This window comes from Ornithorhynchus anatinus, chromosome X5 (genome assembly GCF_004115215.2).
Source record: "Ornithorhynchus anatinus isolate Pmale09 chromosome X5, mOrnAna1.pri.v4, whole genome shotgun sequence".
NCBI classification, from domain to species: domain Eukaryota; kingdom Metazoa; phylum Chordata; class Mammalia; order Monotremata; family Ornithorhynchidae; genus Ornithorhynchus; species Ornithorhynchus anatinus.
The window spans coordinates 2,032,832-2,085,920 of NC_041753.1; the positions used below are offsets into that span (position 1 = coordinate 2,032,832).

At 64.3% G+C, this 53,089-nt stretch overlaps 5 protein-coding genes across 7 annotated transcripts in view; 3 read left to right on the plus strand and 2 right to left on the minus strand.

Annotated features, from left to right (window-relative positions):
- The first annotated feature begins 9,424 nt into the window (after nucleotides 1–9,424).
- Nucleotides 9,425–20,279, plus strand: SELENBP1 (selenium binding protein 1). Its single transcript, XM_029056340.2, has 12 exons — nucleotides 9,425–9,525; nucleotides 11,245–11,298; nucleotides 11,590–11,702; nucleotides 14,652–14,837; nucleotides 15,764–15,884; nucleotides 16,550–16,732; nucleotides 16,837–17,018; nucleotides 18,122–18,200; nucleotides 18,309–18,430; nucleotides 18,536–18,628; nucleotides 18,765–18,883; nucleotides 19,923–20,279. Exons 1-12 carry the CDS (start codon nucleotides 9,522–9,524, stop codon nucleotides 20,083–20,085), a joined length of 1,419 nt encoding a protein of 472 aa, XP_028912173.1. The 5' UTR covers nucleotides 9,425–9,521; the 3' UTR covers nucleotides 20,086–20,279.
- A 2,867-nt stretch (nucleotides 20,280–23,146) lies between these two features.
- Nucleotides 23,147–28,185, plus strand: RFX5 (regulatory factor X5). The gene is made up of 9 exons (XM_029055479.2): nucleotides 23,147–23,253; nucleotides 23,904–24,023; nucleotides 24,677–24,710; nucleotides 24,805–24,887; nucleotides 25,046–25,168; nucleotides 25,438–25,554; nucleotides 26,534–26,615; nucleotides 26,725–26,950; nucleotides 27,212–28,185. Exons 2-9 carry the CDS (start codon nucleotides 23,917–23,919, stop codon nucleotides 28,183–28,185), a joined length of 1,746 nt encoding a protein of 581 aa, XP_028911312.1. The 5' UTR covers nucleotides 23,147–23,253; nucleotides 23,904–23,916.
- Nucleotides 28,186–33,213: 5,028 nt separating this feature from the next.
- PI4KB (phosphatidylinositol 4-kinase beta) lies at nucleotides 33,214–39,902 on the plus strand. Of its 3 annotated transcripts, XM_029056246.2 has the most exons (12): nucleotides 33,214–33,512; nucleotides 34,869–35,667; nucleotides 36,400–36,444; nucleotides 37,334–37,561; nucleotides 37,677–37,904; nucleotides 38,010–38,119; nucleotides 38,209–38,313; nucleotides 38,431–38,554; nucleotides 38,698–38,963; nucleotides 39,040–39,172; nucleotides 39,303–39,423; nucleotides 39,686–39,902. In XM_029056246.2, exons 2-12 carry the CDS (start codon nucleotides 34,888–34,890, stop codon nucleotides 39,865–39,867), a joined length of 2,322 nt encoding a protein of 773 aa, XP_028912079.1. In that variant the 5' UTR covers nucleotides 33,214–33,512; nucleotides 34,869–34,887; the 3' UTR covers nucleotides 39,868–39,902. The 3 variants fall into 3 exon arrangements, with proteins under 3 accessions (XP_028912079.1, XP_028912080.1, XP_028912081.1); XM_029056247.2 differs by lacking the exon at nucleotides 36,400–36,444 and having other exon boundaries at nucleotides 33,215–33,512; XM_029056248.1 differs by lacking the exon at nucleotides 33,214–33,512 and having other exon boundaries at nucleotides 35,129–35,667; nucleotides 38,812–38,963.
- A 670-nt stretch (nucleotides 39,903–40,572) lies between these two features.
- ZNF687 (zinc finger protein 687) lies at nucleotides 40,573–45,094 on the minus strand. Its single transcript, XM_039910856.1, has 10 exons — nucleotides 44,609–45,094; nucleotides 44,423–44,551; nucleotides 43,214–44,095; nucleotides 42,931–43,109; nucleotides 42,628–42,804; nucleotides 42,349–42,511; nucleotides 41,860–42,219; nucleotides 41,635–41,747; nucleotides 41,313–41,439; nucleotides 40,573–41,214 (listed from the first exon to the last, which is right to left on the minus strand). Exons 1-10 carry the CDS (start codon nucleotides 45,026–45,028, stop codon nucleotides 40,750–40,752), a joined length of 3,015 nt encoding a protein of 1,004 aa, XP_039766790.1. The 5' UTR covers nucleotides 45,029–45,094; the 3' UTR covers nucleotides 40,573–40,749.
- A 7,502-nt stretch (nucleotides 45,095–52,596) lies between these two features.
- The window catches only part of PIP5K1A (phosphatidylinositol-4-phosphate 5-kinase type 1 alpha), a 10,456-nt gene continuing 9,963 nt past the window's right edge, over nucleotides 52,597–53,089 (minus strand). Inside the window, exons 12-13 of the mRNA XM_039910857.1 lie at nucleotides 53,007–53,076; nucleotides 52,597–52,872 (exon numbers count right to left, since the gene is read on the minus strand). Of these exons, the coding sequence (XP_039766791.1) occupies nucleotides 52,597–52,872; nucleotides 53,007–53,076 (346 nt within the window). The remainder of the gene's footprint in view (nucleotides 52,873–53,006; nucleotides 53,077–53,089) is intronic.

Consider the following 53,089-nt stretch of genomic DNA (forward strand, 5'->3'; position numbering starts at 1 on the left):
TCACATCTTCAGTTCCCTCATCTGTAAAATGGGGATTAAGGCTGTGAGCCACGTGGTGGACAGGGACTGCGTCCAACCCAGTTAGCTTGTATCTGCCCTAGCACTCGGAACGGTGCCTGGCACATAGTGAGTGCTTAATAAACACCACTGTTATTATTATTATTATTATTCCCCGTTGGTCCGCCCCCCGGCCCCTCGCGGGGTTCCAGCCTGGACCACCCCATCTCCCCTGTTCCCCGCTGTTTCCCTCTCTGCTTCCCAGGAATCCCGCCGGGAAACAGGGAGTGGGAATGGGAAGAGGGGTGACAAATCAGAGATCAGTCCCAGAGTGAACAAAGACCGTGAGCCCGTTATGGGGCAGGGATTGTCTCTATCTGTTGCCGAATTGTCCATTCCAAGCGCTTAGTACAGTGCTCTGCACACAGTAAGCACTCAGTAAATACAACTGAATGAATCTGCTCACGTCCACACACTCACAACATCCCGAGAGCTTAGGAGGTGGCCTGCCGTTCAGTTACCAGACACCATCCCGGCTCTCAAGTAGCTTCCAGTCTGCGGACCCAGATCTGGCAGCATGGTGTAGTGGCTAGCGCCTGGGCCTGGAAATCAGCAGGTCATGGTTCTAATTCCGGCTCCACCATGTATCTGCTGTGTGACCTTAGGCAAGTCACTTCACTTCTCTGGGCCTCAGTTCCTTCATCTGTAAAATGGGGATTGAGACTGTGAGCCCGACGTGGGACAGGGACTGTGCCCAAACTGATTACCTTGTATCTACCCGAGTGCTTAGTACCATGCCTGGCATATACTAAATGCTCAACAAATACCACAATTATTATTATTATTATTACTACTAAGCACCTTGGAGAAGACAACCGAGATGGGAGACAAGATCCCAGCCCTCGAGAAGCTTCCAGTCTACTGCGGCCCAGCTCTGTACTAAACACTTTAGAAAGGACAATAGAGAGAGGAGATATGATCTTGGCACTCAAGGAGCTCCCAGATGAGTGAGGAGATTCTGAAGTAAAATTATTTAGAGGCAGGAGGGATGACGGAACCACAAATAAATCAAGGTTTCAACCCGGAGAGTCCCGGAATTCAGCCGCACCCCTCCTCCCCAAAGGGCCATGACTTTGGTTAGTTCCAGGATGAAAATAATAATAATAATAATTGTGGTATTTGTTAAGCACTTACTATGTGCCAGGCACTGTACTAAGCACTGGGGTAGATACAAGGTAATCAGTTTGGACACAGTCCCTGTCTACATGGGGCTCTTAATCTTAATCCCCATTTTCGAGCTGAGGTAACTGAGGCACAGGGAAGTGAAGAGACTTGCCCATGGTCACGCAGCAGACAAGTGGCGGTGCCAGGATGAGAACCCGGGTCCTTCTGACTCCCAGGCCCGGGCTCTATCCACTAGGCCACGCTGCCTCTCTGGGGCCCATCCTCCCTTCCTCCCGGGGAGCGGGCGTCCGGGGGAGCAGTCCGGGCGGCGTTTACGAGGAATGCCGATTGCAGAATGGGAGTCATTATCCAGCCCAGGCGCAATCCGACTGGGGCACGGGAGCGGTCACGGGAAAAGCAGGCGGCCAGGCCAAGGCCGGAGTCGTTTGGCTGTGCGGTACGGGCCCGGTCCTCCCTTGGGATTATTTATTGAGCGCTTACTGTGTGCCAAGCGTGGAGAGGCAGCCAGGGGAAGCAGCCAGCCCTTCCTCTCCGGCAGACAGCAGGAGGGTCTGTGGGCTAGACATCTAAGGGAACTTCCCTGTGTCACTGGGAAGCAGTGTGGCCTAGTGGATAGAGCTCCCCCGTCTAGACAGTAAGCTTACTATGGGCGGGAGATGTGTCTGTTTGTTGTTCTGATTTCCTCTCTCAAGTGCTTATTCCAGTGCTCTGCACACAGTAACTGCTCAATAAATACGAATGAATGAATGAATGAATGAATGAATGGAGTCCCAGCCTGGAAATCAGAAGGACCTGAGTTCTAATCCCCATTCTGCCACGGGTCTGCTGAAGTGACCTTGGCCAAGTCACTTCATTTTTCTCGGACTCAGTTCTCTCATCTGTAAAATGGGGATAAAGACTATGAGCCCCATGTGGGACAGGGGCCTGGGTCGAACCTGATTTGCTTGGATCCCAGTGTTTACTACAGTTCCTGGTACACAGTAAGCGCTTAACAGATACCATGCTTATTGTTATTATTATCATTATGTCTCTGCAGAAGGGACGAGAGGCTAGACATATTGCGGAACTTCCCTCCGTCAACACTTCCCTCCTCTCCCCACGTCCTTGCCCCCGCATCCATCTCCCCCTGTTCATTCTGTTTATTGTTCTGTGGGACTGTCCCAAGCGCTTAGTCCAGTGCCCTGAGCAGAGTAAGCACTCAATAAATACAACTGAATGAGTAAACACAGCCAACCATCCCATCCATCGATGGAGGATGGGATTTCTCCTAGTGCCAACTGGGTGTTGGTATCCGGCGCCCAGTCCTTGGGCAAAATGGGGAGTGAGAAGGCACGATCGCCACCCACCGGGTCTGGCAGCCACCCGCAGAATTTCCAGGCAGGAGCAGTTCGGGACCTCGCCGCCCTCCTCCACTCTCGCCCTCTTCCCGTTCCTCCTCCGGGCCATCCTGCCGGTTTTTCCTCAGTGGTGTTCCTGGGATCCACGCTTCCGCCTCCGCCCGATTGGCCACCGCCCCTGGGCTGGGTCCTTACTTCATCCCTCCACGTCGGCCTCCACGACGGCCTCCCTGCCTCCAGCCTCTCGTCCCTTCCCCCTAGGCTCCCCACCGTCACCGGGATCACCACCCCGGAAATGCACTTCAAGAATCAATGATTGGCGATTGAATCAATCAATGATCGATTGACCGGTGTCTACCAGGTCCTAACTTTAATAGTAATAATTATTTGTCAAACACTGTACTGAGAGCTAGGGATAGATGCAGTTTAATCAGGAGAAGCAGCATGGTGTGGTGGATAAAGCAGGGGCCTGGGAGTCTGAAGGACCTGGATTCCGATGCTGACTCTGCCACTTGTCTTCTGGGTGACTGTGGACAAGTCATTTCATTTCTCTGGGCCTCAGTGCCCTCATCTGGAAAATGGGGACTGAGACTGTGAGCCCCACGTGGGACAGGGACTATGTCCATCACGATTTCTTTGTATCCAGCCCAGAGCTTAGTAAGGTACCTGGCACATAGTAAGCGCTCAACAAATACCTCAGTTATTATTATCATCAGGTCAGACATGATCCCTGCCCCACACTGGGCTCACAGGCTGAGGACGGGGGGGACTGGTATTGAACCCCCATTTTACAGATGAGGAAACTGAGGCCCAGAGAAGCGGTGTGACTTGACCAAGGTCACTCGACAGGCATGTGGAGGAGCCAGAATGAGAACCCAGGTTCTGTGACTCCCAGGCCCGGGGCTCTTTCTGCTAGGCCGTGCTGCTTCCTGTATGAAGACTGTGATGAGAAGGGACATTTCCCCAGTTTTCTCACCATCATACTGTTTTACCTAATCCTCCCCAGCTCACCCACCCCATCAACACGGGTTATTATTGATAATAATAATAATAAGCGCTGGGGGAGATACGAGGTTATCAAGTTGTCCCAGGTGGGGCTCCCAGTCTTTATCCCCATTTTACAGAGGCGGTAACTGAGGCCCAGAGAAGTTAAGCGGCTTGCCCAAGATCACACAGCAGACAAGCGGCGGAGCCAGGATTTGAACCCAGGTCCTCTGACTCCCAAGCCCAAACTCTTTCCACTAAACCACACTGGGCTGCTCACACTCTTCCACTCCTCCCCCTTCCCTTGAAGTCTGACAGTCCCAGCCCTTTCTGTCTTCAGAGTCTCTTAAAAGTCCATCTCCTCCAGGAAGGCTCCCCTGATTAATTCCCATCATCGTAGACACATCCGCCCATACTCCCCTTATGAACCTGGACACATTTACATTTGCCTAGCCACAGTCTGTCTCCCTTCCTTCCTTCCTTCCTTCCTTCCTTCCTTCCTTCCTTCCTTCCTTCCTTCCTTCCTTCCTTCCTTCCTGGGGGCGCCTTACCTCTGTGGTTCTCTTCAGAGCGCTCAGTACATAGGACTTCTTCCTCAGTTGACGCTCAATCGGTACCTTCGAGGCTACAGTCTAGGACGGAGGAAGAATGGGGAGTTTAATCCCCATTTTACAGATGAGGGAACTGAGGATCCGTTAAGTGACTCACCCGTGAGCACATAGCAAATAAGTGGCAGAGCTGAGATTAGGACCCAGGTCCTCTGGCTCCCAGGCCCAGGGTTCTAGGCCGCACTGCTTCTCCAGCTAGGCGCCGGGAGAGGGGAAAAAGGAGGGGACGGGGTATTTGTTAAACACTTACTATGTGCCAGGCACTGTATTAAGCACTAGGGTAGATAGAAGCTAATCAGCTTGGACACAGTTCCTGTCCCACGTAGGGCTGACAGTCTTCAATCTCCATTTTACAGGTAACTGAGGCATAGACTGTAAGCTCTCTGTGGGCAGGGAATGTCACTGTTTACTGTTGTACTGTATTTTCCCAAGTGCTCAGTCCAGTGCTCTGCACAGTGCTCAGTAAATAGGACTGAACGAATGAGTGAATGGAGAAATGAAGTGACTTGCTCAAGGTCACCCAGCAGACACGTGGGAGAGGCAGGATTAGAACCCAGGTCCTTCTGACTCCCAGGCCCAGGCTCTAGCCACTAGGCCACGCCGCTTCTTTGCACCTCTTGAGTGCCAAGCACTGTCGGGAGCACTGGGCGAGTGTGGCGGGACTAGTTCTCCCGCTTGCCCTCCCCTTGTCCCTACTCCTGAGAGTTGCCCTTGGGGCACGACTAGCTGCTAGGAGGGATTCTCACATATCACCCAGATAATGCTGTTGGGTCACACACAACAAACGGTGCCCAGAAGGACTGCGTGGGGTGGGGAGGGGTGGTGCATGTGAGCACGTGTCCAGGGCACACACCCCCCGCCCCACCATGTCACCTGGGAAAGCTCCGTGGAAGAGGGGGCATTCTGAACAGAGTCCTGGGCTTGTCCGGGAGCCAGAAATAAGTGGGGAGAGGTGACCGCGGGCCGTTGGTGGGGGGCGGAGAGGCGGCGGCCTAGGTTGGCATTGGGCAGGGAGCGGGTGGAGGGAGGGAGGGAAGAAGGGAGGGGGTGAGGGGGCTGCTTTATCTGCTGGGAGCAACTGCAGGGAAAGGGGAAGGAACAGGTCAGGGCTGGGGGTGGCAGGGAGGGTCCCCTGGAGGCCGAGACCCCCTCCCCCCATCACCCTGAGACTCACGAGGGGGAGGGCGGGAACCCAGAAGGGCAACCCTACCCATCCCTGCTCCCCTGAAAGAAGTCCTTGCTCTTCCCTCCACCACGACCATCCCGACCTACTCCTTCATCCCTCCCCCAGGGCAGGGGCAGGATGGCAGGTAACAAAAATAATTATAGTATTGGTTAAGCGCTTACTATGTGCCAAGCACTGTTCTCAGCACTGGGGTAGATTCAAGGTAATAAGGTTGAACGCAGTCCCTCTCCCAAGTGGGGCTCACAGTCTCAATCCTCATTTGACAGATGAGGTAACTGAGGTCCAGAGAAGCGCAGTAACTTGCCCAAGATCACACAGCAGACAAGTATACGAGCCGGGATTAGAACTCACGTCCTCTAACTCCCCAGTCCGAGCTGCTCCGGACTGGACCGGCCGGGCTGACCGAGCCCCGAGAGCCCCCACGTTCTTTATGGGTGGGGGTGGTGGTGAGGGGTGTGGACGGCCTAGTGGCTGGACCCCGGGCCTGGGAATCAGAAGGATCTGGATTTTAATCCCGGCCCTGCCTCTTGCCTGCCGTGTGACCTTGGGCAAGTTACTTTGCTTCTCTGGGCCTCAGTTCCCTCATCGGTAAAATGGAGGTGAAGACTGTGAGCCCCATAGGGGATGGGGACTGTGTCCAACCGGATTTTCTTGGATCCACCCCAGTGCTTAGTACAGTGCCTGGCACAAAGTAAGCGCCTAACAAATGCCACAATCATTCTTCTTATCTCTGCTCTTGGGGCCGAGGCATCTTCGCCAGGCCACCGCCCACCGTCCACGTCCCTTGGCCCTGCTCCCTCCCAGACCGGCCCGTGGCCCGGGCACATCCGTGCTACGCTGCCAGCCTCCCTGACGGTTGGTATCCTGCTGGCGCTCGGCTCTGGGGGGGTTCAGCTTCCCCAACCTCCTCCCACCCTGTCCCTCTCCCCCTTCGCCCCCCTCACCCTCCTGCCCCAAGCTGGTCCTGGCTTGGGGGGGTGGTCTCCGGGGGATGTGGGCCATGCTTGGGATCAAGGTCAGAGGTTAGAGGTGAGTGGTGGAGTGCGGGACTCCCCCTCATCAGTGGCAGGAAGCAGGGAGGGGTCCGATCCAGGAGGGAGCCTGTAATTATGCTAATTATCACCTTAATCACCCCATTCCTCTGCTTCTAGGCTTGGGCCCTCCCTCTCCCCACCCCAGAAAAGATCCCTTACACCTTGGGGTGGTGGTGGGTGCACGGCTGGCTCAGAGAGAGCAGCCGACTCCCTCTCCCCACTCCTGCGGGGTTCACAGCACTGCTGAGCCAGGCAGGTGACAGTGGCGTCCTGGCCCCCCTCCCGCCCCCCGCCCGCCCTCGGGGCTACCCGCTGGTCCGCTCCCTCTGCCCGGCTGTAGGGCAGGAGTGACCCGGTTAGGCCTGGAGAGATGCCAGCTTCTCCTCCCCACCCTCCCTCACAACTAGGACATGAAAGTTGGAGGTGGCTGGGTCTCCACGGGCCAAACTGCCCGGGGCCTGGGTGGGCAGCCCAGTACCGGGGGGTGGGCGCTGGGAGGAAGGGCGGGGGTGCCCGCCGAGGCCCTCCTCGTGGCTCCTGACTCTCGCCAACACTTCCCAGCTCCTCTCTCCGAGAGACCCTCCCACGGACACACACAAGTGTTCCCGGTCTCCCTTCCTTTTCCTCTCCTCCCCTCCTGACCCCCGCGTCAAATCCAGCCACGGGGCTTGGCAAACGCGGGGGTCGGAGGAACAGCGTGACCTAAGGGCTAGATTCTGGACCTAGGGGTTAGAGGACGTGGGTTCTAATCCCAGCTCTGCCACTTGTCCGCTGTGTGACCTTAAGCGAGTCACTTCACTTCTCTGGGCCTCTGTTTCCTCATCTGTAAAATGGGGGATTAAGACTGTGAGCCCCACGTGGGCCAGGAACCGGGTCCAACACGATTATTTTGTAACTACCCCAGCACTCAGTAAGTGCTTAACAAATACCACAGATATTATTATTATTAAGAGGGCAAAAGGGGGCCCCGGTAGCCCCATGGCACAGGCCTGATGGGTCCATCTGCCTGTTTCTTACTGGCCCAGACTGGTCCCGAGCACCCTCCTGCTGCTATGGTGCCCTCGGCCCTGGCACCTCAGTGCCAGGAGATAAGGAGCCCGAGCTTCCTCCACCCTGCCACACCATGGCAGGGAAAACACTACCCACCCATCCGCTGGCTTCGAAGCCCAACTTGAACAAGTAGGGAGGGTAGGAGGAGATAGGGCTCCAGTGGGGGAAACTGAGGCCCGGGGTGGGAGGGGAACCCAAGGAAGGCGAATCTCCTTCAAGGGGCCTTCTTTGACTAAGCCCTCATTTCCTCTTTCCCCATTCCCTTCTATGTCATCCTGACTTGCTCTCTTCATTCACCACCTTCCCCAGCCCCACACGACTTGCATCCATCTGTCGTTTGTTTATTTCTATTAAAGTCTGACTCCCCCTCTAGCCTGTCAGGTCATTGTGAGTAGGGAATGCATCTGTTACATTGTTGTGTTGTCCTCTCCCAAGCGTTTAATAAAGTGCCCTGCACACAGTAAGTGCTCAAAAAATTGATTTATTGATTGATTGGAGGAGGGTTCATTCCCGGCTGCCTCATTGCAGTCCCCACCCCCAACCACAGCTTAGAGAAACAGCATGGCATAGTGGATAGAGCACGGGAGTCAGAAGGACCTGGGTTCTAATTCTGCCTCTGCCCCCTGACTGCTGTGTGAATCTGGGAAAGTCACTTTTCTTCTCTGGGCTTCTATTCCTTCATCTGTAAAATGGGGATGAAGACTGTGAGCCTCATGTGGGACAGGGACTGTGTCCAACCCAATTTGGTTGGATCCACTCCAGCGCTTAGTACAGCGCTTGGCACAGAGTAAGTGCTTAACAAATACCCCACAATGATTTTTATTATTATTGCTAGTACCCACCCCAGCCCTTAGTATAGTGACTGGCGCAAAGTAGGAGCTTAACAAATACCACACTTATTTTTGTTATTATTATTGCTCGTAACCATCCCACCACTTAGTACAGTGCCCGGCATATACTAAGAGCTTGACAAATACCACGATCATTAATCATTATTATTATTATTATTATTACTATCACTGTGCCACGTTCCCAGTTTAGCAAGTGAGCGCTTGTGCACGGGACTCCAGCCTGCAGTTCCGTTTTTGTGTTGTTATTTTTTACATAATATCTGTTAAAGTGCTTACTACGTGTCAGGCACTGTCCAATTCGTTCAGTGCTACTGAGTGCTCACTCCGTGTCGAGCACCGTACTAAGGCACTTGTCCGTACCAGGTAATGAGGCTTGGAGCTGTCCGTGTCCCACAAGAGGCTCCGAGTCTTAATCCCCACTTTACAGATTCTAATAATAATAATTAAGGTATTGTGAAGTGCTTACTAGAAGCCAAGCACCGTTGTAAGCGCTGGGCAAAGTGATCGGGTTGTCCCACGTGGGGTTCTCAGCCTTCACCCCCATTTTGCAGATGAGGTCACTGAGGCCCAGAGAATTTAAGCGGCTTACCCAGAGTCACACAGCAGACGAGTGGCGGAGCCGGGATCGGAACCCACGTCCTCGGACCCTCCCCAAGCCCGGGCTCCCGAGGCCCAGAGAACCTGGAAGTCGAGGGACGGAGCCGGGATGAGAACCCAGGCCCCTCTGACTCCCAGGCCCGGGCTCTGCCCACTGGGCCACGCTGCTTCTCGTCTGAGGAAATGCCAGGGACAGCGGGCAGGGAAGGACCCGATGGCCCCAGGCTCCAACCTTACCCAGGGGCAGCGTCCAGCGCAGGAGGGGCGCGGTGCCCAGTGCCCCCAGATGCCCCTTGACCTCTAGTGACCCCGTGAGATCCCATGCCCGGGGGAGGTCGCCTACACAAACACCCCCCACCCCCCCACACACAAGTACACAAACACAGATGCTGCGGACAAACACCCAGACCCCCACACAAACACAGAGAGACGCGGCATAAACACACACGCACACACCCTGAGACAGGCGGTCGGACAGGCGAAAACCCGAGGCGGGCAGCTGGGGGAGGGCTGGGTGTCCCGCCCCCCGCCCCCCGCCCCTCCCCGGCCCTTTGGCCGCCCCGCCCCCTCTCCCGGTTGCATAAACGCCCCCTCCCCTGGCCTGCCCAGCTTTGCCCGCTCCTTGCCCCCGGCCTGTGCCCATCGTCGGCTCGCCCCGTCTTCGCCGCCGCTGCCAGTCGAGCGCCCTCAGCATGGGTAAGGGGGCCGGGCCCTTGGGGGAAGGGGCCCGTGTCCCCTCCGGCCCCCTCCCCCCCGCGGAGGGCGTGCGCGGCCGGTCCAGGTGCGGGTCCCGCCCGCCTCCTTCTTACCCCCCAGCACTAATTGCACCGCCGCGGGAAGAGGGTTGGGGGCGGGGGGGGGGGGAAGGGGCCCGGGGTCGTCGAGTTGCTTAGGGGTTGGTGGAGCGGAGGCGGGGTAACGGGCCCCTGCCAACGGGCTGCCTCAGTTTCCCCCGCCGTCTCTCCCTCCTCCTCCTTCCCTGGGTGCGGGTCCCCGGGACGGGATGGAGTGGGGTGGGGGGGAGAGGGCGTGTGCGGGGTCTGGGGAGCGGCCCGGGGGTGCCCCACGGCCCCAGGCGGTGCCCCCCTGCCCCCTCACCCCCGACCCTCCCGCCCTGGGCCCGAGGGGCTGGGCGGCTCCCGCGGGCACGGCCGCAACTCTTGGGGCAGGAGCGGGACCCAGGCCGGCCTCTGCCCGCAGCTGCGTCACCACCTCCGCTCCTCCCCACCCCCACCCCCACCCCCATCCCCACCTCCAACCCGTACCTTCCTCCTCTGCTTCTTTCCCCCTCCTCTTCTTCTTTTTCCCCCTCCTCTTTTTCTTCCCCCTTCTCCTTTTCCTCCCTCTTCTCCTTTCCTCCCCTCCTCTTCTTCTCTCTCCCTCTTCTTCTCTCTCTTCTTCTCTCTCCCTCCTGTTCTTCTTTCCCCCTCCTCTTCTTCTTTCCCCTCTTCTTTCCCCCTCTTCTTTCCCCCTCCTCTTCTTCTCTCTCCCTCCTCTTTCCCCCTCCTCTTCTTCTTTCCTCCTCCTCTTGTCTCTCCCTATTCTCTCTCCCTCTTCTTTCCCCCTCTTCTCTCTCCCTCCCTTTCTTCTTTCCCCCTCCTCTTCTTTCCTCCTCTTCTTCTCTCCCCCCTCCTCTTCTCTCTCCCTATTCTCTCTCCCTCCCTTCCTTTCTTCTTTCCCCCTCTTCTCTCTCCCTCCCTTTCTTCTTTCCCCCTCCTCTTCTTTCCCCCTCCTCTTCTTTCCCCCTCCTCTTCTTTCCCCCTCTTCTTCTCTCCCCCTCCTCTTCTTTCCCCCTCTTCTTCTCTCCCCCTCCTCTTCTCTCTCCCTCTTCTTCTTCTTTCCCCTCCTCTTCTTCTTCCCCCTCCTCTTTTTTTCTCCTCTTCTCCCCTCTCTTCCTCTTTTTTTCTTTCCTCCTCTTCTCCCCTCCCCCCTCTTCCCATCCCCTCGTCCCGCGTGGGGCCGGCGGGTTGTCCCGCTCGGTCTGGGTCCGGTGGCGGCCCCGGGCCCCCCTGAGCCCGCCCTCCTGAGGCAGGAGCCGGTTGACCCCTGGGAGGAGGGGAGGAGGCGGGAGGGGGGTCCCCGCGGCCCGGGCCCCTGCGGGGAGGGCCGGGGAGGGGAGGGGGAGGAGAGGGAAGGGTCTGCGGCCTGGCCCATGAGCTGGCCCGCGTCCAGCGGTAGGCGCTGCCCGAGGACCCGCCGCCCTCCCTTGCCCTGCCCTGCCCTGCTCTGGCCGGGGGTCTCGGGGGTCTCGGGGGTCTCGGGGGTCTGGGGCGGGGCCCCAGCTGGCCGTCAGAGCGGGGCAGACGCGGAGACAGAGGGCTGCCGGCTGTGACGAGGGAGCCGCGTTTTGGCGGGGGGCGGGGGGCGGGGGGCGTCTCGCTCATCTCCCCCCGCCCCCGCCCCTTTCTTTCTCAGCAAAGTGCCAGCACAACGGCCCGGGCTACGCCACTCCTTTGGAGGCCATGAAAGGCAAGTGCTCCCCCGACCCCCGACCCCCGACCCCCGCTCCCTCAGCGGGTCCCGCCCCCCGATCCCCGCCCCCAACCCCGCCCCCTCTCCGGGCCCCGCCCCCCTTTCCATTCATTCAGTCGTATTTACTGAGCGCTCACTGTGTGCAGAGCGCTGTACTAAGCGCTTGGGCGAGTTCAGTGGGGCAACAGATAGAGACCATCCCCGCCCAACCACGGGGCTCACCGTCTAGAAGGGGGGACGCGGACAACAAAACGAACCCCATCCTCCCCTCCGCCCCTGCCCCGGCAGGGCCCCGGGAGGTGCTCGTCTACCTGCCCTGCATCTACCGCAACACGCCCACCAAGGCGCCCGACTACCTGGCCACCGTGGACGTGGACCCCGCATCCCCCCACTACTGCCAGGTGACGAGGGCGCAGACCCGCCCAGACCCCACCGACAGCCCCCCGGGGACCGTCTCGCTGCCCTTAGGTGTCTCTGGGTCTGCCGGTGTCTCTCTCCCTCTCCTTCTCCGCATTTCCCTCTCCCCATCCGTCCCTGGGAGTCCTACTAGTAGCAGCAGCAGCTAATAGAGCCCGGGCCCGGGAGTCGGAAGGACCTGGGTTCTCACCCCGGCTCAGCCACCTATCTGGCTGTTAGACCTTGGGCAAGTCGTTTCACTTCCTTCGGCCTCAGTTGCCTCATCTGGAAAATGGGGATGAAGACCGAGCGCCCCCTTGGGGACAGGGACTGTGTCCAACCCGGTCTGCTTGTATTCCCCCGCCCCCAGCGCTTAGTACAGTGCCTGGCACATAGTAAGCACTTAACAAATAGCACCATTAGTAGGAGGAGCATTCATTCATTCATTCAATAGTATTTATTGAGCGCTTACTATGTGCAGAGCACTGTACTAAGCGCTTGGAATGAACAAGTCGGCAACAGAGAGAGACGGTCCCTGCCGTTTGACGGGCTTACGGTCTAATCGGGGGAGATGGACAGACGAGAACGATGGCGATAAATAGAGTCGAGGGGAAGAACATCTCGTAAAAACAATGGCAACTAAACAGAATCGAGGCGATGTACAATTCATTAACAAAATAAATAGGGTAATGGAAATATATACAGTTGAGCGGACGAGTACAGTGCTGTGGGGATGGGAAGGGAGAGGGGGAGGAGCAGAGGGACAGGGGGAAAAGAGGGTTTAGCTGCGGAGAGGTAAAGGTGGGGGGGTGGTAGAGGGAGTAGAGGGAGAAGAGGAGCTCAGTCTGGGAAGGCCTCTTGGAGGAGGTGAGTTTTAAGTAGGGTTTTGAAGAGGGGAAGGGAATCAGTTTGGCGGAGGTGAGGAGGGAGGGCGTTCCGGGACCGTGGGAGGACGCGGCCCGGGGGTCGACGGCGGGATAGGCGAGACCGAGGGACGGTGAGGAGGTGGGCGGCGGAGGAGCGGAGCGTGCGGGGTGGGCGGTAGAAAGAGAGAAGGGAGGAGAGGTAGGAAGGGGCGAGGTGATGGAGAGCCTCGAAGCCTAGAGTGAGGAGTTTTTGTTTGGAGCGGAGGTCGATAGGCAACCACTGGAGTTGTTTAAGAAGGGGAGTGACATGCCCAGATCGTTTCTGCAGGAAGATGAGCCGGGCAGCAGTAGTAGCGATGGTGGTTGGAGAATTTCTTAAGCACTTACTATGTGCAGAACACTGTAGTAAGCGCTGGGAAAGTATAGAGTGGAGGGGGGATTAGACAGGATCCCCGACCTTCAACCAGCCCACAATCTAAAAATGACAGTGGGAGAGGGATGATGAGGCAGACACAGGAAGGAATGAGTGCCCAATAAACCACTCAAACAACATAAGAGACGTGGACAAACGCACAAAATAAAAACTGCGTACGGTGTCTGTCTCTCGGAGGCTGCCTCTGTGTCTCTCTCCCTATCTCTGTCTCTGAGAATCTCAATATCCGCGTTTGTCTCTGACGATCTTTGTTGGCCTCTCCCTATTTCTGGGCTTGCCATCTTTCTGTTTCCATCCCTGTCTCTCTCCATCTTTCTCTTCGCGTCTCTCTCTCTTTCTCCATCTCTTCCGTCTCTTTCTGTCTCTTTGTCTCTGCCCCCTTTCTCTCTCTCTCTCCATCTCTGTCTCTCTGTCTCCTCTCCTTCCCCTTCTCTGTCTCCGTCTCCCTTTGTCTCTCTCCCTCTCTGTCTCCGTTTCTCTTTCTTCATCTCTCTCCATATCTGTTTCTATCCATCTCTTTCCTCCGTCTCTCTTTGTCTCTCCATTTTTCTGTCTCATTTTCTCTTTCTTCATCTCTCTCTCCATATCTGTCTCTTTCTCCGCCTCTCTTTGTGTCTCTCCGCCTGTCTCCGACTCTTTCTCCGTCCCTTTCCTACTCTCTCTCTCTCTTTCTCCGTCTCTCTCTTTCCATCTCTCTCTGTCTCTCCGCCTGTCTCCGTCTCTGTCCGTCTTTGTGTTTCTTCGTCTCTCTGTCTACCTCTTTTTCCTTCTGTCTCTGTCTGTCAGTCCGTCTCTGTCTCTCTCCGTCATTCTCTGCCTCTTTTTCCGTCTCTCTCTCTCTCTCCGTCTGTCTCTGTCTATCTCTTTTCCTTCTTTGTGAGAAGCAGCGTGGCTCAGTGGAAAGAGCCCGGGCTTGGGAGTCAGAGGTCATGGGTTCTAATCCCGACTCCGCCACTCGTCAGCTGTGAGACTTTGGGCAAATCACTTCACTTCTCTGTGCCTCAGTGACCTCATCTGTAAAATGGGAATTAAGACTGTGAGCCCCACGTGGGACCGCCTGATTACCTTGTATCTACCCCAGCGCTTAGAACAGTGTTTGCCACATAGTAAACGCTTAACAAATACCAACATCATCATTATTATTATTTTTCTGTCTCTGTCTCTCTTTCTCCATCTGTGTCTCTCTCCGTCATTCTCTGCCTGTCTTTTTCCTCCTGTCTCTGTCTCTCTCTCCATCTGTCTCTGTCTCCGGTCTCTCTCTCCGTCTGTGTCTCTCTCCGTCATTCTCTGCCTATCTTTTTCCTCCTTTCTCTGTCTCCCTCTCCGTCTGTCTCTGTCTTTTTCCGTCTGTCTCTGTCTTTCCGTCTGTTTCTGCCTCTCCCTCATTCTCTGTCTTTCACTCGGTCTGTCTCTGTCTCTCCGTCTTTGTCTTTTGCCCTCTGTCTCTGTCTTTTCGTCTGTCTGTCTCTGTCTCTCCGACTGTCTCAATCTCTCCGTCTGTCTCTGTCCGTCATTCTCTCTCTCTCCATCTGTCTCTGTCTCGGCGTCGGTCCTCCCGTTGTGGGGGGGGGGGTCTCTCCATCTCCCCCCTCCCCCCCCCCCCCCCCGGGGCTGCGGGGCAGTTGCGGGAGAGCGTGCGCGCGCGCCCCCTGCAGGTGATCCACCGGCTGCCGATGTCGCACGAGGGGGACGAGCTGCACCACTCGGGCTGGAACGCCTGCAGCAGCTGCTTCGGAGACCGCTCCAAGGCCCGCAGCAAGCTCCTGCTGCCCAGCCTCGTCTCCTCCCGCATCTACGTCGTCGACGTGGCCACCGACCCCCGCGCCCCCCGCTTCCACAAGGTGCCCCCTCCCCTGCGGGGCGGGAGCCCGGGCCCGGGGGGCGGAGGGTGGGGGCTTCCAATCCCCGCTCCGCCCCTCTTCCGCCGGCCCACCTTGGGCCAGTGGTTTCCCCGGGCCCTCATCTGGAAAAGGAGGGGTGAAGAGCGTGAGCCCCAGAGGGGACGGGGACCGCGTCCGACCTCATTAACTCGTATCTACCCCGGCGGTCGGGACGGCGTGCGGCGCGTAGTGAGCGCTTAACAAATGCCGTAATAATCATGCAACGGAATTGGTAGGTAGAGTCCCTGCCCTCAAGGAGCTAATGGACTCCCACCCCTTTCTCGGCCTCCTCTGATCAGCCCACCCCCACACCATAGGCTTTAAAGACCTCCGTCCCCTCGCCCCTCCCACCTCCCCTCGCTACTCTCCCACTCCGACTCAGCCCGCAGCCTTCGCTCCTCCGGTGCCAACCTTCTCGCCGGGCCTCCGTCCCGTCAATCTCACCGCCGACCCCTCGCCCGCGTCCTGCCACTGGCCTGGAACGCCCTCTCTTCCCTCCAGTCCGACAGACGATGACTCTCCCCACCTTCAAAGCCTCTCTGAAGGCCCCTCTCCTCCAAGAGGCCTTCTCAGACTAAGCCCTTCTTTCCCTTCTCCCGCTCCCTTTATTCACCCCCCCACCCCTCGTCCCAGCCCCAAAGCAGTAACATCCGTCACCGCCATTTATTCGTTTCCATTAACGTCTGTCTCCCCTCTCTAGACGGTCAGCTCCTTGTGGGCGGGGAACGTGTCTGCCGACTCTGTTCTGTGGTACTCTCCCAAGCGCTCAGTCCAGCGCTCTGCACCGGGCGAGCGTTCAATAAATAGGATCGAGTGAATGAGTTGGAGGCAGTGGCTGCCCCTGACCCAAACCCCCCTGCCCCATCCCACCCCGCCCCCGTCCCCAGGTGGTGGAGCCAGAGGAAGTGATCTCTCGCACCGGCCTGGCTCACCTGCACACCAGCCACTGCCTGGCCAGCGGGGAGGTGATGATCAGCACCCTGGGGGACCCGGCCGGCAATGCCAAGGGTACGTGGGAAACCGCCGGACGGACGCCGGGGGCGCGGGAAGGGGCGGGGAACGGCGACGGAGACTACCCTTGGGACAGTCACACTCAGAAGCGAGAAGGGGCTCCGGCCTGGCAATCGGAGGACTTGGGTTCTCGTCTCGTGTCTGCTGTGTGACCGCGGGCGAGTCGCTTCGGTTCTCTGGGCCTCGGGTCCCTCATCCTCAAGATGGGGATGAAGACTGTGAGCCCCATGGGGGACGGGGACTGGGCCCGACCTGCTTATCTTGAGTCTGCCGCAGCGCTTAGTACGGTGCCTGGCACAGAGTAAGCGCTTAATAGATAAGTATTAAGAAAATGAGAGGATGGGAGGGCACAGGAGGGAAGCCGCACGGCTTAAGGGATAGAGCAGGGGCCTGGGAGTCAGAAGTCCATGGGTTCTCATCCCGGCTCTGCCGCTTGTCTGCCGTGTGACCTTGGACAAATCACTTTACTTCTCTGGGCCTCATTTACCTCATCTGGAAAATGGGGATTGAGACCGTGAGCCCCGTGTGGGCCAGGGACACTGTCTGACCCGGTCATCTCGGAAACCGTCCCAGCATTTAGAACAGTACCTGGCACGTAGTAAGCGCTTAACGGTTATCACAGTTTTACGATTGTCCTTGTGATTATTATTACTCCATCCCAGGTGGGTTCGTGCTGCTGGACGGGGAGACGTTCGAGGTGAAGGGCACGTGGGAGAAGGCGGGAGGGGAGGCCCCCATGGGCTACGACTTCTGGTACCAACCGAGGCACAACGTCATGGTCAGCACGGAGTGGGCCGCCCCCAAGGTCTTCATGGAAGGCTTCAAACCGGCCGACGTGAAAGCCGGTGAGGGCCCCCTCCCTCCGCCCCCTCGGGCTCCTCGCCCCCACGGGGGCCGGGCGGGAGGCCTGACGTGTTGCCCTCCGCCCCCCGCCCGCCCCCTCCCCCAGGGCTGTACGGAACGCGGATCCACGTGTGGGACTGGCAGAAGCGGGAGCGGGTGCAGACCCTGGATTTGGGAGCTGACGGGACCATCCCCCTGGAGATCCGCTTCCTGCACGACCCCGCCGCCTCCCAGGGCTTCGTGGGCTGTGCCCTCAGCTCCAACATCTACCACTTCTTCAAGGACCAGGTGGGTCGGGGGGAGCGCGTGTGGGTCCTCCCTCCCCCCCCCCTCCCTCCCCCCCCCCCGCCTCCCCACCACCCCAGGCCCCACTTCTACAAGGTCCAGCTGTCCACAGAGAAGCAGCGTGGCCTAGTGGATCGAGTCCGGGCCTGGGAGTCTGAAGGACCTGGGTTCTCATCCCGGCTCCTTCACCTGTCTGCTGGGTGACCTTGGACGAGTCACTTTACTTCTCTGGGCCTCAGTTCCCTCATCGGGAAAACGGGGACCAAGACCGTGAGCCCCACGGGGGACAAGAACTGTGTCCAACCTGATTACCTTGTATCCGCCACCGCACTTAGAACAGTGCCTGACATGTGGTCAGCGCTGAACCAATTCCATTATTATTATGAATGTTATTATTTCGTCTAGGCCACCTCCTTCTTCCCATCACCTCTTTGCGCCCCGCTCCCTCAACTTCCCGTCGGACTTTAATATATACTCTTTTAGATTTCCTACCATTTGAGCACTTCTCGCTCCTGTCCATAAACTGGCTTTATCTCAATCTCCTCCCGCTAGGCTGTTGGTTCTGTGTGGGTGGCCTTGCCGGGGCAGCAGCGCGGTCTAGTGGAAAGAGCCTGGGCTTGGGAGTCTGGGGACCTGGGTTCTAATCCCCGCTCCTCCAACCCTCCAGTCTTTTCCCTTTCCTCTCCACATCGAGCGGAAACATCTCACCGTCGGCTCTCCCTCCCATCCACTTACACGCACCTGCTGTGTGACCTTGGGCAAGTCACGTAACTTCCCTGTGCCTCAGTTCCTTCATCTGCAATATGGGGATTCAGTACCTGTCCTCCCTCCTACCTAGACTGTTTGGCCCATGGGAGACCTGATTATCTTATATCTACCCCCACGCTTAGTTCAGTTCTTGGCACGCCGCAAGTGCTTCACGAACACCACGATTACTATTAAACTTTTAGTCCAGCGCTTCGCCTATAAGTGCTCAGTAGACGATCGATCGATAGATATCGAACCCCACCCCGTCGACCTCCCACCCCAGTTCCTGATTGTACCGGGGATTCCCCTCTCTCATCTACATCCTCACTGCCTCCCCTCGCAACCCCTGCTTCTTCCAGACTGGCGTCTGGGCTGCAAAGAAGGTGATCCAGGTGCCCCCAAAGAAGGTAGAGGGCTGGATGTTGCCCGAAATGCCAGGTACGGGGATGGGGGGCAGGGGGCCGGGGGTCGGGAGAGGGCCCGGGGGCCGCAGGGCGGCGGGTGCCCGAGCTGCCTGCCCATCTTTCCGTCCGTCCGTCGGTCCAGGCTTGATCACGGACATCCTGCTGTCCCTGGATGACCGCTTCCTGTACTTCAGCAACTGGGTGCACGGTGACATCCGGCAGTACGACGTCTCCGACCCCAGCCATCCCCGCCTCGTTGGGCAGGTGCCGGGGGCTGGGCAGGAGGTGTCGGGGGGCCGGGGGAAGGAAGGGGAGGATCGGGGCTGCGGTCCCCGCCCTTCCCTCATCGCCAGGCCTCGCTTTCCCCAGGTCTTCCTCGGAGGAAGCATCGTGCAGGGCGGTCCCGTGCGCGTCCTCCAGGACCCAGAGCTCAAGCACCAGCCCGAGCCCCTGGTGATCAAGGTGAGGTGGGGTCCTGGCCTGGAGGAGGAGGGGAGCGGGGCTAGGGGCTGGGGCGAGGGAGGGGCCTTGGATGTGTGCATTGGGGGGGAGGGGGGGCTCCTCACCGCCTGTGTGTACCCCCCATCCCCTCCCCCAGGGGAAGAAGATCGCGGGTGGCCCCCAGATGATCCAGCTGAGCCTGGATGGGCATCGGCTCTACGTCACCACGTCCCTCTACAGCGCCTGGGACAAGCAGTTCTACCCCGACCTCCTCCGGTGAGGCCTGTGAGACCCCCTTCCCGCCCCCCACTCTCTCCCCACACCCCTTTCCCGTTCTCTCTCCGGACCCTCCCCATCAATCAATCAATCAATCAATCAGTCGTCTTTATTGAACACGTACTGTGTTCAGAGTAATAAGAACAACGGTATTTGGTAAGCGCTTAGTAGGTGCCAGGAACTTGGAGTAAGCACTGGGGTGGATCCAAGTTACTCGGGTTGGACACGATCCCCCTTTTACAGTTGAGGGAATTGAGGCCCAGAGAAGTGAAGTGACTTGTCTGGGGTCATACAGCAGACACGTGTATTGCATTCTCTCAAGCACTTAGTACAGTGCTCTGCACACAGTAAGTGCTCAATAAATACGACCGAACGAGTGAATGAAGTGGCGGAGCCATGATTAGAACCCATGACTTTCTGACTCCCAATCCCGTGCTCCATCCGCTACATCGGAGTACCGAACTGAGCGCCGGGGACACCTTTGGACCTTCCCAATCAGTCGGTCAGAAGTGGGAAGAGCCCTGACTTGGGAGTCAGAGGTCTTGAGTTCTAATCCCCGCTCCGCCACTTATCAGCTGTGTGACTTTGGGCAAGTCGCTTCACTTCTCTGTGCCTCAGCTCGTCTGTAAAACGGGGATTAAGACTGTGAGCCCCACGTGGGACAACCTGATGACCTTGTATCTATCCTAGCGCTTAGAACAGTGCTTGGCACATAATAAGCGCTTAAGAAATACCATTATTAATTGAGAACTTACTGTGTGCAGAGCACCGTACTAAGCACTTGGGACACCTCTGGACCTCCCAATCAGGGGTCTTCAGTGAGCACTTGCTATGTGCAGATCACTGTACTAAGCGTTCGGGAGAGTCTAGTACAGTAGAGGTCGTAGATCCCTGCCCGGAAGGAGTTTCTGGTCTGCACGAAAGTCACCCTGATCTCCTCTACCCGTCCCCGACCTCTGCCCTATCAGAGACCCCCCCCCCAGGAGTCCCCTTCCCTACAACCCCCCGCTGTCTTCTGACCTCCCCCTCCCCGCGGCAGGGAGGGTTCTGTGATGATGCAGATTGACGTGGATACGGAGAAGGGGGGCCTGACCCTGAACCGCAACTTCCTGGTCGACTTCGGCAAGGAGCCGCTGGGCCCCGCCCTGGCCCACGAGCTCCGCTACCCCGGCGGCGACTGCAGCTCCGACATCTGGCTGTGAGGGCCGGGACCACCAGCGGGCCCCCGGCCCCCGTCCCTAGCCACCCCCACCCCTCTCCCTCCCAGGACGCGGTCCCCCCCACCCCCCACCCCCACCCCCGGCTCATCGTCTCTGCCCCGTTTTTGCTACTGAATGTCGGTTGGGGTGCCCGTGTCGGCCGTGGACGGGGAAGGAATAAAACCGGTGGAAACGGACGGACTGTGCCGGGCCGGGGTGGGGCCGAGGCGGGAGTGTTCCCCCACCCCCTGGGGCGGCTGCTAAGTCTGAGGGGGAGACAGGAGACCCTCCCCTCCTCCTCCATCCACCCCCCAAAAGCAAACACACCTACACTGTTCTGGGAGCGGGGAGGAGACGTGGATCCTGCCATAGGGGGTTGGTGGCTTCCGGAGGAGACCGAGGAAATTGGACACAACTCCACCTGCACCCTTCTTAGAGAGAAAGAGACACACTCACAGAGACACAGAGAGACACATTCATCATTCAGTGGTATTAATTGAGCACTTACCGGGTGGAAAACACTGTACTAAGCACTGGGGAGAGTACAGTACGATAGACAGTCACATTTCCTGCCCACGAGCTCACGGTCTAGAGGGGGAGAGAGACATTAATATACATAAGTAAATAAATTCCAGAGGTACAGAGAGACACACAGAGACACAGAGAGAGAACGAATGAACGCGTGAACGTTGGAGCCATGTCTCGGTGTGTTTGTGCGTGCACTATTCTCTCCTACTTAGACTACGAGCTCTGGACTTTCCCAAGCGCTTAGTACGCTGTGCCCACATTGAATGAATGAACATGGGATACGGACTGTGTCCAACCTGATTATCTTGTTTCGATCCTAATGCCTAGCATAGTGTTTGTCACACAGCAAGTGCTTAACAAATACCATTTATTATTAGGAGGGAATCGACGTGTGGGTGGGCAGGCCCAAATCCAGGCTTTGGGGCCCAAGGGGCGCGGGGGCCCGGTGGTTGCAGCGGGCCTGTTTCCACTCTAGTTTCAGCTCCCCCAGATTCCCAAATACGGGACCACCCCGCCTCGTCCCGGCCCATCTCGAGACGGAGAAGCCACTGACGACTCACAGGTCCTGGAGAGACACAGGTGACACCCCGGGGAGAAGCAGCATGGCCTAGTGGCGAGAGCCCGGTCTTGGGAGTCAGAGGATGTGGGTTCTAATCCCGGCTCTGCCACTTGTCTGCTGTGTGACCTTGGGCAAGTCATTTAACTTTTCTGAGCCACAAGCACCTCATCTTTAAAATGGGGATAAAGACTGTGAGCCCCATGTGGGACAACCTGATGACCTCGTATCTATTCTAGTGTTTAGAAGAGTGCTCGGCCCAGAGTAGGGTCTTAATGAATACCAATAGAGAAGCAGCTTGGCTCAGTGGAAAGAGCCAGGGCTTGGGAGTCAGAGGTCGTGGGTTCGAATTCCGGCTCTGCCACTTGTCAGCTGTGTGACTGTGGGCAAGTCACTTAACTTCTCGGTGCCTCAGTGACCTCATCTGTAAAATGGGGATTAACTGTGAGCCTCACGTGGGACAACCTGATTTCCCTGTATCTACCCCAGCGTTTAGAACAGTGCTCTGCACGTAGTAAGCGCTTAACAAATACAAACATTATTATTACTACTGAATGAATACTAGTAGAAAGAGTGTGGCCTAGATGATAGAACTCTGGGCCTGGGAGTCAGAAGGACCTGGGTTCTAATCCCAGTTCCGCCACTTTGTCGGCTTGGGCCAATCACTTCACTTCTCCGGGCCTCGGTTCCCCCATCTGGAAAATGGGAATGAAGACTGTGAGCCCCACATGGGACGGGGACTGTGTCCAATCCGATCTGCTTGTAACCCTCCACCCACACTTAGTGCTTAGTACAGTGCCTGGCACATAGAAAGCGCTTAACAAATATCACAATTATCGTTAAGCTCATTAGACTGTGAACCCATTGTTGGGTAGGGATTGTTTCTATTTATTGCCGAGTTCTACTTTCCAAGCTCTTAGTACAGTGCTCTGCACACAGTAAGCGCTCAATAAATACGATTGAATGAACGAGGACCCGGCCTTCAAACAGTCACGGCCCCTCCGCCCCCATCCCATTTATCGATCAACCTTCCCTCCTCTGGGGCACCGGGGTGCAAACCGTGGCATGGAGAAGCAGCGTGACTCAGTGGAAAGAGCCCGGGCTTCGGAGTAAGAGGTCATGGGCTCGACTCCCAGCTCTGCCGCTTGTCAACTGTGTGACTGTGGGCGAGTCACTTCACTTCTCTGTGCCTCAGTTATCTCATCTGTAAAATGGGGATTAACTGTGAGCCTCACGTGGGACAACCTGATGACCCTGTATCTCCCCCAGCGCTTAGAACAGTGCTCTGCACACAGTAAGAGCTTAATAAATACCAACATTATAAAAAAGAGCCCGGGCTGGGGAGTCAGAGATCATGGGATCCGATCCCGGGTCCGCCCCTTGTCAGCTGTGTGACTTTGGGCGAGTCAGCTCACTTCTCTGGGCTTCAGTTCCCTCATCTGTAAAATGGGCATGAAGACCGGGAGCCCCACGGGGGCCAACCTGATCACTTTGTATGCTCCCCGGCGCTTAGAACAGTGCTTGGCACATAGTAAGCGCTTAACAAATGCCATGATTATTATTAAGAGGGAGTTAAACCCAGGAGTTCTGGCTCCCGGCCTTTTAAAAACACCGCCCTCCTCCTCCTCCTTCTCCTCCTCCTTCCCTTGGGAGAGCTCCCCTTCCCCTCGCGCCCGGGCCACGTGCCCCGACTGACCCCGGTAACCGACCCGCAAGGGCGGCCCGGACTTTCCCCGCTTCTCGCCCCCGCCCCGCCGGCCCTGGCGGGCCAATCAGAGCGCTGTTACTAGGCAGACTTGTCCCTCCGTCGGGGGCGCGGCCGTCGGGGGCGCGGCCGGGGGCGGGGGCGGGGGCGGCGGCGAGAAGGCGGCAGGTTGGGGAGCGCGCGCGCCGGGCGCCGCCAGGGGGCGCGCGCGAGGAGGAGGCGGGGCGGCGCGCGGCGGCGCCCAGCCAATGGCACGCGGGGGCCGGCCCTGTATCCGGGCAGATTGCGGCGGCCCCGGCCAATGACAAAAAAGAAAAGAAAGAAACGAGGAAGGCGGCCAGCCCGCGGGGCCGCTCCTGGAGCAGGGGAGGGCGCTTCCGAGGTACTTTCTCCTTCCGCCCCCCACCCCGAAATAAAGATACTTTTTTTTCTTTTTTTTGGCCCGGGAGTTTGGGTCGCGGGGAGGTTCGGGGACAGGGCAGAGGTGGCATTTCCCTCCCCCAGTTGACGATTCCTTACCCCGCCCTTGAAATTGGGAGGGGGGGTGGGGGATCCCCTTCCTCTTTGGGGCGGGGCTGACTCCACCCTCTCGCCCCCTCCCTTTTTTGCCCCCAGGTGAGCCGGGGGGAGGGGGAGGGACACGGGGGGTGGGGGCGAGGGGGCGCGCGGGAAGGGGAAATGGGGAGGGGGGAGAGGAGCACCGGGGGTGCGGCACGTGGAGCCCGGGGGAGGTGGGGGGAGGGGACGGGCGGGGTTTCAGGCGGGTTAGAGACCTTCCCCCTCCCGATCCGGAGGATGGGGGCAGGTGGGGAGGGGGGAGCGGGAAGCCCCCGCCCCCCTCCCCCATCTCCCCGGTCTCAGACTGGAAAGTTTCCCGGAGTTTGCGGAGTCTGCAGGGAGGAGGGATCCTGGGTCCTCCGCTAGGCGGCGCTGCAGAGGGGGGACCCCCCCCACTGGAGTAGAGGGCCACCCCCTCCCCTCCCCCCATCCGACCACCCCGTGTCCTCTTCCCCCCCCCCGGACTGTCCCCAGGGTCCCCGCCACTATGGCCGAGGACGAGGCGGACCCCACAAGCCCCAAGGCGGCCGGGGCCGCCCCCCAGGGGGACGGAGACCCCGGCTCCCTCCTGCAGAAGCTGCGAGGTGGCATCACGTGAGTTCCCCCTCCTCCTCCCCCGGGGTGGCCCGGCTTGGGGGGAGGGTCCGAGGCCTCCCCTTTCCTTAACCCCCCTCCTACCTACCTCACCCACCCCGCCGCAACCCAGCCCTCACACCTGGCTCCTCCGTGCCAGCCTTGTCCCCGGGCCCCCGGCTCGTCCGTCGCGGCGCCAACCCCTCGGCCACGTCCTGCCTGCAGCCCGGCGGGCCCTCCCTCCTCACCTCCGACGCACGGTGACTCTGCCTTCCTTCGAAGCCTTATCCAAGGCCCATCTCCTCCCGGAGGCCTTCCCTGACTAAGCCCTCCTCTCCTCTTCCCCCACTCCCTTCTGCGTCGCCCCGACTGGCCCCCGGCATTCATCCCCCCCGCCAGCTCCTCGCCGCTCGTGCCCGTCCCCGCCACCGTAGTTACTTTTATTAACGTCTGTCTCCCCCTCTAGACCGAAAGTTCGTTGTGGGCAGGGAACGCGTCTGTTATATTGTTCTGTCGCACTCTCCCTAGCACTCAGTCCAGTGCTCTGCACACAGTCAGCGCTCAGTAAATACAAGTAGACTGACTGAGTGACTTTCTTCGGTGTGGGGCAGGGCGGGGGGCTGGGACCGGTGCCCGCCCACCCCTCACACTCTCTCTCCCTCTGTTCACTCCAGAAAAAGCATCCAGAACAAAGTTGAGCTTATACTGGTGAGTGCTTGGGGCGGGGGGGCGGGGCGAGGCCGGAGAGGGGTGGGCTTCCCGTCCCTCACGGCCCCCCACCCCGGCACCCCGTCTCTCCCAGCAAGATGTCCAGAAATTCTCGGACAACGACAAGCTGTACCTCTACCTGCAGCTGCCCTCCAGCCCCAGCGCTGGGGACAAGAGGTAGAATGGGGAGGAGGGAGGTGGGGTGCGAGAGGGCGAGGGCTGGGGTGTCTGAGCCGGCCGGGGTGTCTGAGCCCGCCGGGGGTCGCGGACGGGCGTCCGGAGGGGGTAGGAGGGTCCGCCCCCACGGAGCCCGGTGACGCCTCGCCCGGCCCCAGCAGCCTGGACCCGAGCGTGCACAGTACGGCCGAGCACATGTACGCCTACAACTGGATCCGGGACCACCTGGAGGAGCACGTGGCCACCTGCCTGCCCAAGCAGGACGTCTACGACGCCTATAGGTGATGGGGGCGCGGGGCCGTCCTGGGGGACATCCCCCCGGCCCCACTGACCCCCTCATTCGACCCAGGGATCCCCCCACTTCTAATGGCCCCACACTGACCCCCGATGCCCCCTGCTTTGACCTCTTCACCGACCGCTTGTGATCCTTGCGTTCCCCTGGACCCCCAACCTGACCCTCAGTGATGGGGGGGGGGGCGGGGAGGGGAGGCGAGGGGCCGGGCCGGGACTCAGCAGCCCCCCACCCCCACCCCGGGACCCCTCTCCACAGGCGATACTGCGGCAGCCTCCGCTGTCGCCCACTCGGGGCCGCCAACTTCGGCAAGATCATCCGTGAGATCTTCCCCGACATCAAGTCCCGGAGACTGGGGGGCCGGGGCCAGTCCAAGTATCCTTGGCGTGTGTGTGTGTGTGTGTGTGTGTGTGTGTGTTGGGGGGCCACGGGGCTCCGGTCCCAGGGTCCAGGGTCCAGGCAGGGATCGGCCAAGTACCCTGGAAGGGTGGGGCGGGAAGGCCAGGGGCAGTCCAAATCCTGGGTGCTCGGGGGAGGCCGAGGGTCAGTTCAAGTGTCCTTTTGGCGGTGGGAGAGGGAGGGAGGCCGAGGGGATCAGGGTCAATCCAAATACCCGGGGAGGGGGCGTGACCAGAAGCAGCGTGGCCTAATGGCTAGATTCCGGGCCTGGGAGTCAGAGGTTCTAATCCCAGCTCTGCCACTTGTCTGCTGTGTGACCTTAGGCAAGTCACATAGGACCAGACTAAGGACTGGGAGAATACGACACAAGGGAGCTTGTAAACGTGATCCCTGTCCTCAAAGAGCTTACAATCTAGTGGGGTAAACAGACACAAATAAATATATACGCTCAACTGTATATATTTTCATTACCCTATTTATTTTGTTAATGAGATGTACATCACCTTGATTCTATTTATTTGCTATTGTTTTAATGAGGTGTTCTTCCCCTCGATTCTATTTATTGCCATTGTTCTTGGCTGTCTGTCTCCCCCGATTAGACTGTGAGCCCATCAGAGGGCAGGGACTGTCTCTATCTGTTACCGATTTGTACACTCCAAGCGCTTAGTACAGTGCTCTGCACATAGTAAGTGCTCAGTAAATACTATTGAATGAATGAATGAATGAATGAATGGGGGGGAGGGGCAGTCTGAGGAGACGGGACGGGACCTAGAGGTCTTGGCTCCCGGCGAGGGCCGTGACCAGGGGAGCCACCCGGGGGGGAACGGGAAGCTTAGGGGGGGCCTGCGTGGCACGTGCCAGCGCGAGCCTGTTACCTGCACGGGCGCCAGCCGGGATGGGCCACCCCGAGGCGCCCTGGGGGCCGTTGGCTCCTTGACCCCCGACCCCGCACCAGGTACTGCTACAGCGGCATCCGCAGGAAGACCCTGGTGTCCATGCCGCTGCTGCCCAGCCTCGACCTCAAGGGCCCCGAGAAGGTCAGTGGTCCCCACCCGGGGCACCGGCTGGGGGGGGCGGCGGAGGGGCACGGGGAGATGGCGGCTGACCCTCGCTCGTGTGCGCGTCCGCGTGTTTGTGCGCGAGCAGGAGCCGGGCCCGGAGGCGGCCCCGGGGCCGCAGGACAAGCTGCTGGAGGCGGCCTGCGCCCTGACCTGCGACTGGGCCGAGACCGTCCTGCAGCGCTCCTTCGGCTCCATCGTGGACGTGGCCCGCTTCCTGCTGCAGCAGCACCTCATCTCCGCCCGCTCCGCCCGCGCCCGCCTCTTCACCGACACCGTGCTCCCTTCGGCTGCCTCCACCGCCCAACCCGCTGGTGCGTTGAAACAACACCTCGCCCCGCGGCCCTGCCCCCCTCCGCCTCTCCCCGAGCCCCCGCCCCCACGGTGTCCTGGCCCTGGCCTGGGCCTTCACCCCGAAGCCCTGCCCACGCTCTCCGAATTTCCAGCCCTGAGGCCCTCCCCGCCCCCCACGGCCCTGCCCGGCCCTCCCACCTCCTCCACCCCGCCGGTCTGAAAACCGCCCCCCGGGGGACCCCCCACCCGCAGCCCCCATCACGGGTTCCACCTCTCCACAGATGGAGGCGAGCGGCCCAGTCCGGGCCCCCCTCCCCCTGCCAAGAACGGGCTGGCGGCCCCCGAGGCCAGCAACCCGCAGGCGACGAAGCCGGCCCGGCCGGAGGGCTGCCAGGAGGCCGCGGGGCCGGGGGAGCCACCCTCCCCGGCTCCTCAACCCTCCGCTCTGCCCCCCGTCCCCCGCCGGTCCCCGAAGGACCCGGCGCCGGAGAGCGCGCCCCCCGTCCCCCCGCCGCCGGGCCCCGGGGGCCCCCGGGAGCCCAAGCGGAGCTCGGAGGCCCCCCCGCGGGCGCCAGCCCCCAACAGCCCTCAGGTGAACGCCCTGGTCGCCCGGCAGCCCCCGCTCCGGCCCCGCGTGCCCTGCCCGCCCCTGCCCATGCCCCTGCCCCTGCGACTGCCCGTGCCCCGGCCCCTCTGCCTCTCACCCCCGGTCCTGGCCCCCAAGCTGGTGCCCGGCGGGACCCTCAAGATGACCGCCCTGCCCCTGCCTGTGGGCGCGGGGGGGCCCCGGGCCGCCCTGCCCATCATCAGCATGATCTTGCCCGCCGTGCCCGCCCCCCCGGCCCGGGCCGGGGGCCAGCGGGGTACGGAGGCGGGCGGCGGGGCGGTGGACCCCGGGCCCCGGGCCCGGGTCCCCAAGCGCCCGGTGGAGGTGCCCTCGGACGGCGGGCACCAGGCAGCCAAGGCAGTGAAGAAGGAAGCCCGGGAGGTGACCGCGGGAGGTCGGGCCCGAGAAGGCAGGCGAAAGAGGGGTCGCCCCCGGAAGGAAACGGGCGGCCGGGAGAGGAGCCCCTCGTCGGAGAAACCCGGGCCCCCCACGGACTCAGCCCGCCCGCCGGGGTGGCCGGGCGGCGGAGCGGCCCGGAGCCCCCCTGTCGGGTCCGCCGCCCGGGGCACCGCCGGGGCAGAGGCCGGGGAGCAGAGGGGCAGCCAGGACTCGGTGGGGGGCCAGGGGCCTAAGGAAGCCCCTCCTTGACCTCCTGGGGCGGGGGGGAGGGGGCGTCTGCCCCACTGCGTACACCTCGCGCCGTGGGGAAGGGGTGATCCGCCCCACTCCCCGAAGCTTACATCGTCCGACCTCCCCCCAACAACCCGTCCCCGCCATCCACATCTCCCAATAAAATCTGTTCCATCTCCCGCCCCTAGGCCCCTGCCGCCCTTTCTTGGGGGAGTTGAGGGGTGAGGAATTAGAGGCTCCGAGAGTCTTCTCTGGGCCGGATGCTTTAGTCTCCTCCCCTTGAGGGGACTCCTGATTGAGGGCTGGGGGAGGGGTGGTGAACCTGCCCCGGGGTGACCCAGGGGCCCTGACGGGGTGAGTTGGGGGCAGGGGGTCCTGGTGGTGACTCCGTTGGAGAGGGGAGCGATCAATCGATCCATGGTATTTACCGTATGCTCTTTACAGGGAGGGAAGGCGTCTGCTAATTCTGCCGTACGGTGCTCTCCCAAGCGTTCGGTACCGTGCTCTGCAAATAGCGCTCGATAAATACCATTGATTGATTTAGTGGGCAGCTGCTGCGTGCAGAGCACCGTACCTGGGAGCGCCTCATAAGGTAGAGGTCACGGGCATTGCCCTGGAGGGGAAGAAGCAGCGTGGCTGGGAGAAGCAGGGTGGCCTAGTGGCTAGAGCCCGGGCCTGAGAGTCAGAAGGACCTGGGTTCCCATCCCGGCTCCGCCGCTTGTCTGCTCTGTGGCCTTGGGCAGGTCACGTCACTTCTTTGGGCCTCAGTTTCCTCACCTGTAAAAAGGGGATTAAGAGTGCGAGCCCCATGTCGGACAGGGACCGTGTCCAACCCGATTAAATTTTATCACAGCGCCTAGAACGGTGCTTGGCTTATAGTGAGCACTTAACAAGTACCGTTATTACTGTTACTATTATTCCAGTCTGGGGTGCGGGCAAGGCAGACGGGGGCGATGGGAGATGGCGCGGAGAGCCATCAGCAGCGTAAGGATGGATTGATTGAGTGCCGGCTGGGTGCCGAGCGCGGTGCTAAGCACGCCGGGGCACAGAGAGGATAATCGGGCCCGACACCACCCGTCTTCCACTCGTGACCTCACGGTCCGAGAAGTAGGCGTGCGCAGCGTGTACGTGTAAGGTGGCCTGCGTGCGTGATACGAGGCGGGCGACCACCGATCCGCCGACGAACCCTGGGGCGGCGGGAGCGGGAAGCTGGGCGGTGAGTGGCTTTTCGAGGGGCTGAAATCCATCAATGGTATTTATTGAGCACTTACTGTGTGTAAGTACTAAGCGCTTGGGAGAGTACAAGAGAACAATATAACAGACATTCCCTGCCCACAGCATGCTTACAGTCTAGAGGGAGAAACAGACGGTAATATAAATTATGAATACAGACTTGGGAGAGCACAATATGACAATAAAGAGACCCAGTCCCTGCCCGCAACGAGCTTACAGTCTGGGGTGGGGGGAGGCAGACAGTAATAGAAATAAATCAATGACAGATGTGGACATAAGGGCCACGGGGCTGGGTTGGTGGGTGGTGAATAAAGGGAGCAGATCGGGGCGACGCAGAAGGGAGTGGGAGAAGAGGAAAAGAGGGCTCAGTCAGGGAAGGCTTCTTGGAGGAGACGGGCCTTCTGTAAGGCTCTGAAGGCGGGGAGAGCGGCGGTCCGCTGGGTAGGAGGAGGGCAGGCGTTCCAGGCCAGAGGCAGGATGCGGGTGATGAGATAGATGAGATTGGGGCGGAGGTGGAGGAAAGGGTTACGTGTAGGTGAGGGTGACGGTTAAGCCCCTCGGACCGTGCCGATCCTTCATCTCCATTTTCCAGATGAGGCAACCGAGGCCCAGAGAACAATAATAATAACAGTTATGGTATTTGTTAAGCGCTATGTGCCAGGCACCGTACTGAGTGCCGGGTGGGTTACGAGCAAATGGGGTTGGACCACAGTCCCTGTCCCACATGGGGTTCACAGTCTCAATCCCCGTTTTCCAGATGAGGTAACTGAGGCCCAGAGAAGTGAAGTGACTTGCCCAAGGTCACACAGCGGACAAGTGGAGGAGCCGGCATTAGAACCCGTGACCTTCCGACTCCCAGGTCTGTGCTGTCTCCGCTACACCTTGCTGCTTGAATTGTACATTCCAAGCGCTTAGTGCAGTGCTGTGCACATAGTAAGCGCTCGATAAATACCATCGAACGCTTCTGTTCGTTCATTCAATTCATTCGATGGTATTTATTGAGCGTTTACTGGGTGCAGAGCACTGTACTAAGCGCTTGGAAAGTACAATTCAGCAACAAAGGGACAACCCCTGCCCACAACGGGCTCACAGTCTAGAAGGGGACGTCTAGAAGTCATTTCTAGTGAAATGGCTTGCCCTAGGTCACTCAGGAGACGAGTGGCGAAGCCGGAATTAGAACCCAGGTCCTTCCGACTCCCAGGCAGGGGCTCTAGCCCCTAGGCCACGCTGCTTCTCATTGCACCCGCTCTAATACCGGCCACCTCCCGGGTTGGGCCCCTACCGGGAGCGGCGTTCCCTTCCGGGCAGTTGGGAGACACGACGGAAGTCACACACAACATTTCCTGCCCGCGAGGAGCTGAAGGTCTAACGGGGGACATGGGTAGGCACCGATTGCCCAACAGGCCACGAGTGAAAAGGAAGAAGTGCGGAGTCAGACGACGAGAAACAGAATGGGCAGTGAGCGGAGCTACGTGATCACCGCACGGGCTCTCGGGTGTTGAGGGGAGAAGCTGGGGAAGTGGCCGGCAGTCACGGAAGGCTTTCTGGAAGTGGAGGATCGCGGGAGGGTGATGGGGGAGAGCTGGGGCGAGCAGCGTGGCCCGGTGGCCGGACCCCGGGCGTCAGAAGGACCTGGGTCCGTCGTTTGTCTGCTGTGTGACCCTGGGCAAGTCGCTTCATTTCTCTGCGCCTCAGTTTCCTCATGTGAAGACTCTAAGTCCCATGTGGGACAAGGCCCTGTGTCCAACCTGATGCTCTGGTATCTCCCCCAGTGCTTAGAGCAGTGCTTCTCACCTAGTAAGGGCTTTACAAGTACAAGTACCACAGCTCTTATTATTATTCATCTTATTAGGTGAAGCAGTTTGGCCTAGTGGACAGAGCACGGGCCTGGGAGGCAGAGGACCTGGGTTCTAATCCCGGCTCCATCCCCGGGGCAAGTCGCCTAACTTCTCTGCGGCCTCAGTTCCCTCATTTGCAAAACGGAGATAAAATACCTGTCCTTCCTCCGGCTTAGACTCTGAGCCCCATGTGGGACCTGATTGTCTTATATCTACCCCAGAGACTAATGCAGTGCTTGCTGCGTAATAAGCACTTAATGAATCAATCGATCGATATTATCAGTGGTCACAGATATCACAGTTGTTATTATCAACGGGCCAGAGGGAGTCCCAGGCAGAGGGAAGGATCTAAGTGAAAAACAACGTGGCCTAGTAGAAAGAACTCCGGCCCGGGAGCCAGAGGGCCTGGGTTCTAATCCTGGCTCCGCCACTTGTCGGCTGAGTGACCCTGGACGAAGCCACTCAACTTCTCCGTGCCTCGGTGACCTCATCTGTAAAATGGCAGTCAGCCAGTCGTATCTATGGAGCGGTTACTGTGGGCAGACCACTCTGCTAAGGGCTTGGGAGAGGTCCGGTATAACAGATGGGGATGAAGACTACGAGCCCCACTTGGGACATGAACTGGGGCCCACCAGATTATCCTATATCTACTCCAGCGCTTAGTACAGTGCCTGGCACGTAGCACGTACATAACCACGTTAAAAAAAAAAGGGGAAAAAAAAAGGGGGAAGGTGAGAAGCGGTGTGGCCTAGGAGATGGAGCCCGGCCTGGGAGTCAGAAGGAAGGACCCGGTTCTAACCCCGGCTCTGCCATTTGTCTGCTGTGTGACCTGGGGAGAATCACTTTACTTCTCCGGGCCTCGGTTCTGTCATCCGTAAAATGAAGATTAAGACCGTGAGGCCCGTAGGCGACCCGGACTTTGTCCAACCCGAATAGCTCGTGTCTACCCCAGCGTTTAGGGCGCCTCTTAGAGAAGCCGCGTGGCTCAGTGGCAAGAGGACGGGCCGGCGAGCCGGAGGTCGCGGGTTCCGATCCCAACTCCGCCACCTATCAGCTGTGCGACTTCGGGCGAGTCGCTTCGCTTCTCTGCGCCTCAGTTCCCTCATCTGTAAAATGGGGATGAAGACCGTGAGCCCCCAGTGGGACAACCCGATGCCCCTGTGTCCACCCCAGGGCTTAGAACAGTGCCCGACACCCGGTAAGCGCTTAACGAACACCAACATTATCATTACCATCATTACAGTGCCTAGCGCACAGTAAGCGCCTCACGAATATCAGACCTTTTGCGGGTTTTATTTTTTAAATAACTGAGGTGGGGAGGAACAGGGCCTGGGGGATGGCAGGAAAAAGGGCAGAGAGGTGAGAGCGAGGAAGAGAGAAAGACGGAGAGTCCCACCCCCTTGACCAAGTCCCCCGTCCCTCTCTGGCCTCCCTTCTTCCCCCACAGTGATACTTTGGACCTCCTCTCAAGGTCTAACCTCCATCCCTCCGGCTGCAGGGAGAGGTCAGGCGGGGCGGGGCGGGGCGGCGCGGCCCGGCCCTCTTCGTCGGAGAGGCGTCGAGGCTGGAGGGCCTGGGTTCTAATCCTCCCCCCGGCCGCCCGCCGGGTGGGTGACCTGGGGCAAGGGGGTCCGGTGCTCCGGGCTTAGGCGGCCGTCCGGTAGCGGGCTTAGGACTGTTGGGCCTCTTGTGGCCCCGCCCCCTCCGGAGCCGGCCCCGCCCCTCGGGCTCAGGCCCCGCCCCCGGCGGTGACGTCAGTGGGCCCGCCTGCCCGGGGGGAGGGGTTGAATTTCCCTTCCGATCAGGCATCGCGTCGGGCAGCCCGGCCCGGCCCCGTAGATGCCTGGGGGGGCGCGGGGTCCTCGGCGGCGGCGGACGGAGGGGGGAGTCCCGGGGGGCGGGCGGGGGGTCCCGGGGGTCCCGGGGGGCGGGGGCCGGTCCCCGGCGGGGGGTCCCGGGGCGGCGGGGTCGGGCGTGAAGAGGCCCCCGCAGGCGCGGCGGAGGGCAGCCCCGGAGCCGGGGGCCTCCCGCTCCTCCTGCTCCTCCCGCCGCTCCTCCCGCTGCTCCTCCCGCCGCCGCCGCCGCCGCCGCCGCCGCTGTCAGTGAGGCGGGGGCGGCCCATGGAGCCCCGACACCCACACCGCCCCTCCTCCTCCTCCTCCTCCTCTCCCCTCCCCTTCTCCCCCTCGGGCCGCTGAGGCCGCGTCCGAGCCGGCCCGACTCCCGACTCCCGACCCCCGACCTCCGACCTCCGACCTCCGTCCCCGGCCTCAGGTGAGCCGAGCCCTCCCCTCCCCTCCCCCTCCCCGCCCGGGGCCCCGCAAAGCCCTGCTTCCTCCCGGTGCACGAGCTTCCCCTCCCCCGCCGCCCCCGTGCCGTCGTGATGGTCGCCCGCCTCCCCCCCGGCCCCGGCCCCGGCCCCGGCCCCGGGCCGCGGGGGCGTCTCCTCCGCCGCCCCCGGGGCCCCTCCAACTTGTCCGTCCGTCCCCGGGCCGGGAGTTTGAGCGAGTTCCCCCCGGCCGAGGCTCCTCCCCGCCCCCTCGGGGTCCCCCGACTTCCCCCTTCCCTCCGGCCCGGCCTCCGCTCCCGCACTCTCCGCGGCCTGGGGGGGTCTCGGCCCCGGGGGGAGGAGGGGGGGCGAGGAGAGGCGGCCCCCCCCGCAGACCCCCGCCCAGGACCGGCCCCGGCCGAGGATCGGCGGGGGCTGCGGGACGGGGGGCGCCGGCCCGCCTCTCTCTGTAGGTCTGCGTGTGTGTGTGTGTGTGTGTGTGTGTCTGCGTGTCTGTGACCGGGGGGGGGGGGTCGGGCGCGGGGAGCCTGCGTGTCCGCCCCGCCCCCCTCCACACGAAGAGTTGGGCTTCACCCCATGAGCGCGTGGGCGTGGGCGTGTGTGCGCCTGTGTGATTCCCTGGGGTAAAAATGGGGGGGGGGAGACGGCTCCCCCCCCCCCCCCCCCCCCCGCGCCCCCATTGCCCCTATCCGCTGTCCCCGGTTTGGGGACAGCCCGCAGCGCAACCTTTCTGAGCCGCAGCCCCCCGGGTTGGTGGGAGGGGGTCCGGGGTCCCGTCATTCCCACCCCAATCCCGGCCCCCCCACCACCACCCCCCTCCCGGAGCCCCGCTGACTCGCCCCCGGCGGGGCGGGGTCGGGGGACAGCGGAGGCACCCCTAGGGGACACCGGCTCACAGCTGCCGGGGGGGAGGAACGAAGCTAGATTGAAGGAGGACGGGGTCGCCCCGGTGTCCGTCCAGGCCCGGTCCCCACCCTGACGACCAGCCGTGTGCCCCCCACCCCCAGGGTCCCCTCTCAGGGGCAATGACTTTTCTCTTTGCCGCCCGTCCGGCCGGCTCCGGGGTGGGAGGAGGATGCTGTGTGTGTGCGGGTGGACGTGTGGGTGCAGGCGTCAGAGACAGAGAGAGACCCCCCCCCCCCCCGCCCCAGGGAGCCGCCAGCATCTCCGGAGGGCAGCCGAGGGAGGAGGGTCCCGGCGGTGGGGCCACGACGGCCCCCCAGCTCTCCGCCCCCCCGACTCTCCCTCGGCCTACCCCGTCCTCGGTGGGCGCCCCGGGGACGGGGGCGCGCCCCACCCGGGAGCGGGCGCTGACAGCCGGCCCTCTCGCCTCTCCCCAGCGCAGACGCCCCGCCGGCCATGGGGGACCCGGCGTCCGAGCCGGCGCCGCCCCCCGCCCCGCCCGGAGGGTCCCCGCTCGGCGTCATCTCGGAGGGCGCGGGCGAGCTGGCGCTCATCGACCCCGAGGTGGCCCAGAAGGCCTGCCGCCAGGTCCTGGAGCGGGCCAAGCTCTCGCTGGACGGGGGGCCGCCCGCCCCCGGGCCCCGGCCCGCCGCGGCCACGCCGCCGCCGCCGCCCCCCTCCGCCGCCGCCGGCCCCCCGCCCCCCGCCGCCGGCCGGCAGTCGTGGCTGCTGCGGCTCTTCGAGTCGAAGCTGTTCGACGTGTCCATGGCCATCTCGTACCTGTACAAGTCCAAGGAGCCCGGGGTCCAGGCCTACATCGGCAACCGGCTCTTCTGCTTCGCCGACGACGAGGTGGACTTCTACCTGCCGCAGCTGCTCAACATGTACGTGCACATGGGCGAGGGGGTGGGCGACGCCGTCCGGCCCTACGTGGTCCACCGCTGCCGGCTCAGCACGGACTTCTCGCTGCGCTGCGCCCTGCTGCTGGCCGCCTACGCCTCCGACATGCACATCTCCGCCCAGCGCCACTCCCGCGGCACCAAGCTGCGCCGCCTCATCCTCTCGGACGAGCTGCGCCCCCCACCCCGCCGCCGCCAGCCCCCCGACGCCGGCCTCTCCCCGTCCCGCCGCACCCACCAGCGCTCCAAGTCGGACGCCACGGTCGGAGCCAGCCTGGGCGGCGCGGGCGGCCTCAAGCGCACGGCCAGCAACCCCAGGGTCGAGCCCGAGGACGAGGTGACCGGAGGCGGGGGGCTTCGTGCCCTCTCGTGGGGGAGAATGTGGGGGGGACGCTGCGTCCCCGGGGACACCCCCCCAGCCCGACTCGGGTGGGGAGACTGGGGAGGGGGAGCGAGTGGGCACCGCGTGTCCGTGCGTGCGTGTGTGCGTGCGAGGGGGCGGGACTGGGCTCGGCCCGTGGCCGCCGTCCCACTGGACGACGTGTCCGGGGGGCCGTGGGCGACAACGAGCCGCCTTTATCTCGGGGCGAGACGAGACTCGCCCCGGCCCTGACCCCGCCGCCCCTGGCGTCCTGCCCGAGCCCGGCGGACGGAGGGCCTGCGGGGAAGGGGCGTTGGTGACCCACTGGGGTCCCCGCCCGGGCCGCCCCTGCCAGCTCTGGGGGCTGGATCGCACCCCGGGGCCTCCTCCCGGGCCTGACCCCGGGCCCCCCACCTCGCCCCCGACGGGCTCCGATGTGGGATGGATCTTCCCCGCCCGCAACCTTTGTACTGAGAAATCTGGGTCCGGGCCCGGGTGGGCCGGACTGAGAAGTCGAGGGAGCCCGGGCCGGGCTGACTCAGTGTCTCCCTGGGGCCGGGGGGCGGGGCGGGCGGAGAGGTGGGGGCCGAGTCTCTCCTGGGGGCGGGGCCTATTCGAGAGGAGCTCCCCCCGCCCCCCCCGGCCCCAGGCCCACCCCCCGGCTAAACAGAGGCCTCTCTCTCTGTGTCTCTGTCTCCCCACCCCCAGGCGCTCTCCTCCAGCGCCGAGAGCGTTGATAATTCATTCAGCTCAGTAAGTGGGGTCCGGCCGGGCTGGGGGGCTGCTGACTCCCCGCAACCCCCGGCCACCCCCGCCCCCCCACAGCACTTCCTCTCCCCGCGTCCCCGCCCCGACCGCCCGGACCGCGGACGCCCCCCGGGGCCGTCCTGCCCGCGGCCTGCTTTCGGGACGCTGGGCCCGGTCTCTACCTTAGAAATTGCCGTGTCCTCATTGACCACCCACCCCCGACCCGCCGACCCCCGGCCCGGAGCGAGAGGAAATGCTGTGGGCGTTGGGGTGGGACGATGATTTTTAGGGTTGATTTGCGGGGGCGGGGGGAGACGGGGATTCCAATCAGTCCCTCCCCCGACCCCTTTTGGAGCGCATAGGCCAATCAGCCCTCCCCGTCCCGCCACTGTCGCCTGCCCACGCGGGGCCACGTCTTGTGCTGCCCCTGCCTGGGTGAAGGGGTGGGTCCCCTGACACCCCCGCACCTCCGACGTGCCACTCTCCGGCTCCATCGACGAGGCCGTCGCTGCGGTGGGAGGGAGCGGGGCTACGCTTGAGGGAGCACTCGCCAGTTGGGATGGGGGCGTTGGGGCGGGATGGTCATCCGCGGTGTTTATAGAGCGCTTGCTGCGTGCAGAGCACTGTCGGGGGCGTTTGGGGGGGCGGCCGACAGCGGAGGTGGCAGACGCGTTCCCGGCCCACGGGGGTACGGGCCGGAGGGGGTGAGGCCGAAAGCGGGGGGATGACCGAGGATCCGAGGGGGGCCGGGGGTCCGCCGCCCCTCCTCCCGCATGGTGCCGCTTCACGAGCCGGGACGCCGGTGAGGGGGCGGGGGGCCGGTGCGGTGCCCGTCGCCCGCCGGCCGGCCCCGCCGACACGCCCTCCCTTCCCTCACCCCCCCGCCCCCCGCCAGCCCGTCCGCCTGGCCCCCGAGCGCGAGTTCATCAAGTCCCTCATGGCCATCGGCAAGCGGCTGGCGACGCTGCCCACCAAGGAGCAGAAGACGCAGCGCCTCATCTCCGAGCTGTCGCTGCTCAACCACAAGCTGCCCGCCCGCGTCTGGCTGCCCACCGCCGGCTTCGACCACCACGTCGTGCGGGTGCCCCACACGCAGGCCGTCGTCCTCAACTCCAAGGACAAGGTGGGGGCCGGGGGGGGCGGGGGGACGGACGACACGCGGCGCAGCAGGGGAGGGGCCGGAGGGGGAGCCCGCTGACCGGCGCGGCCCTGAGACCGCCCCCTCTCACGCCCCGCAGGCTCCCTACCTGATCTACGTGGAAGTCCTGGAATGTGAAAACTTCGACGCCGCCAGCGTCCCGGCCCGGATCCCCGAGAACCGGATCCGGAGCACGCGGTCGGTGGAGAATCTGCCGGACTGCGGCGTGGTCCACGAGCAGCGGACGGGCGGCTTCACCACCGTCCCCAACTACGACCACGACGACGAGGCCTGGTCCGTGGACGACATCGGCGAGCTGCACGTGGAGGTGCCCGGGGCGGCGGCGAGGGGAGGGTCGGGGGCCGGGGGCGGCGCGAGCCCGGCCGGGCGGACCCAGGGTGACCGTCTCCGCCCCTGTCCCCCCGGGCCACAGCTCCCGGAGGGTCACGCCAGCAGCTGCGACAACATCTCCCAGTTCTCCGTGGACAGCATCACCAGCCTGGAGAGCAAAGAGCCCGTGTTCATCGCCGCCGGCGACATCAGGTCTCCGGCGGGCGGCCCCGGGCCGGCGGGGCGGGCTCCCGGGCGGGAGGAGGGGGGCGAGGGTGACCCTGACCACCGGGCCCGTGCAGGCGGCGCCTCTCGGAGCAGCTGGCCCACACGCCCACCACCTTCAAGCGGGACCCGGAGGACCCCTCGGCCGTGGCCCTCAAGGAACCGTGGCAGGAGAAAGTGCGGTGAGCGTGGCGGGACGGCGCGGGGGGGCGGCGGCGGCGGCGGCCCCCGCCGGGTCGGAGCTGGGTCTGGGGGGGCGGGGGGGGCCCGGCTGACGCCCCCCGGGGCCGCTCCCTCAGGCGCATCCGCGAGGGCTCCCCCTACGGCCACCTCCCCAGCTGGCGCCTCCTGTCCGTCATCGTCAAGTGCGGGGACGACCTGCGGCAGGAGCTGCTGGCCTTCCAGGTGCTCAAACAGCTGCAGGTAGGCTCCGGGCCCGGGGGCGGGGGGCCGGGGGGGAGGACGCGGCGGGGCGGGCGCGGCCGGGCCGCCCGCGGCCCTCGGGCGAGCACCGACGCCTCTCTCCCCTCCCCGCTGTCCTCCCCGGGCCCCCGGCCCTCCCGCAGTCCATCTGGGAGCAGGAGCGCGTGCCGCTGTGGATCAAACCCTACAAGATCCTGGTGATCTCGGCCGACAGCGGCATGATCGAGCCCGTGGTCAACGCGGTGTCCATCCACCAGGTGAAGAAGCAGTCGCAGCTGTCGCTGCTGCACTACTTCCTGCAGGAGCACGGCAGCCCCACCACCGAGGCCTTCCTCTCCGCCCAGCGCAACTTCGTCCAGAGCTGCGCCGGCTACTGCCTCGTCTGCTACCTGCTGCAGGTCAAGGACAGGTGAGGCCGGCTCCGGCCCTCCCCCCCCCGCCCCCCCGGACCCCCCCCCGCCCTGACCCCGGCCTCCCCGCCCCAGGCACAACGGGAACATCCTGCTGGACGCCGAGGGCCACATCATCCACATCGACTTCGGCTTCATCCTGTCCAGCTCCCCCCGCAACCTCGGCTTCGAGACGTCCGCCTTCAAGCTGACCCCCGAGTTTGTGGATGTGAGCTGGGGGCCGGGGGGCAGATCTGGGGGCGCCCGCGCCTGCGGATGTGTGTTTGTGTGTATGGCGGTGGCGGTGAGCGGGTGGGGGGGTGGCGTCCCTCCCTGAGTCCCGCCCCCTCCCCTTGTAGGTGATGGGCGGCCTGGACGGCGACATGTTCAACTACTACAAGATGCTGATGCTGCAGGGGCTGATCGCCGCCCGCAAGCACATGGACCGCGTCGTGCAGATCGTCGAGATCATGCAGCAAGGTGGGCCGGGGCGGGGGTCGGAGGGTGGCGGGACCCCCCCCCCGGGGCCGGCCTCCCCTCTCCTCGCTGCCGACCGTGCCGCCGGTCGGGCGCTTCCCGTGGGCCCGGCCCCCCGCCGGGCGCTGGTCCTGGACAGGGAGGAGAGGCTGGGGCGCGGTCAGGGGGATTCCCCGTTTTAGGGATGAGGAGGAGGCTGAGGCCCGGGCCTGACCCTCCCTCCCCGCCCCCCGCGTCCCTCCCCACCCCCCCGTGCGGCGGGCAGGCTCGCAGCTGCCCTGTTTCCACGGCTCGAGCACCATCCGCACCCTGAAGGAGCGCTTCCACATGAGCATGACGGAGGAGCAGCTGCAGCTGCTGGTGGAGCAGATGGTGGACGGCAGCGTGCGCTCCCTCACCACCAAGCTCTACGACGGCTTCCAGTACCTCACCAACGGCATCATGTAGCCCCCCTCCCCCACCCGCCCTCCCGCCGGCCGGACCCTGGGACCCGCTTCCCCGCGGCGGGCCGGGCCGGCCGGGCGGGGCCGGATGGACCCGCGGGAACTCTCGGGGCGGGGTGGGGGGGCGAGGGGGGAGGCCTGGCGCTTCCCCTGCTGCAGGGACTGCGGGGGGTGGGGTGGGGGGTGGTGTGTGAATCTGTCCGGCCTCACCCCCTCCACCCCGGTCCCAGCCCCTTGAACGTGGCAGGGGAGGAGACGCTTGGCCGTGGGGGGTAAGGGGGGAGGGGGGAGTCTCCTCACCTGGCCCACCCCCTGCACCTGTATTTTTTTTTTTTTTTTTTTTTAAATTCTCCCCCCTCTCCGGTTTGGGTTTGAAATAAAATCCTTAGTTAGCCAGCCGCACGTCTCCTCCCGTCCCCAACGCCCCTCCCGCCCCTCCGGCAGCCCACACAGACAGAGGCGGGACGGGCTTAGACCACTAGCAGTTTAATGGGGGCGCCCCCCAACCCCCCCCCCCCCCCCAACCCCGTCGGCGTCACACACCCCTTCCGGCTATTAATATTATTCTTCTCATCTCTCTCATTATTACTACAAGAATAAAGGTTCCCTGAGAGCCTGGACCCTGACCCCCGCCCCCTCCCCGCCGGCGGACGGAGGCGGGCGCGGGCCGGGTCTGGTCCCCCCACACCCACCCCGTCCCGCCCCACCCCCCCACCCCCCACCCGGCCCGTGGAGTTTCTGCAAAACTGAGAAGACGAGTGAAAGGCACTGTGGGGGAGGGGGCCGGGCGAGGGTCCGGGGGTGGAGGGGCCGCGTGCGGGCGCGCGTCCGAGAGGGCGGGGGCCGGTGACCCCGGCTCGGCTCCACGGGGGGCGGGGGGCCCCGACTAGCTGTCGCCGCTGCCCCCCTGGCGCGCGCGGATGAAGGCCATGCCGTGGGTGCGGAAGTGGGTCTTGAGGCGCAGGGGGCTGTCGCAGCTCTGGCCGCAGACCTCGCAGGCCAGGCCGGACCCCGGCGGCGGGGACGGCGGGGAGCCCCGGTCCTCGGGGTCGGGCCCCCCCGGGGCCCGCTTCTTCTTGTGGCTGATGAAGCGGTGGCGGCTGAGGGAGCCGGGGGAGGCGAAGCAGAGGCCGCAGTCCGAGCACTGCTGGGGCCCGGGCCCGCCCCCGCCGCCGTGGGCCTGCGCCACGTGCGCCTGCAGCTCGGCGGGGCCGGGGGCTCCGTGGCCGCAGCGGCGGCAGCGCAGGGGCCCGCGCGGGGGCTTGTCGGGCGGCGTGGTGCTGTCCGGCTCCTCGCCGCACGAGTCCGAGGACGCCGGCCCGCGCCGCTGCCTGGGCCCCGCGCCCGCCTGGGGGGGGGAGGCCCGAGGAGGCCGCGTCAGGCGGACGGGCGCGGGGCGCCGCCCGCCGTCCCTCCGCCCGCCGCCCCCTCCCCGTCGGGCCCCCTTACCTGGGGGGCGGGGGCGCGGGCCAGGGCGGGGCGGGGCGGGGTGCCGGGCTGGAGGCCGTGCCGCACGCGCACGTGCTTCTCCAGGATCAGGCGGCTGCTGAACGTGCGCTTGCCCTCGGTGCAGTACCTGCCGGGGCACCGCGGGGCGGACGGGGGGCGTTGGGGGCGCCGGCGGCGGGGGGCCCGCGGGGCGGGGAGGGGAGGGGCCCGGCCGGGAGGCGGGGTCCCGGGGCGGGGGGCCGGGGAGGGGCCCGGCTGGAGGGGCGGCGGGGGGGCGGGGGGAACGGGCGCGGCGGGGGTCCCGGGGCGGGAGGTCGGGCACCTGCAGGGGTAGACGCGCTTGATGCCCTCGTGGTTGACGCGGACGTGGCGCCGCAGGCTGGGGGCGGAGCAGAAGGAGCGCTCACACAGGCGGCACGGGAACTTCTTCACCGTCTGGGCACGCGGCGGGGCCGAGGGGGTCGGGTGGGGAAAAGCGCCACCGTCAGGATGGGCCTCAGCGGCCCCCCCCGGGCCCCTCCCGGGCCCCGCCCCCCGAGTCCCCCACCTTGCCGTGCTCCTTCTTCATGTGGGCCACGTACTCGTCGCGCTCGGGGAACCAGGCCTGGCAGAGGCCGCAGGTCCAGCCCCCGGCGCCCCCGCCCGCCCCCCGCCCGGCCCGCGCCGCCCCCGGCGGCTCCCCGCGCCGCGCCCGCTTGGCCGTCCGGGGCGGGTCGGGGGAGCTGGGCGCCTCCTCCTCCTCCTCCTCTTCCTCCTCCTCCTCCTCCTCCGAGGACGTCGACGACTCGTCGGAGGGCCCGGCCCGCGTGACGACCGGCGGCTCCGCGGGCTCGGGCCTGGGCTGCGGCGGGGCCCCCGCGCCCTTGGCCGCGCCCTCCTCGCCCACGCGCGACGCCTGGTGACTGTTCTGGGGGCACAGGGGACGCCACGGGCGGCGGTCGGCGGGGGGCGTGGGAAGGACGCGGGGAGGGGTCCGCCTCCCCGGGCCCCCCGTTCCCGCCCGCCCCCCCCATCAGGCCCCCGGGGCCGCCCCCACCTTGAGGTGCTCCGTCATGGTGCGTTTCTGGGCGAAGAGCAGGGGGCAGGAGGGGCACTTGAAGACGCTGACGCGCTGGGGCAGCAGGTGCTGGTCGAAGTGGGACGACAGCAGGGGCTTGTGGGTGAAGACGGTGTCGCACATGGCGCACTTGTAGATCAGCCTGGGGCCGGGAAGGGGGGCGGGGGGGAGGGGGACGACCCCGGGTCAGGACCGGCCGGGCCCCCCGCCCCCGGCGCCCTCCCGGCCTCCCCCCCCCCGCCGCCCACCCCCGCTCACTTGGCCTGCTGGTTGCTGAAGCCGGGGTGCTGGGTGTAGACGTGGGCGTGGGCGCTGGGGGCCGACTTGAAGGCCATGGGGCAGACGGGGCACTTGTGGAACACCTCGCAGTGGGCCGTCTGGATGTGCGACTTGATGGAGCCGGCCCCTCCGTACACCACGGCGCAGCTCGGGCAGCTGGGGGGGGGGAGGAACGGCAGCGGCGCACGGCCTCAGGACCCCGGCCCGGGCGGAGGGGCCGGACCCGCGGGCGGGGGAGGGGCGCGGCCGGCGGGACCCCGGGGGCTCGCGGGCCGGCCGTACCGGTAGCCGATGCGGCGGGCGAAGTGGAGGCAGGCCTCCCGCAGGTGGGTCTGGAAGTTGGCCTGCAGGAAGTTGCCCCCGCACTCGGGGCACACGTGGGGCGGGCGGTTCTTGTGCATGCGCTGGTGGGCGCCGAAGCTGCAGCGGCTGGGCAGCATCATGGGGCACGTGGGGCACACCTGCGGCCGGCGGGGGGAGGGGAGGACCGGGGCCGTCGGCCGGGGAGGCTCCCCCGCGGGCCCCGCCCCGCCCCCCCGGCCCCCCGGCGCCCCCCCGCCCTCACCGTGGCCGAGGCGGCGGCCCCCGCGGCGGGCGGCTGCTGGAAGTGGGCGGCCATGCCCGCCTTGTCCCGGCACTGCTCCTTGCACTCCAGGCAGCGGAAGCAGGTGTAGGCGGCGGAGGGGACGGAGGAGGAGGAGGGGGCGGACGGCGGGGCCTCGGCGGGGGTCCCGGCCGAGGCGTCGGCGGCCACGTCCGGGCGCCCGACCATCTGGTCCAGGGCGACGGGGCGCATGACCAGGTGGGAGCACTGCATGACCAGGCCGCGGTCCTTGTGCTCGCGGGCGTGCAGCAGCAGGCTGCACTTGTTGAAGAAGACGAGGCGGCGCGTGCAGTGGCTGCAGGTGACCTCGATGCGCAGGCTGCGGCGGTCGTAGTGGCGGGCCAGGCTGCGCTCCAGCGAGAAGGCGTCCCCGCACTCCAGGCAGCGGTAGCCCAGGGGCGGCAGGGCCAGCCCCGCCTCGGCCGGCGGCCGCAGGTTGGGCCGGTAGACCGGCAGGAGGCTCTTGCTGTTCAGGACGCGGTTGAAGGCCTCCACCAGGCTCGACTGCGAGCGCGAGATGGGCGGCCCCCCGCCCCCCGGCCCCCCGCCCGCCCCCCGGGCTGGCTGCACCCGCACCACCGGGGCCCCGTTGGCCTTGGGCGGGACGACGGGGACGACGGGCACGACCACGGCGGCCTTGCCCGCCGGGGGGCCGGGGGCCGGGGGCACGCGGGTGACGGTGCGGGTGACGTTCCCGCAGGACGTCTTGACGGTCTTGATGCGCACCTTGAGGAGCCGGGCCGAGCCGGGCGAGTCGGCGTTGCTGTCCTCGTCGGCCCCCTCCGCCCCGCTGGACGCGCTCCGCCCCGCCCCCTCCTCCCCGGCCTCCGCGCCCCCGGGCACCTCCCCCCCGGCCCCGGCCCCCGCCTCTCCGTTCTCCCCGGGGCCGGCCGCCCCCGCCGCCTCTTCCTCCTCCTCGCCCCCGCCGCCCTCGGGGTCGCCCTCCGGGTCACCCCGCCCCCGGACCTCGTCGCCGAGGGAGGCCCCGGGCTCGTCCTTGGGGGGGTGCGGGGGGCTGGCCCGGAGGCCCGGTGCGGGGGGCCAGGCGGGGGGCCCCGGGGCGGGGGAGCCCGGCTCGACCCGGGGCGGGGAGGGCCCGGCCCCGAAGGGCGGGGGGAGGGCGGGCGGGGGTCCGGGGGCCCCCCGGGCCGGCGGGGAGGCGGGCTCCGCCTTGGCCTCGAAGTGAGCGAACAGGTCCAGGGGCCCCGGGGCGGCCGGGCCCTCGGGGGCCTTCCAGCCGTCGTCGTCGTCGGCCGGCGAGCGGGGGCCGGGCGGGGGGTCGGGCCCGCCGAAGCCGTTCTGCAGGAGGCGGGGGCCGGCGCCGCCGCCGGCCTCCCTGGGGGGGCCCGGCCGGGCCCCCTCCCCGCCGGCCCCCGGCGCGGGCGGCTCGGCGGGCGGCTGCTCCGGGCACACCGTGTTCTTCACGATGACGCTGACGGCCGAGATGTCGGGGGGCGGCAGGCCGGGGTCGGTGGCCTCGCCCCCGCCCGCCCCCCCGCCGCCGGGCTCCGCCTTCGCCGGGGCCTCGCCCGCCTCCTCGGGGCCCGAGTGGATGGCCTCGTTGGCGTCGATGTCCGGGATGTCGAAGGCGGCCAGCAGGTCGTCGAAGTCCGGGGTCTTCATGTCCCCCATGGCGGGGCCGGGGGCCCGGGGCCTGGGCGGAGGGGAGAGAGGACGGGACGGAAGGGGATGACCACCCCGGGGTCCGGCAGAGAGGTCAGGCCGGCGGGGTCGGGGGACAGGCCCCACGGGCCGCAGCCCGTCAATCGACGGCATTGAGCGAGCGCTTACTACATCCGGAGCGAGCGCTCTACTGCCCACGGGGGACTTACGGTCCGGACGGATCTGGCCCGCAGAGACCCCAGGCCTTGTGGCCGGGGGGGGCGGGGGGGCGGGGAGAAGCATCGCCAGCTGCTTGAGGGCCAGGATCGCCCCTCCGGACACCACCGTCCTCCCTCAGGCGTCTACGGACACCACCGTCCTCCCCCAAGGGTCCGGTTCAGCGCTCCGCTCCGCACAGAGTAGGCCCCCAGCAATTCCACTGATCCACTGCCTGATGAGGCCCGAGATTAAGCAGGTGTGGTGAGGGGGAGGGGGGGAGGGGGGCTGGCTGCCAGAGGGTCCAGGAGGGGACGGGGAGGTGGGGGCGGGACGGGACCCCGGGATCACCCGGGGTCCTGAAGAGTGAGACCGGACGGAGGAGGGTCACCAGAGAGAGATACATAGACCGGCTGAGAGGCAGAGGAGAGACACGGGCCCAGAGAGCCCCGGAGCTGGCGCGGAGACCCGCGGCGGGAGGAACGGGGACACGGGGACTGGCCGAGATAGAGGAGAGACACCGAGGCACAGAGACCCACGGCAGAACAGAGACCGACCGAGATAGGAGAGACACCGGAGGGTGGAGACGCCGACCGCCCGGGGGACAGAGATCGACTGAGACAGAGGGGAGAGACCCAGCGCTAGGGGAAGAGACAGCGAGGGGAGAGACACCGAGGTGCAGAGACCCACAGGAGGGGGAAGAATGACGGAGCGGAGAGGCCGGGGGGTGGGGGGGGTGCAGAGAGACCCAGAGACCAAATGATAATAATAATAATAATAATAATGTTGGTATTTGTTAAGCGCTTACTATGTGCCGAGCACTGTTCTAAGCGCTGGGGTAGACATAGGGGAATCAGGTTGTCCCACGTGGGGCTCACAGTCTTAATCCCCATTTTACAGATGAGGGAACTGAGGCACAGAGAAGTTAAGTGACTTGCCCACAGTCACACAGCCAACAAGTGGCAGAGCTGGGATTCGAACTCATGAGCCCTGACTCCAAAGCCCATGCTCTTTCCACTGAGCCAAGCAAATGAGAGACGGGAGGGACCCTGAGGGGGCAGAGAGACCCACGGCCCGGGGAACAGAGGTCAACCGAGAGACGCGGCTGAACCACTGAGGGGGTGGAGAGACCCAGAGACCAACCGAGAGACCCTGAGGGTCAGAGAGACCCAGAGGCAGGGAAACCTTCAGAGACCGACGGAGAAACAGAGACACCGAAGGGCAGAGAGACCCAGAACCAAGGGACGAGAAACACAGAGACGGACAGAGAACAGAGAGGAGAGACACAAGAACCAAGACCCGCACACCAGCCGAGAGACGGAGGGGAGACGCCGCGCGGCAAAGAGACCGGAACCGGGGCACCGGAGACCCAGAGAGTGGCGGCGGAGACACCGAGATCGTCGGAGAGACCCAAAGCTGGGGAACGGAAACGCAGAGACCGGAGAGATGCTGTGAATCAATGAGACCCAGAGCTAATACTACTACTATTACTACTCATAATCTGGGTAGCTGTTAAGCGCTCACTCTGTGCCAAGCACAGACATGAGCTGATCGGGTTGCCCCACGTGGGGCTCACAGTCTTCAACCTCATTTTGGAGATGAGGTAACTGAGGCGCAGAGAAGTTACGTGGCTCGCCCAAGGTCACCCAGCTGACAAGCGGCGGAGTCGGGATCAGAACCCGCGTCCTCCGACTCCCGAGCCCGGGCTCTCGCCGCCAGGCCACGTCGCTCGCCGGAGACCCGGAGACGGACGGAGAGAGCCGGGAACGGAGACCGCCCGAGAGGCAGCGGGGCCTCGGCTCCCCCGTCCGTGAGACGGGGACCGCGCCCGGCCCCGTTACCGTCCGGCCACCCCGGCCTTTAGACCGGTGGCCGAAAACGCTTAACGGATGCCGTCGGGAGGAAAGGGCACCGAGGGGCGGAGAGGGAAAGAGAGAGGCCGAGGGGAGAGACCCTGACGGGGCAGAGGGATCCGGAGAGCGGGGACCGGCTGAGACTAGAGGGAGAGAGAGGCGGGCACCCCAAGGGAAAGAGCGCCAGGCCCTGCCCGTCCCTCTGCTGAGACCCGACCACCCCGGCCGCCCCCCACTCCCCGCCCCGGCTCTGGGGGCCACGTTCCCGCCCCCCCCCCGCCGCCGGACCAGCTTTGGAGAATTAAGCGTCCACCATCTGGTCCGGGCAGGGCCGGAGGGGGAGGGGAGCCTCTCCCTCCCCCGGGCGGGCGGGGAAACTGAGGCCCGGGGGGGCCTCGGGCTGTTGGCTCTTCATTAATATGCAAAGAACCTGGGCGGGGGGCGGGAGAGGAAGGGAGAGAGGGAGGAAGGAAGGAAGGAAGAAGGGGAGGACAGGAAGGAGGGCGAGGAAAGAAGGAGAGTTGGGAGTCTTGGGGTCGGGCCGGTCTCCCGGGCCGGGCCGGGCTCCACGTCTCGTCCCCGGCCGCTGTCTCGCTGTCTCTCTGTCTCTGCCTGTCTCTGTGCCCATCTCCGAGGTGGACGCCCGCAGCGGGGGGAGAGGAGACCGGGGCGGAGGAGGGAGCGGAGAGGGGAGGGGACACCGACGGAACCCCAGGCCGCTGTCCGTCCGTCCGTCCGTCCGTCGGTCCGCCGGTCCGTCCGCGCGGCGGGGAGGCCCCGCAGGCTGGAGCCGCCCGCCCGCCCCGCCCCCGGACACCATCTTAGGTGGCGGCCGCCCCTCACCCCTTCCCCCTTCCCCGTCCCGGTCCCTCCGGTCCCCCCGGCCCCCCGGCCCCCGGAGGAGGCGGGGACTCATTTATGGGCCTGCGACACGGAGAGGAGCCCGTCGGGGGCCCGGACACTGCCGGTCCCGGGGCGGGCGCCGCACCGACGCTTCGGGGACGGGGACCGGGGTGGGGGGGACCCACCGGCACCGGGGGGGAGGGGGGGCGGTTATGGGGGGAGGGGGGGAGCCGTCGGGCCCCCTTCGGGGTGGACAGTGGCTCGGCGCGCGCCCGCGTGTGTATGTGTGTGTCCGCGGGGGGGACACGACACGGGGACATTTGTTCAGCACGAGGGGGGTGGGGGGAGGGGCGGCAGGGGCGGGATTTCCCCGGGGGGGCCGGAGAGGGGCTCTCCCCCCCCCCCCCGGGGTCCGGGATGGCATTTATTTCCCCGGGGGCGGGGGGAGGGGGCTGCCCCGCGGGGGCCGGTATTTACCCGGGTGGGGGAGGGGCGGGAACCAGCCACCCCGGGGGGGGCGGGGCCGCAGGGAGGGGAGGGGAGGGGAGGGGGGTATTTACCCGGAGCGGGCGCCGGTGGGGTCGGTGTCCGCGGGCCGGGCTGGGGCTGAGGCTCGGGCTCCGCCTCGGCCCCGCCGCCGCCGCCGCCGCTACTTCCTGCTTCTCGGCCCGGCCACCTCTCTCCTCCTCCTCCTCCTCCCCCCGCGGCCCCCGCCGCGCTGCCCCCCCCCCCGGGGTGGGGGCGGGGGGGGGCGGGCCTCCGCCCGGGCCGCCGCCGCCCGCGCCCCCGATTGGCCCTTCCCGCCGCCGCTCGGGCGCCCGCCCCGCCCCCGCCTACCCGCCGTTGGCCGGCGCCGCCGTCGCTCGCGCGGCGGCCTCCGCCCTCCCCCCCCCCGGGGGCGCCGGTGGGGCGCCGGAGCCGGGGCCTCGGGAGGGGCCGCCCCGCCCGCCCCGCCCGCCGGGCCCCGATTGGGCGAGGCGGCCGTCGCTCCGGGCCGGCCCCGCCCCCCTCGGGCGCCGATTGGCGGAGGCGCGCGGGGCCGCCCCGCGCCTCGCTATGCAGATGAGCCGAGCGCCGGACGCTTCCCATTGGCGGAGCCGGGCGCGGGGGGGCGGAGGGGGGGGGAGAAGCGCTTCGTCGCCCCCGAGCGGGACCCGGATGTAGAAGGCCGTTGGAGGGGGCGGGGCGGGGCGGGGCGCGGCGCGGCGCCGTCCGCGTGGGGCGGGAACGCGCTGGCGCTCGGCCGCGCCCCGCCTGCGTGACGTCACCGCCGCGCGCCCCCTCCACGTCGGCGCGCTCCCCCGGCCGTCCTGACCCTACTCGGCGCGGTCCGTGTCGGGCGCCTACTAATAATGTTGGGATTTGTTAAGCGCTTACTCTGTGCCGAGCACTGTTCTAAGCGCTGGGGGAGACACAGGGGGAGACAATCAGGTTGTCCCATGTGGGGCTCCCAGTCTTCATCCCCATTTGACAGATGAGGGAACTGAGGCACTGAGAAGTGAAGTGACTTGCCCAAAGTCACCCAGCTGACGGGTGGCAGAGCTGGGATTCGACCCCATGACCTCTGACTCCCAAGCCCGGGCTCTTTCCACTGAGCCACGCTGCTTCTCGGCGCTACTAGGCGCCGAGCGCCCTTCGAACCCCGCGCGGGGCTCCCGGCCCCCAATCCCCACTTTCCAGATGGGGTCACTGAGGCGCGGACAAGTGACATGCCTGGCCCGCGGGCACCCGCCTGACGAGTTGGGGATTCGAACCCACCCCCTCGGACTCCCAGGCCCGGGCTCTTTCCCGCTGAGCCCCGCCGCTTCTAATTCAGGATGTTGAGAACCACCCCCGACCACCGGCTCACGCTCTACGAGGGGGGCTGGGTACAAGAATCATTCATTCACTAGTATTTATTGAGCGCTTACTATGTGCAGAGCACTGGACTAAGCGCTTGGAATTTCACACATCGGTAACGGATTTCCCTTCCAACCTGTCAGCTCCCTGGGAGCGTGTCGACACTTTCTGGCGCGGTTGTTCTACTCTCCCTCTCTCGTTACGGCGCTCCGCCAACGCTAAGTGCTCAAGAAATGCCACTGAGTAACTTCTGCTGCGCTCAGCTCCTGAACCGCAGTGAGAGGGAGCGAGGGTGGATGCGTGGAAAAATGCCATGGGCCCCGTTGCGATCACTCGTTCAATCAATCGTACTCGAGTAATCGATCACTCGATCAATTGAGAAGCAGCGTGGCTCAGTGGAAAGAGCCCGGGCTTTGGAGTCAGAGGTCATGGGTTCAAATCCCGGCTCGGCCACTTGTCAGCTGTGTGACTTTGGGCAAGTCACTTAACTTCACTGAGGCACCGTGACCTCATCTGTAAAATGGGGATTAAGACTGTGAGCCCCACGTGGGACAATCTGATTCCCCTGTGTCTACCCCAGCGCTTAGAACAGTGCTCGGCCCATAGTAAGCGCTTAACAAATACCAACATTATTAATCGTATCTGCCGAGCCCTTATTGCGTGCAGAGCGCTGGACTAAGCACCGTGGGAGAGGGCCGTACGATGATAAATCACACTCCCGGCCCCCGACGAGCTTACAGCCTAGGTCGGGTGGGGGGAATCGTGTCCGTCGACGCTACCGCCCTCTCCCAAGCACTCAGTACGCTTTTTTTTTGTGCTATCTGTTAAACACTTACTCTGTGCCAGGAACTAAACCCTAGACACGGGATCGTCAGGTTGGACACGGGCCACGTCCACATAGTTACATAATCTTACTCCCCCTTTGACAGATGTGGGAACCGAGGCCCAGAGAAGTGAAGTGACTCACCCAAGGTCCCCCGGCAGGCGTGTGGTAGAGTCAGCATTTGAACCCAGGTCCTCGCTCTTTCCATTAGGCCAAGCTGCTTCTACCCTGCCCCGAGCGAGCGCCGAGTACACGGTACGACGTGAGACATTCCCGTACCGGGCGGCTGTCGCCCGGGAGCGGCCGGAGACGCCCCGTGGCCCCCGAGAGCCAGGGTTTGGACCGGGAAAAGAGGTCAAGCGTTTGAGGGCCACCTACGGGTGCCGGGGTGGGGATGAAGGGGGGAGAACAACTGAATTAGGGGAGGTGTCCTGAAAAGGTGGGTTTGGGGAGGCCTTTGCGGACGTTCGATGATGATGCTAACAATGATAATGGCATTTGTTAAGCACTTACTATGAGCGAGGCACTGGCTAAGCGCTGGGGTGGATACAAGCAGATGGGGTTGGACATAGTCCCTGTCCACATCGGGGGGTCACAGTGTTAATCCCCATTTGACAGGTGAGGGAACAGAAGCACAGAGGAAGGAAAGTGGCTGGCCCAAGGTCACATGGCAGAACCAGGATTAGAACTAGGGATGGGGGGAGTGGGGGGGTATTGCCGGGGGACCAGGAGCCACAACCGTTAGACCCCTCGCCTCTCCCTTCCTGCCGCAGCACTTGCGTCCCCATCTCTCGCTTGGCCCCTGCTCGGGGACGGTCAGTTCCCCACGGGCGGGGACGACGTCCAAGGCCTCTCCGGCCGGCCGAATCAGTACTGGGAAGGCGGCGGGCCGGAGGGACGGGTGGGGTGGGCGAGGAGGGAGACAAATTAAAGGCTGGCAGAGAGCGAGCGAGCGAGCGAGCAGGGGGCAAGGGGCCTGGATGGGCAAGGGTGGGAAGCCACGTCCAGGGCGGACGGCGGGCGCGGCCCCGGGGATTCCATCCGTGCCCTCGCGGCTTTCATCCTCGCTCACGCGCCGGGGTCGATCACAGAGTCGGCCTCCCCCTCCCCCCGGCCACTAGTCCGTCGGGTCCTCGAGGGCCACGGGATCCCAGATCACCTCCCACTACGGCATCGGCCTCCTCGCCGACCTGCCTGCCTCCTGTCTCTCTCCCCACTCCAGTTCACGCTTCAGTCTGCTGCCCGCATCATTTTTCTTCGAAAACGTTCAGCCCACGTTTCCGGCCCCCTCCTCAAGAACCGTCCCAGTGGTTGCCATCCACCTCCACAGCAACAGAAACTCCTCACCCTTGGCTTCAAAGCCCTCCGTCCCTCGTCCCACCCCTACCTCACCTGGCTCCTCTTCTCCTCCAAAGCGGCCCGCGCACTCCGCTCCCCTAGAGCCAACCTGCCTCGCTGGGCCTCCATCTCGTCCACCTGGCCACCGAGCCCCGGCCCAAGTCCTGCCTCCGGCCTGGACCGTCCTCCCTCTCCGTAGCCGACGGACCGCCACCCTCGCCCCCTCCAAGTCTCCTAAAAACCACATCTCCTCCCAGAGGCCTTCCCCGACTAAACCCGCCCTCCTCCGTGGCCAACCAACGCCCTGGGATCCGCGGCCTCTGAGCGTTTCGCTACCCACCCCTCGGCACTCGCGTCTCCGTCCTTCCGTTCTCTCTTCCCCCCCAGACATCACTGATTTCTAAGCGACTTCTCTCTTCCCCTCTAGACCGTAAGCTCCTTGGGGGCAACTGAACGTGACCAGCCACTCTGTTGTACCGTCCTCTCCCAAGCGCTCGGCGACGGTGTTCCGCGCACAGTAAGTGCGCACCAGATCCGAGCGATCTGTACCCTAGGCTCTCGTGGGCGCTCGGTAAATACCTCGGATTGATGGGATGGATTGGACCGTAGCCCACTGACCGCCACCGTCCCCTCTGACGCCGGGTAGGAGCGCCGATGCTATCGATGGATTGATCAGGGGTCGGTCGCCAATGTACTGGGTGTTCCCCGAGGGGGGTGGGGGTTGGGGGGGAGGGGAGCAACGTGGGCTCCGCGCAAGTTAGCCCCGTGCCGCGGGGCTGGAGACGGCCGCCCATCCCCCCGCAGACGCCCCCTGCCGGCCACCACGACCCTCACCAAGGTGAAGGAAGCTGTGGCTTTATGGGCTCCACTCTGCCCGAGCGCCCCACCCTCCCCTCCCGTCTCACTCCTTCTCTTCTCCTCCTCCTCCTCCTCCTCGTCTTCGTCGTCCTCCTTCCTGCCGTCCTTCTTGCCGCCTTGGGGGGCTGCGAGCCGAGGAGCCCATGGCGTTGCGTGATGGCCTCGTTGTTGGGGTCCACGCCCGGCAGGCTCTCCAGGACGCTCTGCAGGAACTCGGGGTCCTGCATCACGTCGTAGTCGTCCTCCTCCTGCGGGGGGCGGGAGGGCAACCGGTTCGGTCTGGGGGGCCGGCGGGTCCCCGAGTCCCCGTGCCCACCCGCCGCCAAGGCCCCCGCTGTCGGAGAAGCCGGGGCCCGCTTTCCGGGGGGCGGGGGTCCTCAACCTTGACGGGGTCGGACGTGTCCATAGGCGCTGCTCGGGTCCAGGTCGGCCGCCTCTGCCTTGGCCGAACTCTGCGGGGGAGTC

Bases quoted from the DNA above. Each gene is read 5' to 3' on its own strand.
- SELENBP1 (XM_029056340.2), top strand. The intron at 18,431-18,535 runs GTGCCGGGGGCT...CGCTTTCCCCAG, and splicing joins ATCCCCGCCTCGTTGGGCAG to GTCTTCCTCGGAGGAAGCAT. The intron at 18,884-19,922 runs GTGAGGCCTGTG...TCCCCGCGGCAG, and splicing joins TTCTACCCCGACCTCCTCCG to GGAGGGTTCTGTGATGATGC.
- RFX5 (XM_029055479.2), top strand. From the start codon at position 23,917: ATGGCCGAGGACGAGGCGGACCCCACAAGCCCCAAGGCGGCCGGGGCC. The intron at 25,169-25,437 runs GTGATGGGGGCG...CCCTCTCCACAG, and splicing joins GACGTCTACGACGCCTATAG to GCGATACTGCGGCAGCCTCC. The intron at 25,555-26,533 runs GTATCCTTGGCG...ACCCCGCACCAG, and splicing joins GGGGGCCGGGGCCAGTCCAA to GTACTGCTACAGCGGCATCC.
- PI4KB (XM_029056246.2), top strand. From the start codon at position 34,888: ATGGGGGACCCGGCGTCCGAGCCGGCGCCGCCCCCCGCCCCGCCCGGA. The intron at 35,668-36,399 runs GTGACCGGAGGC...CCCCACCCCCAG, and splicing joins GGGTCGAGCCCGAGGACGAG to GCGCTCTCCTCCAGCGCCGA. The intron at 38,314-38,430 runs GTGAGCGTGGCG...CCGCTCCCTCAG, and splicing joins CCGTGGCAGGAGAAAGTGCG to GCGCATCCGCGAGGGCTCCC.
- ZNF687 (XM_039910856.1), bottom strand. From the start codon at position 45,028: ATGCCGTCGATTGACGGGCTGCGGCCCGTGGGGCCTGTCCCCCGACCC. The intron at 44,096-44,422 runs GCGGAGCCCGCC...GCCGGGGGGGAG, and splicing joins TCGCTCACTTCGAGGCCAAG to GTGCCCGGGGGCGCGGAGGC. The intron at 42,512-42,627 runs GTGAGCGGGGGT...TCCCGGCCCCAG, and splicing joins TTCAGCAACCAGCAGGCCAA to GCTGATCTACAAGTGCGCCA.